This window comes from Sinohyriopsis cumingii, chromosome 13, assembly GCF_028554795.1.
Source record: "Sinohyriopsis cumingii isolate HCF-2022 chromosome 13, ASM2855479v2, whole genome shotgun sequence".
Taxonomy (NCBI): domain Eukaryota; kingdom Metazoa; phylum Mollusca; class Bivalvia; order Unionida; family Unionidae; genus Sinohyriopsis; species Sinohyriopsis cumingii.
This window is the reverse complement of record NC_142973.1, coordinates 55,462,115-55,534,203: the sequence shown is the minus strand read 5'-3', so window position 1 is coordinate 55,534,203 and position 72,089 is coordinate 55,462,115. Positions and strand designations below refer to the sequence as shown.

Below are 72,089 nucleotides of genomic sequence, written 5' to 3'. Positions count from 1 at the left end.
CATCACACCCGTAATGATACCCTTCACTGTACTCCTTTTTCTACTCCACATCGTACTCCTTATTCTGCTCCACATTTTACTCCTTATTCTTATCCTGGTATTACTGCAACAGTTTAGCAACAATTTGATCAACTAAGCAAATAATATATCAAGCATAACTTTAAGATATGTGAGAATGAATTTTAAATGACGTAAACGATACTCGCAATGCTTTTAAAGGTGAGAGTATTGTTTTTATGAATCAAATTGAAAAACGTAAAAGAAAATAGACCTGGAAGGCTCCATGTTTTGCGAAGGAAATTATTATAGATTGCTTACGGATCAAGAAGAAAGATAATATTAAGGATACGTGACTGTTCTTGACAGGCCCAGACCTATGATGTGCGGGTTCCAAGGCAGCAAGCGATGAGCGGAGCCCCCAAGGAAAATAAATTGCATTGCGGAGTTGATTTCCTGAAAGTGCGTGGCCCAACGCGGTTGCCTCGTTCGCCATGCCCTAGGGCCTGGTTGTTGATGATGTAAATTCAGAAACATGATACATGAACTCTCACCTTGATACGAAAGACCGCAATATATATACATAATTTTTTTTTTCAAAAAAACACCAAAAACTCACTAGGTGTTTCATGCGTGGCCAGTTATGGGATGGCCTAGGGTTTTCAAAAATGGTTGATTGTTGCATGAAATGTTTGAAACCCGATTAACCTGTTTAGAGTGGTGGAAAAATGACTAGCCTGTTTAAAGCCTATTATATTAATATATTGTCCCAGGACTCCCTATTATCTAACTACTCGCCTCCATTCATATCCTTTTACTGTACAGATGAAATTATCACGCGACAAAAACATGTCAGTACCGCGTCGCCTATCTAGCTTTTCTCGTCAGCAGCAAACTGTCACAAAATACCAACCTGTAAACATATTTCTTTTTTTCTGAAATACGTGTCAAAGTTGCCTAAATTATGTGCTTACTGTGTCTTAATAAAGCATACGTTTTTCTTTTATCTTGTCCGACATTTTAAATATTTTTTTACATTTATATATAGTAGAATTAGAATTGTTGCTCGTGAACTTTTTGACAGTGTCAGCATTGTTTTACGTACATCTGGTGTATCGGCTATTGAAATTCAAATCTGCTTACCCAAATCATCGGCCACGATCAGAATGATATGTGGAGGGCGAGCTGACGACATGTACAGATGGACAACACCGATGAATGATACAAGAAGAGCCCGCGTTTCTGCCATTTCTGTTGTTTAAAACAAAATATGATCCTATTTCAAAGATCTTTATGAAGTTTTACCCTGTAACCAGTGCAATTTGGGTTATGTGATAATGTTGATTATCTCCTCAAATCACGTGAGACAATTATCGCAACTTCACACTGACAGATTATAATAACAGTATCAAAATGCACCCGGCGTGTGTCTGATAACAAAATTACCGTGTCAGTTAATGACAAGTAGGCAAAATGCGATTACTTGTCCATAATACATCAGCGTCATCGTTTGGAACACTAAACGTTTTTATCAAGAATAATCAGTTACGGTTTATGTTACAACAATCAGTATGCATTATAACGCAGTCGGACACTTGCAGCTACAAGAGACCTTTCGGCAATACATACTGAAATGATGTCAATTAGCACAGCAATAGGGATTTGAGATGGGCTTAATAATTTTATTCTAAGAGTTATTAATAGCCAGGTCATGGAATTAGCTAGGTTCCGTAAGCAATAAAAAATATAGATGTGTTGCACGCCTTTTTCTCTATCCGGCACCATAACCGACAACTTTTTCTATCGAATACAAATGCAAGTTTATATAATATGGTTTAATCTTTAAATGATAGTTCAAATAAGAAAGTACAAGTAAAAACAAATTTATATCATTTTCAAATCTGTACTTTCATGTTTCATTCACAGTCAAACATTTATTACAAAGAAATAAAATATAATGCTGTAAATACTATGTCATATGCATACATTCAGCACAAGGCGTATCGAGTTAGTTACGCCCCGAAACGCCATATGAAAGGGACGAAGTCGGGATCTTTTCTTTTTGCGGCTGAAATTTTCATAGTATTTCGCGTTCACCTTAATGAAACGGGGGAATTCTTAAAGAGGAATCAGATCACATTTAATTTTACTATATATTTTCTCTGTTTGTGTACCAATGATAATCAATCACATCTTACTCTAAAATACCTTCAAAGATGAACTGACGGCGAGGTTCTTGTCATAGGTTACCCGGCGTGTTTTATATTTGTTGTGGAGAGGCTGTACCGTAAACAAAGCACCGTATATTGGATCACATATTTCACTACCGGATCAGCATCACTGCCTCCTTCCTCACTGTGCACTGTCGCCAAAATACGCACAGACAAATGCTCGCCCCGGTGGCCTAGTGGTGAGAGCGTCCGCCTCTGAGGTCGTGTGTTCGATCCCTGGCCGAGTCATACCAAATACTTACAAAAATGGTACTAACAGCTGCCTCGCTTGGCGCTCAGCATTAAGAGGTTAGTGATTGGACTGGTCTGCTTGGTGTCTGGATAATGTGATTGGTTTGGGACATCACGCTACATGTCTACGGCATGATGTCCAGTGCTAGACAACACTATAAACTGCCACACTGCAGACATCGTAGCGATATGTCGGCCTCGTCCATTAATACTAGGTTTTAATATAAACTGAGAGATAATTAAGTGACAACGCGAACTTTAAATGTGCAGGAACTCGTAGTAATACAAATGATGCTAATTTTTACCTAAACACATATTTTTCAGCAGCTCATAGCTTAAGAAAATGTCTTAACATAGCGATATTTTTAAATATAAAATACTGAAAAATTAAACTTTATTCGACCGTTTGCAAAAAATAAAAAAGATTCTTCGCGGAGGATAGTAAAATACTAAAAGGTATTGTGGTCAGATGGTTTTGTTACATATTTATAGCAATTAAAAAGATTCAAATCAAAGATTTCGTGGAGCTGTGAATGACGATAACTTCGAGCGACAATAATCATTACGTCCAGTGGCGCGTGTGTTCAAGGCGCTGGGGGCTATTGTCCTTTTGTGGCGCCCCCTACTTTGTTTGTATCTCAGTTGCCCTCCCCCACCCCTACCCCCGCTTATTGGAATCAGACCACAATTATTATTTCCGGTTCAGTATCCACGAACGTACTCCCAGTCTAATTTTAACGCATTTTTTTCTGTCTCTGTCAGGTGGTGATACAAGAGTTAGATTTATGCATTCTTGGTATTAATTTAAAGGTAATTGTTTATTCTTTAGAATTTAAGCCTGTGTGTGTGTGTGTGTGTGTGTGTGTGTGTGCGTGTGTGTGTCTTAGATTTTTAATGTAGCTTTAACAATCTGGGTGCACGTAAGAGCTCGTGTTGATAGAAAATGTGCTGTATCTCTCTGAGATTTCTGGGTGCACGTAATAGCTCCAGTGGGAACAACGATGACTATTTCCGTCAAGTTGTGAAAGAAACCGAAAACATAATTTGCACCCATCTAAATTAATTTCGGAAGGAGACAAGGTCACAATCTGAGCATTATCTTTCTTTTCTGCCGCAGTATATAATGCACTCCCGCAATGGCGAAACATCAAACCCATTCGTCCAGCTTCAGATGTTTCTAGACTTGATTGGAATGGCTGTGCTATGTTCAGATTAATATATGCTCTTGCATTCGGAACGTCTCTGCTGTTTCTGCGAGACAAAGCTGTGCATCATATATATATATATATATATATATATATATATATATATATATATATATATATATATATATATATATATATATATATATATAATTTACAAAAAACAAACACAAACAAAAAGCAAAAACAAAGGATTCCAAAAAACAATCATACATTTTGTTCAGGGGAAATGCCTTCTCGCATAAAAAGGACTACCTCACGTATTTCTACGACTGGAATGTTGCTAATTAAAAAAATAGTTAAAAAGCTGAAGTGGTCCGAATGGCAGTATCGTGGTACATTCAATCTTTGTTCCGCAGGATTGACAGGGAAATTCGGAATGCAATTTGTTTTTGAGTATGGTATGATATATTTCATCGAGGTTACTGTGAGCACGTAACAGTTCGTCCACAGGAGCTCATATCGCTGCTTACCATATACTTGTCATACATGTGCTATTAATATATATTGTACATATTTGACTGATCGTTAAATTGTTAGCAACGATACGAGCCTCTGTGAGTTTGTCTTCATCGGAAAGTATGATGTGAAAATACCAACAGATAAAAAGAGTTGATTTTTGTTAATAGTGGTGTAGATGATTCATTGCCAACAGTATACTAACTATAGGGATCGACCCACGGTCCATATTCATTTGGATTCAAAATTAGGATCAGCCACGTAAATAAGTTCTATTTTAATTTTAAAGTGATTGGTTGTTGTCAAGGTCATGATGGGACCACGTGATTAAGAAGTAAACAATTTTTTAAAAAGTGTATTTCTCAGAGTAAAATGATTGGTTTTCGTCAGTGTCATGTTAGGCTTACGTGATATAATCATGATCACGCGCACCCCCCCCCCATTTTTTAAAAATTATTTTACAACTTGGGGATTTTCAAAACTGCGTTTTAGAATACGATATAATCTTTGTTTTAGAGAAATATTCTTAGTTTGAATATTTTCTTTACATTGGAAAGTGTTGTGCCGTTTGGAGTTATTTAAAATTACTTGGATTCAAAAGGATTTATTCTTTTTTTCTTCTGGGAAAATACGTGTGTTTATATGAAATTCTTTAACAAAGACTGCTCTTATAAAAATTTATTTGGATTTCCCAAACCGGAGAGATATTTTTGGTTTCTACAAGGAACTGTAGACTTCAACACACTACAGGTTACAGCATATGTCATCGAATTCCATCTTGGATACTTCGTCGGGACTTGAACTTGAAATCATTAGAACATTTTATTATTAGGACTTCTAAAAATGCATTCGTGGATTATTCTTGGATTATTTTTGGATTTGATTCTTAAAATGATGATAACATTGAGAAATTTAGCATCAGTCCTGGAAGCAAGATGTTAAAAACACTGCAGTATGATGGAGGAATAAAATAACAATCTGGTATAGGTACATCCACAAATATACAGCACAACTGGAAGAACTAAGTATTCTTTTCTGGATAACAAAGAAAATATTACACGTGAACTCGTTAAATAAAACAATTGTTTTGAAATCAACCATGTGAATGGCAAAATTCTGACATTATTAGCATAATCGAAAGAATTAAATAAACGTTGTATATTGCAGGGAAAATAAAAGTACCTGTTGTTAATGAGCATCCTGTCAGTAGTATAGAATATATACGTTCTGGCACACTACTGAAATAATATTTTAAAACTCACACTACTCAAGTTTTCAAGAATCTTTCATACTCCATACTACACCATACTTAATTCAACAATCAAGTGATCTAGAAAAAAATGTTTAATATGTATCTATCGCATCAACAATATCAACTCCAACTAATCTAAGAATGTTGATGATGGAGTTATTTCCCTTATGATATGTGTTCATATTGGTTTAGTCAATTAGCAAAAGGGACAACATTAAGCAAAGCAAATACGTAAATATGAATTAACAGTATTTAAGAACCATCGATGAAAAAGGTTTAAGAAATATTTAGGTCACGTTAGATTGGACTCAATTACGATTCATTATATATATATGTGTGTATGTGTGTGTGCGTGTGTATGTGTGGTGGCCTTCAAAGAATTGTAATTACATATCACTGATCAGCATTTGTCACACTAACATAGAATCAGATTAAATTCTGATTAGTGGATTAATTTTGACACCTTGTCGTCAATGCATACCAGGGATTTCTTTTACGGGAACCGGACGATTTATAGGCCTTTAAGAAATAAGGTTCTTTTACAAATTAAAGCTGCCAAAATAGATCAGTTTGATGAAGTGTTCAACTTTAATCAAACAACCCATAAATAAACGGGCAACAACAAAATGTAAAGATTTTCCACCTTTATCGAAATTATATTCACCTGCCAACCTTTTTGCTACTGATGGCGAAGTTGAAAATCACTGAAAGTTGCAAATAGTTTAAATGATTTAAAAAATTGCAAATAGTTCCAAGGAGTTAAAAAATTTAAAATGGTCTCAGTGATTTCTTCTTCAGCATTTTGTCAGACATTGGTAAGGATTTCCATTCATCACTGCTGGGCACCGAACTTATGTCAGATGAGACATTCTTTCAGAAACCAAATATACTCTTGTTTTTGTTAGAAATGAAATAAAAACGTGTCTAATTAAAACGCTACTGGTTTTGATGGCTTGTCAGTTAATCTCTTCAAGCTGTCAATATATGGCACTGTATAACTACTGTCATTTGCGTTTAATATGAACATATGCAAAAACACTTGAAAACACTTGGACAGAAGCTACAGTCCCCCCCCCCCCATTTAAATCCTTTCTTAAAAAATTCAGAATGGACATGTTTTCGGTTTATCTCAAGAATTTTTATTTAATAAAAGGAAATAATTTGCTCACCCTGTGTCAATTACGCTTCAAACCAAATCAGTCCTGTGAGACACTGATTTGATCAACCACTGGTTAAAGAATACCTGGCCAACCAGTCCTTACACTAACCTCTTAATGCCAAGCGCCAAGTGGAGGCAGCTGTTAGTACCATTTTTACAAGTCTTTGGTATGACTCGGCCGGGGATTGAAGCCACAACCTCCCGTATCCGAGACGGATGCTTCAACCACTAGGACACCTGAGCGGTACGATTTTGGCAGTAAACTCTATGGCAGATGAACAGAAGAGAATGTGTCAAAACAGTTAGCCCGATTAATACACAGACTAATATCTATAAAAGGATACCTCAAGGGTCAATTCTCCGTCCATTCTTGCCAATAATTTGTATTGATGACATATTAGTTTCATAAATGATTCAAGTTGAAATAACATGCTGTTAAAAAGCCACTTTCCTTTGCTCACTGCAACTTTAATTTGTGGCATCCTCTTTGGAAACGGACTACACAGTTTTGATTAGGTGGTTTTCAGATGGGAATGAAAGCAGATCCTCATAATTTGCAAGCTATTGTACTAGTCACAAGAAGAGCAAAACAAAAAATAGAACGCTAGGAGACATTTTCCTCCAGTGCTCAAGTGAGGCTAATACAATTCTGAAGACTCAACAAATTCAACCTGGGAGTCACCTTGCATTTTATCCTAAATATTAATCACTAATTCATTGAAATGTAAAAAGCTTCTAAATATTTTTCCATGAATGTTTTTCTTGCATATAAAAAGTGCCAGCATAACCTCAAACCTAATTCTAAGTAATCAAAGAGTTACTTCCTTTGCTCCATTCCAGCAAAAAATATGGGACAGTAGGAAGCTTCTTACTCAAGTTTCATTTAGATGTCAGCTGCACATTATGGAAACAAATGTCTCAAGGTTTTGCACGTTTAAGCATCTTTATCCAAATCTGATGGTACATCAGTATCACTTCTTAAGTATTTGAAGGCCCCTATGGCAGGATGCACTGCGTCAAAGATTCTCTAATTCTGTTAGCCGTTTAAACTATTTTCAATTTTTAACAAATGACATTCATATTTGATAGCAAATTGGCTTCATTTTCACAAATCTGCATGCTATAATTACCAGGATGCATTGTCATATCTGTTGCCCGACTGCTGTCAAATGTTAAACTTCTGCCCTGCAGTTTTCAAAAAGTTGCCTTTTAAAGCTTTGTCCATTTTATCAATCACATCTGGTCCATTTCTGTTAAGCATTGTACGAGAATACTTTTTTTTTAGTAATGGCAGGCATATTTCATAGTGGATCAACACACATGCATAAAAGTGAAAGCCATCTGTCAGGATTCTGTCAAACCATATTGCAAAATTCTGTTTAGCAAGTTGAGATTTCCAGTGTTCCATTTATTAGTAATGACCATCATTATCTGATGGTAAAACAGCACCATTTGAACAAATATCAAAGACATTATTCTTTCCATCAAATTTGGTCAGGTTTGTTCAGCAGGTATGGTTTTGTGCGGTTCAACTCCATTCAGTGCTACAGGCTATACGGGTTGCCAGTATATTTGGTGCAGAAAGAAACCAAGAAGAACCACCAACCCAAGTGAAGCTACACGCAAACTTCCTCCTATAAATATGTTGGTCAAGTCAAGACTTGTACTCGCAAGGACTGAAGTGAGATGCGAGTGATCTGTGAAGGAAAACACATCAGTTTCTGGGTGCTCGATTAACAGTTTTTCTCTTATTAGTAATAGCAGTCATATCTGGTTGTGCATCAGCATAGTTTTGACAGATCTGTGCCAGAATGCTGTCCAATTGTGTTCAGCATTTATTTCCACTTTTTTAAATGTTTCCTTTGGGGCAGGGTAATTAAGTCACTTTGTTGGTGGATTGAAATCATTTAAAGAATTGTACAAGTTAATGGCAGGATGTTTTCTGTTGATTTGATGGCAGATTGGCACAATTTGAATGCTCTTAATGCCAGGATGCTTTCCACTGAACTTGCTCAAAATCACTAAGTGCTTTTGGAAAAGTCATTCCAATTTGTTTACAATTTTCTGCAAGAATTCCTACATTTGACAACAGATTGGCATTATTTGTACAAATTTTAAAAACTTTCTTGCCAGGCTGCCTTCTTTCAAGTTTGTCAAATTTAATTCAGTGTTTTAGGTCAATTAAAAGTTTTAAATACTTGTATTACTGGCTGCTATACCTGATATTAGATGGTGTATTGTAAAAAAAAAACAAATATTTTTGCACCAGGTTAATTTTTATTAGCTTTTTTGTTCATCTGACAACTTAAAGTGCACGATGAAGAACGTACTAAGAAATATCCAACTTTAAATGCTTATCATTTGTCTGACATTTACAGTTCCAGCTTGAATTTTCCTTTTAATTTTCTTGTCTCAATGCTGACACCAATATTAATTAGGTAAACCACAAAATCAAGTCCATTTTTTTAAATAAAAAAAATGTGTGGACATTTGTTTTGAAATCTGGCAGCAAGAAATTGGTCCAATAAAAATTCAAGTCAATGTGTCTTCCTTATTTTTTTAATTTCTGTACACAACAGGAACAAGCTTCTTTACTGCACAAGAGCAGCTGCTGTGCCAGACTCACTGAAAGAGAAAGAGAAAAATTATTAGCAGCTCTCTGGGTAGGTCTTCAACAGACTCTGCATCATTCTATAATGGGTCACTAACAAACCATGTAATTAACAAAGAGAAAAACCATGTAATTAACAAAGAGAAAATGACCTTGTGAAGCCCCCCACATTCCAAAGAGTGACAAGCTGATTTTGATGTGTACTAAAATACATTCATCTGCCTAGCTGATTTTTGGTGTACAAGCTGATTCTGATGTATACTAAACTATATGCTTTCAAGCTGATTTTGATAACAGAAATAGTGGGATTTTCCTCCCAAATTATAAAAAAATCTACAAAACCAGAGTCCCTCAAAGTAAGTATCCTCATATTACTCCAAGTTCAAATGAAAATTTAACAAAATATTAAAGTTGCACGCAAAAGCAAGTACAAAAATTTTAAAGTACTTTCTCACTGCTCCAATATTTTTGGGAATAAACCCATGAGCATTTGCAAATAGGAGAAAAGGTATTGCAGTATATACTGACATAATGGTGCCAGGAGATCTGGTTGGTCTTAACTCTCTCTGCACCTCAGACATCTGTCTTTTGAGCTTGTGCAAGGTCATGGCACTGCATTTTCTTCAACTCTAAGAAAAGCAAAGCCCAACTTCAATTCAGGCAAGTACAGTTCTTTGAAAATTTATTAAGCCTATTATAGAAACAATTGGGGAACTCATGAAAAATGCATAGAACCTGACAGAAATGAGGAATTTAATAAGGACATGTTGGTACTACATACTATCTCCAGTTGGCAGGCAGCACTCGTTTTGTCTTGTAGTATCTGGCCAACCTGTGAATCCTGCTCTCAACCAGAATCAAACGGAATTTGGCATCCTTGTCCTACAAATATAAGATGATAAATTATTGGCAATAAAATATACCATCTGGCGATTGTTTTTAGCGACAACCTTTATGGCTGTTTAATTTGTACATAAAATCATCAATCTGGAGTGGAGACATTCAAAGGGACCATGAAAGGAAGCCACAAACTTAGATGCACAATGCACTGGAATCTGTTACGTAAACAAATCCTTTGTTCGTCTTGACAAGCGCATCTTTACAGTGTACTGTTACAAAATAATCTGCTTATGTTGACATCTGGCCTTAGTAATGTATGCTGTGATACACTTGGTCATGCTACCGGACTATACCTTCAATCGACCAACCTCTGAACACAAACAGGTTATGCATGGCGGCCAGTATTAACGATGGAGGAAGAACCTGGGAAGAACCACCGACCCACAAGAAGCTACTGGCAAGCTTTCTCACATACCCACAATCCTAGACTCGAATCCATGCAGACAGAGGTGAGATGGCAGTGTTCCATAACAGATAGCGCTTTAGACCACTCGGCCACCACCCCTTGTATGTAAAGATACGTGTATCCATCTGCTCCATGACAACACACCAGTGCATAAATCTGCTTTCCTGACAGAATTCTTCTAGAAGTGCAGCACAAAACTTTGACACATCCTCTACACACACCCTATAACTTGGCTTCAAGTGATTTTCGATTGAATCCTGTTATTAAAGGTTCAATGAAGGACCAACCCATCATTTGGTTCTAAGTGCAGTTTTCCAGTGTAGGAAAAAATATACCAAAAAGTTAATAAAAAATGTGATTTAATAAACTGAATAAGCAGACTGAAAAGTCTAACTGGTGCATGAGGAGTACTTAGATGTACTGTTTACTGATAAAGTACTTTATTGTACAGAGTACTAATGTTCAGAATATTTAAATGCCCTTGTTCTATGCATTTGGCTCACGCGCTTCATTTAAGAAAAAACATTATACACCTATAATTAATCACCAACTCTAGCACCCATACCTTCCTGTTCCTCTCCAAGTGTTTGCGGATGTTGACAGCCTTTTTGATCAGGTGGTATAGATCCTCAGGAATGTCAGGTGCCAGAGCCTTGGCCTTCAGGATGCGAAGGATTTTGTTACCTGTGACAAACCTCACCTGGGCAACACCATGGGAGTCCCTCAAAATTACACCTGCAAAAATTCAAACACACCAAGGTTAAAAATAATGTCAAAAGTCACAGATCCTTATGATAATTGGTCATGCTTTGGAATACATAAATGGCTTGCCCACATTCATCACCTGTTTCAAATTTCAAAAATGCATCGATTCTACCAGAAATTAGCAAGAGAGGGGAAGCTCTCCTCTTAGCCTCTAAAGGATAGAGTTGGAATTAGTACAGGGTGGTATAAACATTACTGGTAACACCTGAACTTGCAATATTCTCTATTTCCCTTCAATATATCCAGTGCTCACCTGAAACTGCCATTTTCATTTCAGCTACCCTGAAGCTGTATAGTATTATTTTGATGTGATTGTCAGAAATTAATCTGTTTCTAACAGCAGTGCAAAAATTGTAATCTAGAAAAACTCCCCTCACAATCTGCAGTCTGGAGGGACATGTGCATGGCCAGCGATAACAAGTCAGGAAACAGATCCTTATGATAATTGGTCATGTTCCATTTCCTGAAAGCCTTCAATTGTTACCATCTGATCAGTAGTCACGAGATGTGGTTTAAGTATTAACAGTGAGCAAGTTATCAACAAACACATTCAGTATCCTGATCAAAGTTTTATCAACTTATAACCCACCTATGTCGAGAGGATTTTTTGGTCATACTCAATCAGGCATCATGAAAAATGGCAGGAATAGGCTGTCCAACAAAAAAGAAAAATCACCTTTGATAACATCACACAAATCAAACAAGCCAGACATCACTCAGATTTTGCTAATTGTACATCATTATTTATGCAGGATTTTTAAGTTTTCATTGACCTATTTCCTACAGACAGCTTATTATGAAATTGCATGACAGATGGTAAGTTTTGTGTAATTTGTGCCCTTGCATCACATGACCTACTATCTGCAGAAAGGCATTATAATCATAGAAAGGGATTTTCACAAATATACACTAAAGGTACCAATATTGTTCCTGCCGTGTGTTAGGAGAGCACCCCTTGGGTTCCCCTCACAATCTGCAGTCTGGAGGGACATGTGCATGGCCAGTGATAACAAGTCAGGAAATAGATCCTTATGATAATTGGTCATGTTCCATTTCCTGAAAACCTTCAATTGTTACCATTTGATCAGTAATCCCGAGATGTGGTTTAAGTATTAACAGTGTGCCAGTTATCAACAAACACATTCAGTATCCTGATCAAAGTCAGAAATTCCATCAGAGTGAACTTTAAAAAAACATTATCAACTTATAACCCACCTATGTCGAGAGGATTTTTTAGTCATATTCAGTCAGGCATAGTGAAAAATGGCAGGAATAGGCTGTCCAACAAACAAAAAAATCACCTCTGATAACATCACACAGATTTGCTCATTGTACATCAATATTTCTGCAGGATTTTTAAGTTTTCATTGAGCTATTTCCTACAGACAGCTTATCATGAAATTACATGATAGATGGTAAGTTTTGTGTAATTTGTGCCCCATGACCTACTCTCTGCAGAAAGGCATTATAATCACAGAAAGGGATTTTCACAAATATATACTAAAGGTACCAATATGGTTCCTTCCTGCGTTAGGAGAGCACCCCTAGGATTCTGCATAAATGCCAACCCCTGGCGCAGAAAAAGTGTAATCCAAGTGGATATAAAGAGTAATCCACATATAACATGATAAAAATTCAATAAGCATATGTACAAAATGATTTATTTATCCCTCTGGACTTTAACATCACTGCTTCAAGTTTTCATATCTAACACTTTAAGCTTTAAAAGGCAACATACTCTCATATTGCATTTCAGAACACTTTGTACCAGCTGAGACTATGAATGTTTTACACACCAGTTGAGCACTAAGTGCTGGGTTACAGATTCTGGATTTGAATTCAGTTTGACTTTTGTTAACAATACTAAACATCTCAGTCAGCATTAGAATGGTAAAGAACCAATATTCCTTGCATAACCTGACAAAGAAGAGGAAATTTATATCTTCCAGTTATTGGGTCTTTTAGCTGGGAAATAAGATGATAAAAATCGACTCTGTCCACATGAAGTACACTGTCAGGTAGAGTGCCAATTTGATACTGCAGTTCTCCTACTTTATCAGCAGCCTTTCCCGCAGCATGGTGAATCATATGACAGAGACAACCTGATATGAACAATGATGGAGACATTTTTCAAAATACAGAATGCATCTCCTTTACGAATTCCAGTCATCACTGATGCAGTATCAGCTGAAAACTCTATAGTTCTGCCAAACTTATATTTATTCAAAGCATGATCAAGCAAATAAAAAAAATGTTTTCTCCAGTGGAATCTACTGTTAATTCTGGTAATGAAAGAAGAGCACTCTGACTTTGCCCTTTTCATTGTCAAAGTCTCTTTCACAGACTGGGCACAACCTTTTGTCATCATAGTCACTACTCCTGTCGGTTGCAATACTAAACGGCCCAATTTTCATGGCTTCTGCAATTTTAAGTGAAGTATCTTCTGCTAAACACCTAACAATATTAGATGATATTGTTCTTGCACATGCATATTTTCTGAAATTTTGTAATCAGGAAACATTCGTTTGAACAAAGAACTTATGTAGTCTTCTACCGCTAGGGATCGTCCGTGTTCTATTAAGTACTCGGTACATAATGCTTCTGCACTTATAAAATTCATGTCCACAATTTAGTTTGCTGTAAAAAAAGATGTTACCTTAGTACTGGAGTTAGTAAAACGAGCTAATTCATGGTTTCTTTGTTTTACCACCATGACCAATATTAAAATCCTTTCCACAGAGCCTGAAAGGAGCGTGAAGCTGCCCTAGAATGGAACACTGTGTTGTGTAATTCATGTATTCATCTCTGAATCAATTTTTTCTCTTTTCCTAATCCATCTGTGAAATTATTTGAAAAACATTTTTTGCTCTAACACACGCATGGACTAGAAAAAATGTGACTTGACTTTTAGCGCCAAATACCAACAGACTGGTTCTGTACCAGATATGAATTTGAACAAAGAATCTGCGAGCAAAGATTACAGGTTAGAAAACCAGCCTGTTCTTTCATAACTAAGCCATACAGCTGCTATACATAGAAACCAAGGTCAAAAGTTTGAAAGTAAAACCAGCCTGTTTCTTGGAAATAAGGTGGCTGCTATAAATAGAACATAATACTGTTAGGAATGTGCACGCAAATCTACGGACAAGCATACTCTTATGCCGTAGTTACAGATGCCATCTTTTCTAGAATACTGTCTGTTGGATTAATGGGATGTTGATAAAAATGAGAAAACAAATTACGTTTTTTTGGATGGGGATATACCAAAAACATCTATGCACGAGGCATAATTTAGTGGAAAAAGCGTTATGATTATGCCAAAAGTGTAATGGTTGGCATGTATGATTTTGAGGACCATGTCCAAATTTGATGAAACAATATTTTGTATGGTTTATATTTTTCCAACAGAAAAATACACTTTTTTTAACCTTAGATAATTTCTGATCAAAATATTTACAATATTGAAATGTAAATAAACATTCAAAATTCCAGCTTCATCTGAATCTAATCTTTGTGCAACATGTTCACTTCCAGCATACAATGAAAGGAACTATGCACCAATGACACAGCAACATTTCATGTTCCTAATAGTTTGCCTCTGAAAGACAGTCATGCCTAATGCAGAGAAATAAACACTGAATCCTATTTTTAATACTGGATTAAATTTACTTGTGGCTTTTTTGTTACCTTTTGTCAGAATGAATTGTGTGGTCATCACTTGTTGATGGCATGTTCTTTTTACTTAGACAAAGTATTGTCAACAGCAATCTAAAACCATTTTGCTGAGCAAACATCCTATGATGTAAATGAGAATCAACACATTATCTATCCACATTGTGATCATTTTAAAATGGCACTACTTCTTAACAGTCTTCTTCCAGTGAGAGCTTAGTTATTGTCTGTGACAATGTTCTTACCATTGATATGGAAAGCCATAATCCATGAACTGTGGACTTCATTACTAATCTTTCTAAAAGTTCATTTTGTTTTGGTTCAGAAAGTGGACTGCACGAGGAGAGAAGAAGTATCCTGACACGATTTCACTTGGATAGTATCACTTCCCTTTATTTATTTATTAGCTAGCATGCGGTGATTATTCTCATCCTTGAAATATGGGACATAAGAGTAAACGACTATCTCCAATCCCAAGTTTCACCATATACAGGATTAGAAGGATGGGCAAAAAAGGCAGAGCGAATGTACAATTTGAAATTATCATTTGATGAAATTTGTTAATTTCCATTTTAAAAAATTATTTAGAAATTTGGACATTTAATGAGAGACTGCCGAGAATATCTAAAAAAATTGCAAATTTTCTTTTTATTTGTGCCTTTCTGATGTACTGAATTTAGTTTTCTGCTGGATTCTGCATCTATTTCCTGTGCTAAGCCCACAATGGTGTACCCAGGTTAAGTAGCAAAAAAATAGCATAAACTGAGCATAAAAAGTATGACCTATATATTACTAAATTTAATATTAGTATACCATCTTTGTTGAGGCTATGATGTCATAGCCAATATATTATATGCTATAATTACAGTACACTCTGAAAAATACAATTATTTTTATTACCACCATGGATCTGCAGGTCAAAATACTTGGCAAAAATGGGCAAACTTTCATGTGGCTTAGAAACAAAAAATGTACTAAAAATTATTTATAGGCAACACTCACTTTCACTATTGTACATGTCTAACTTTTGCTAATTATCGTGAAGTGCTCAATCTGAGTTCTGCAATGTTTTGAAGTTTAAAAAGAGTCAACCCATCTGCTCTAACAATTATTATGCACAAGCCAAACTGTAAAAGCCAGTTTCACTTATCTGGCTCCATTTTCTTTAAAAGTACAGACTTGTCTTCTAAATTCATTAGCAATATAATGAACCTGCAAGGCAAAGTTTCAAATTAAACCAGTCTGTTTTCTTGGAAATGGGTCACATATAGTTGCTATAAATAGAAAATGACAAAAATACATGTAAATCTATGATAAACAAATTAGCTCTTACACTAATCTCATTCAGCAGTCTTTCTTTTCAGAATATTTCAAAATTTTACGAGTGGAATTAAAAAGATGATAATATAAATGATAAACTCAACTTTTTAATCTTTTATTTTCATTTTAATTTTTAAATGTACTCGAAGCATAATCCATATAAATGCCAAAAGTAAGACGTAATTTGGTGAAAATTGCACGATGATTACATCAAAAGCATAATGGTTGATATGTATGTGTTAGCCACATACACATAGATCCATGTACCAAGACTGGAAAAATACCAAAACCACTTACCTATAAGGCACAGACATTAAACAAAAGGTCATACATATCTAACTAATGACTCCAATGTACAGAAATACTTTTTTCTTCTCTTGCACAAAGCTTCTTAACATAGTATCCAAGTTCAACCGTGCACACATGACATGACAACAAGTTACACAAACTTTGATTCAGTCTGTATTCATATTTATAGACCTATGTTGTCTCACCTATCTGAGAGGGTGTCAGTCCCTTTTTGGCCAGTTTGACAATCTGTTCCTGCACATCCTCTGAAGTTAGCTTCAACCACTGGAAGAAAAGAAGCTGGGCTTATTATTTTGGTACAAAATTCGCGATGGATTGATCCAATTTTCTGAAATTGTTCATGCATATCCATTAGTTTTTTAACACTAAATAAATTAGCTTAATTCTAAACAAAGTTCTGTTTACATGAAATGCTTTTCTCTTTCATTCTATTAAAACTTGCATCATGGGGTTACAACTTCAAAATACTGAAAAGACAAACATAATATTTAGAGTGTATCATAAACACTATCCATCTTGTCATAAATGCAAGCCATCAACAAAGTTTACTCACACTTAAAGTAGTTCTGTGGAACTAATTTTCCTTTAGCACCTGTGATTACCTGTCTTGGATGATATCCACAAAGTTTGCTCAAAGTAGCTACAAAGTAACAGTCACTGTGATCTTGACATTTTGACTGCTGGTATCTTCCCAATCTCCATAGCAACCCACGTGCAATGTCTGATTATCATATCCAGTATACAAGTAATATAATTGGGTGGAAACATTTTTCCTTCTTTCAGAACATGACCTTGAACTTTCAACTCCAAAATGAAAAGGTGTCTTACTTGTCTCAAATCAATGCCTTCCACAAAGTAACTGATAAAGAACTTTGGATAGTGCGTTGAAACCATTTTTCTTCTTCAAGTCACTATAACTCTGACCCTTGTCCTTTTGATGCCAAAATCAACTGGTGTCTTTCTTTTCTTGAAATTAAACCACTCACAAAGTTTGGTTATACAAATGAATTTATTCTGTGGAACAATTTTCTCTTTCAGTCCTATAACCCAGACTTTTTAAGATCTTGGAAATTTTCTTCTTTGCACCAAAGGAAAGTACTTACAATTTTGGAAATGGTACATGTTAGAGAACTTAGTTATTGTTTGGAAACGAAACAGGGATGAAAGCGATGGACAGAAAACATAATAAAATGTGCCATAATGCAAGCCTGTCAAAAAAGAGAACTGCGACTGTTTGCACTACAAATCCCCATGCTGTTTACGGTAAATTCAAAACCAACCCACCCCACCCTCAGACAATGACCCAAAATCTCATACATATTGAGCTAGTTGCCAGGACTACAAAGTGTTTTGGACAGAAAATATCTGAAACTTCAATTATAATCAAAGTTTATATATGCTGAGCTTCTACACCCTCCTAGGGACAAACCCTTCTCACAGATTGTTACCACAACTACAAAGCTTTTTTATTTCAGATCTGACAATGGATGGACAGGGGACATCTGAAAATCTGTAGTGCTTTTTAAAAAAGGTGTGGCAATAAATGCTGTCACCTAAAATAAAATTCATTTAAATTCTTTACAGATCTACTTACAGTGGGAACTGATCTTCTATATGGAAGAGCTGATTGGGATATACCCTTTCTGAAATGAGAAAATCACACAAATTTTGCACACAGTTCCCTTTTATAAAAATCAAGTTCTTTAAAAAAATACCTCAAGGTTTAGCTTGCTACAAATGCAAGAGCATTATGGTGGCTGTCATTTCTTACCAACCAACCAACAAATCTGCAGGTTTCAATCTTGTTAGGCAAACATAAATATGTGTTTCCCATCGGCTGAACATCCCCACTTTTCATTATCAACCCAAGCACATTTTTACCCAGGGGTTAAAACTATAAAAAAAATCTTTAAAAATTTCAGAATCTAGTTTAGCCAAACACTTGATGCACTTAATACAATATATATATATATATATATATATATATATATATATATATAATGGTAAAAAAAAAAAATGAAGTGAATATCATTAGAATGGGTTATTCTCAGCATGCTATCAAAATGTGAAAGTTTTAAGGTATCCAATTCAATATTAGACACTAGTAAAATCAGGCCATGGTTAGCATTTAACGATGAAAGTAAAAATATCTGACCATAAGCCACAGTTAATAAATAAATTGTATCATAGATTGTACAATGTATTACACGACTGCAAGCACAAGGACACTTTCAACAAAATATCAAGTTTCATTATTGTATTATAGATAGGGTCCAGTGTCAAAGTGATTGGTAGCATTGATCTGAGAAATGTTTATCACTTTGTATTTTTATCTTATCTTCAAGATTTCAGTTAGCTGAAATTTTATGGCAACCAGAAGTTGGCCGAAAGACAGCTTGAGTCTCTTTAATGAAACAGCTATGTACCGGTAATCACTTTAACACTTGGTATTTTTTTTATCCCGTCTTCAAAATTTCAATTAGCTGAAAGACAACACAAGTTTCTGTAAAGAAACAGCCATGTAATTGCTTTCATCAACATTAGCATTGTTTTGTTCATTCTATTAAAGAAACATACTCCAAATTCAACTATGTTAATCCCATGGTTCCCCCACTTTTCTAAAGATAAATTTCTAGGGGTTTTCCAGGATGAAATTAATTTTTTCAAGGTTCACACACTGAATGCAACTAAAGAACATTTTAGATTGTAAAACATGCATTTTCTAAATCTAGAGATGATTCTCTTTCAAGGCTCTCCAAACATCTAAGTCAGCAAAGATGATCATGAACAAAACCACCAAATGTATCACACAAAACAAGCTTTATTATATTCCTATAAATTGGCATGTAAAGTTACTTCAATGTACAGAATAATAATTATAACATTATCAGTGTATCCCCTAGGGGTGCAAGACTGAGAGTCAAAAACCACCTTGGTGTCAAAACTGGGGGTCAGACTGAGTATTTTAAAAATATTTGGTACAAAAAATGGGGGTCAAATTAAAAATTTGGGGGTCTCTGAAGCGCAAATGAGGGTAAAGGGAAACACTGATTATTTTGCTGACCTACATTGTGTTGCTAAGTGGGATCAACATAATGAACATAAATTAACTTTGTTTCCTTTCAAACCTTTAATTCTAAAGTATTCAATAGCTATATATATATATATATATATATATATATATATATATATATATATATATATATATATATATTACACATAAATTAGTGAAAGAGTGTCAATATAAACGGCCAAGTGGTGAGATATTCCTAGTACTAATATTGGTACCCTACTCCTACCTCGTGGATGGGTACTGTGTCAATGGAGCAAGCCAGGTGTGATTAACACCGGGTGCTCTTTTATCTTAATATCAACAATCTGAACATATTCCTTGCATATAATGCAGTAAATTGAGTAGTCCTCTTATTTAATACTGGAAGTATCGCAAATCATTGAAAAATAATTGTAAAATCTTGTTTACCTTTCTTATCCAATATTTTCATTATATTGTCTGCCATATTAATTCAAATTATGATTACTTCCGTTCTCAGCCTTGTTTGTGTGCCATATAAGGACATTAAGGCCTTATTTGGAAAGGTAGTTGTTGTTGTTGTTGTTGTAGGGTTTAACGCCATTTTTCAGCACGCGATAGGCTATACATGGCGGCCAGTATTAATGGTGGAGGAAGAAACCGGGAAATCCCCCGAAAGAACCACCGACCCTCGAGAAGCTACTGGCAAGCTTTCTCACATATCCACATTGGCCGAATCCGAGACTCGAACCCACGCAGACAGAGGTGAGATGGCAGTGATCCGTAACGGTGAGCGCTTTAGACCACTCGGCCACTCGGGGCCCAATTTTTTGGAAAGGTAAACAAATCGTAGAAAAAATATGGCCCAGTAGTCAGAAATTCTGCGCATTAAAAATACGGTTTATTGGCAACTATGAAATTCCACCAAGAAACCATTATTTGCCACTTGACTGATAATGACATAGCGTAGAATATCCAAATATGATCTGGCAAGACTTATATAGAAAAGGGGTCATGGCTAGAGCCTCGCGTTATCTGTCATGGCAGACACAGTGAGGTTAGTGTAACCATGCCAATTTATTTTATCGTGTAAGGGCTTAATAAATTCAAAATAAGCCAATCTTCTTTCACAAGATTATTCTTATCTTGGTGATTTCTACACTGTTTGTTTTTCTGACTTTAGTAATGATATTTTTTGCTCCATTACATTATATAGGATCAGTTTGTAGCTTCAACCACAACAATCGAGGCTATGACATCGTAGCCGAGATATTCCTGAAACTTTGACTACTCATTCAGATGTCAGCCAACATCAAAACAGGCTATACAAGGCCGTTATTTGGATAGTAAGACGTAGCACTAAAACAAATTGTACTGTCTTACATTGTAGGACTATAGGATAAGTAAAATCTGACAAAACTTTACTTTGTAGAAAAGCGTTGTTATTGGTTGCCAGTTGTGTGAATGTCCTGAAAATTTGACTTTCGTTGCACTGTTAGTCGACATTAAAACACACTTCAAAGCACCGTTAGTTAAGAAGACCCAGTACACCCCAGGACTAATATTAGTACCCTTACTCCTACCTCGTGGACAAGGTACTAACATGAAACTATACCTGTCAATGGAGCAAGCCGAGTGTGAATCACGGGCTTGGCCAACGCTTTTTTTTAACCTAATATCACAAATTTTGACCATGTTCCTTGATAATAATGAAATAAATTGAGTAGTTCTCTTATTTAATACTGGAATTATTGCAAATCATTGATGAAATAGTAAAATCTTGTTTACCTTTCTTATCCAATATTTTCGTTTAGATCGTCCGCCATATTAGTTCAAATAATGACTACTTCCATTCTCAGCCTCGTTTGTTTTTGTGCCATATAAGGACATTGAGGTCTTATTTGGAAATGTAAATAGATCATAGTAAAAATATGATGCAGTTCGAGTTGGAAATTATGCGCATTAAAAGTAAATACGATTTACCGGTGACATTGAAATTCCACAAAGAAGCCATTATTCACCACTTGATTGATAATAACATAGCACAGAATAGCCAAATATGGTCTGGTAAGCCTGATATAGAAATAGGGTCATGGCGAGAGTATCACATTATGTCATGGCAGACACAGTGAGGTTAGTGTAACCATGCCAATTTATTTTATCGTGTAAGGACTTAATGAATTCAAAATAAACCAATCTTCTTTCACAACATGATTATATTTATGTAGATTTATACACTATTTGTTTTTCTTACTTTAGTGATGATTTTTTGGCTCCATTACATGATATGGGATCCGATGGTAGCCTCAACCACAACAAATCAAGTTGAGGCTACGACATCGTAGCTAACCCCAGCACAAAACTATCGGGTGATTGTGTCTTACGTTGTAACACTATTGTGGAACCAACGACCGTCGGGAAGTTACTGGCAAGAGTTTTCACATACCCACGTTGGCCAAGTCCGTGATTCAAACCCACGCTGACAGGCTTGAGATGCCAATGTTCTGTAAAGGCGAGCGCCTTAGACCTATCTGCCTACCCCCACCCCCATTAGCCGAGTCCGGACTCGAACTTGTGCGGACAGAGGCAAGATCGAGATGTGCAAGTAATCTGTAAGGGCGATGGCCTTACATCACTCTTCTACCCAGGTGTGGAGGATCTAACAAGTTTAAATAACTAAAATGTGTATGTTGTAAAGTAACATCTATTCAAGCTTTTGCCGTTTTACAGATACCACGTGGTTGGTATCTCAAATTTGAGTACATTAATTTCCATAATTCAAACGCAGATAGCTAATATGCCTTGATATCGTAACTTATAGTATTTTAAAGTTATCGTATGTAATGGTTTTGAGGATTTATTTTTTTAAAACAACATTACAAATTGGAATTTAATCTCTCACCCTGGACAGTGCATACGACCCATGTCGGCAGTTTATGAGAAAAAGAACCCGGATAAAGAAAACGGCAGACAGACTGGTTTTGCGTTTCACTATACAATATTTGAGTATAAAACATTGTATTAGTAAACCGTAGGAGTAACCTAAGTTACATGCCAAACTATGAACCAGACCCATCATTGGGTGGATATCAGGCTTTCAAATCCGGTCATTGTCTTTAACTTGCCATGCTACTGGAATATGGCATGTCGGTTTAGAATTTATTCCACTTTCAAACGTAAGAAATATTATGTAATTTTTCCGAATGCGCTATGACGTTGTCCGCCCTTCTGTCTTTATATATATATGCTCCCTATGTCACGTCTGCAAAATAACACCATCTAAAGTTACCAAACTTTGGAATGGCTTGTATTTGGGGGAAGGGAGAATTATATCCCATTCGGGGTTAAAATGTCATGGGTCAATATCTCTGTGACTGAAAAGAGAAAAATACTTTCCTTACAATACACTTAGTTTTGCATCACATACCTGGACAATAGTTTGTAGATGGATTTCACTTGGAATAAGATAAAACGAAGTTAATTTTGGGTCAAAAGGTTCATAAACTGTGGCTTATTTAAAAAAAATTAAACTGTTCAATTGTTCACCATGAACCTTTACCCAAATATTGGGCTTGCACTAAGGAAAAATAAAGAAGAATATTGATTTCGGGTCAAAAGTGTACAACGTTAAAGTAACTGTACCTGAAAGAAAGAAAAAATTGTCAACATATTATCTTTAGTCCGAGACACCGTATCGGCCCAAAGTTTGTGGAGGGTTTACACATAGGAAATGAAGAGGACAATCGATTTGTATTATAAACAAATGCAAAGTCTTTGTGACTTGAAGAAAAATTATTTTTATGCACTCTAACTTTTGTTGTAAAGTAAATTCCTTGATCAAACGTTCTGAATAGTTGCAGTCGGTTGGTTTAATGTCAAGAGTCAAGGTAGAAATCTACTATTAAATGTATGGTTTCTACACGATAAGTTTTGTTCAAGATTGCATGTTTTGACCATTGGTCAGTAATCAACCATACCCTCCCAGTGCCTACATGGAGGAATATCAAACACAGGGCCGGTGACATGTACGAATTACATCACTTATTTTGCAATCAGTTAATAAAGCACCATTTCACAAATGATAATAACGTTTCTTTTACGTATAAAGCATTCTTCAAGTATGTAGAAAAGAGAAATATATAACAGCGCAATAAGTGCAAATTTGCATGCATCACCCATGTAACCTGTGATAGTTTATGTATAAATCAATGATTTACGTACAGTATTCAACACGGTTGACAAACACAGAGATCCAAGTTCTCACAAAATATTAGTCAGATGGAATTTAAAAGAATACAGATGAGCTTGATTCCCTCCGGCTCCCTTCCCCTCCACGCCGTTCACCGGTAGCTAAGTGCAAAACTGGTGATTACAATCACTGCCTTGATTGACTTTTCAGGATAACAATATTTCACCAAATTAACATTAAAGAAACAATGTTAGTCCTTTTGCATATAAATTTAGACAGGCCGGATAAAAGTGTAATCAAAGTTGGCTGTGTTGAAAATAATATTCAAGAGAATAGTAAGTTTAGTTCAAACCTTTCAAAAAGATTTAATCTAGCGTTCTCGAAAAGATGCAGAATTAAATATTATATTTAATGTTGATACCAAGATGTCTGTAAAATAGTACACTACGAAGAAGGAATAAATTGTGTATCTGATGTAAGTAAATGCATTTTATTCGTCCAGTTTACAGTATTACGACTCTATGGTCTTAAAAAGCGTAACAAGAGGAAGTAAATCCAACAATTTAAGTAAAATTAACAAATAACTTATTTCCCGTGAATACGATATTTACATTCAAAAGGCACGTTATTGTGAATTAAATCTAACAAAATCCTAAATAGTCTAGCACATGTCCAAAAGTACAGAATGAATTCCAACAGTCTCGAATGTGTTGATGTACCATAATGATATAGCCCAATATGTGTTTTAATGAGTTCTCAATAATCCCAAAGTAGTGTTTTGTCCACCAATGAGCACTTTGTAATTCCAATGAACGACTTCAATAAATGAATCCTCTGAAATAATATTTAAACACAACTTTAAGTGATTCACAGACTGTTTATGTAATAGAAATGATTAATTGTTTAATCTGTAATACAGACTGTCACCTGACCTATCACGCAAAAGAATATTCTGATGTGTGTGTGTGTGTGTGTGTGTGTGTGTGTGTGTGTGTGTGTGTGTGTGTGTGTGTGTGTGACATGGATTTTTAATGTAGCTTTAACATATTTTCAGTCATATCTCTACGATGTCTGCAGTGTGGCAGTTTATAGTGATGTCTAGCACTTGGGCATCATGTCGCAGGCTTTTGCATCATGTCTCGCCCGGTCACATTATCCTGACACCAGTCTAACCAGTCCTAACACTAAAATCTTAATGCTGAGCGTCAAGCGTGGCAGCGGCTAGTACCATTTTTATAAATTTTTGGTATGACTCGGCCGGGATTCGAACACGCAACTTTCCACACCAGAGGCGGACGCTCTAATCACTCAGGCCACCTGAGTGGTCAAAGAATAATCTGCAAAATTAATGATTTCGGATAGAAACTTCCAAGAAATTGTAAATAAGTTTTGTCCTTGAACTACTTAAATTTGAATAAACATTTTGTTTAGTTCTTAGAATGATGACAAAAATCAGGTAGGCAAAACATGACCATAGTCATGGAGGAAAAACTGAACCCTCAGTCACAGACAAAGGTTCACAAATTATAAATTAAATATACATAACAACAGTACAAACTGAATATCTCATAAAATGTACGAGATCAAATTATACAATTAGACACACACACACACACACACACACGCAAAAAAAAAACCCAAAAAGAAATATGTACTTCAAAATATACTAAAATACAAAGAAGGAAGATCAGTTCGATGAGGTATCGAACATACTTAAAGAATGTGTTGTTACTGTTAATGTTTTTTTCTCTTTTTTTTTCTTTTTTAAGTGTAGGCTGTATTTCTCCTCAGAATTGTATATAAACTGGAGAAAACTTGACGGACAGCGTTTCCTGTCGAAAGAATCCAATTTAAGAAGAAGTGAAGGTGGATGATACTCGATTACACGTCTGTTGGTTTTGTCGAGTGCCTTACGAAACTGATAGCTGAAAATATTCCAAATCAAAGGCAAGCATTACAATAATAATGCGAAGGAATTCTTATGTAATGCACATTTATTCGGAAATGGGCTACCGCTGCTAGAATAATTTTTGTTCAAATGTTCTTGTAATTTTTTGCAGAGTATTTCCACGATGACGAAACTGGTTTGATCTCGGTGATAATTAGGACCTGAGAAGAATGAATGATTTCTACCAAAGCCACTTCCCGATGAGATTTCTGGTGCAGTTGTACCGCTTGAAATAATTTTGCCGCTTGGGCTAGAGAATCGTCGCCGGGTAAAGTCACACAAAATTGATTATTCATAATTCGAGTGTCCTTATTTCCAACGGCTCCGAGTGGTTGATGTGACTTTATATTTTTCTGATTGTGGTAACTGTTACATTCTTTGTCGCTGTTGTTGCTACTATCGACGAGAAATTGGAAACATTATAACCGATACAGTGCGGCTGAGTAAAATTAGCAACAATTATTTGTCGTCTTTTTGCAAACACGCGTCTGCAATACCTTCTCCAATGATATAGTAAATCATGACGATGTGAAAGAAAAAAAAAGACTATTCGAATTTTACGACACGTTCTCCACACCACATCCACTGTTGTTGTTTTTTCTTCAGGGGCCCTTGGAGAGATGAAATTAAAGAAAGTGATACGTTCATGAAGTCGTCTTCTTTTCATAGTCGATGACTTTGCGATGCTGCACTTCAAGAATGGAAGCTGCCTGGATATCCGTTATGAAGTATTTTGACTTCTTGGATACATCACTTTCCAACTTTACGTGTTCCTATCGAGAATGCTTTCGATATTGTACACGTCGTCGTCGTCGTTCCTGGTCACTCGTTGTAACTCGAGCAAGTAAACGACTCCTTTCAATACTCATATCCTCCAATTTTTGGATAGGCGGGCGACGTCCATGAACTTGTCCTGCAACACGAGACAATTCTCTCGTCCAGTTAGACAAATATCCGAAATGTCAAACATGCGTTTTGTTTCTCCGATGTGAACCCTGTCAGTAAATTGTATTTTGACAGTACGAATTTAAGCATAAAGGGAGATCTCAGAAAAAAACTATTATATTCTCCAAAGGAAAGGTCACCGGAAACTACGTTATAAAAAGCTATTCTCGCTTGAGTTGTAGTTGATATATTCCGTGTACTGAGCAGTATTTCGACAACTAGGGCATGGTTCGGGGCGTATGTTTAAATCTGTATTTCGTTTTGTGTCACCACTTTTTTAAACTATTGTGTCCCAAATGCTGTATGTTTTAAATAAAAGATGCCCTGGCACAATGAAATAGTTAAGTTAAACCGAGTCAAAACAAGCGTCAATGAAAGCAGGAGAAATGCGTTGATCCAGACAGGAAACTAACCTTTTAGATTCTTTATCAAACCACAACTCCTCTCGCGATCAAAGTGTAGATGTTTGTGATATCTATTGAGAGAAAGAGCATTGGGCCCTGAATGTTCACATCCTTAATAAGGAACCCCCTAGACTAAGAGAGGAGAACATAAGTCCTCACACAAAGACGAATATTTCATGTCACACGAGCAAGAATCCTGAAAAAAAATTACTCTTGTGATATGTTTGAAATTTCACTGTGATTGTTATTCTCGACAATACACCAAGCGTAGGTGCAAATGAAAATATATTGATTCGCTAATTATTAATATTAGTATTCACTCACATTCACTTTTGTGAGTTTGTTTCAGTTGTTTGGAAAGGAAGAGTAGTATTTCGTTTCTAAAATATCTGAGTGGTTCTGAAAAGAGCAGTTCATTTGAAGATCATGGATCTTTCATTATCATCTATAAATATCTTAAACGCTTTTCCTCGTCTGAGTTCACTGTCGCTGCCGCCATCGTCGTCCTTATTGTAGCTACTGCAGCTTTGGTGCAACAAGAACTGTTTTTATAGGATTTGATGCATGTAAAAATGTAAGTATTCATAGCATACAATCGTTTTCGCTCTCTTCCCTCATCTATTTTACTTGCAACGATGAGTTTTTAATAATAAAAATATGTCCTTGTTTTGTAAGGACGAGTGTTAGTAACCCCACCCATTAATTCCCCTCCACGTGAAATTTTCTTTAAGCCTGTAGATGTTGGATAGTAAATAACTTGTGTTTAATTGTAAGTATGTGTGATAGAACAAGTTAACTATCTAATATATACCCTTTTCACGTGAATTTGTATGTTTTTGGTGATGGATAGTAAATAATGTCTTTAAATTGTAATTATGAGTGTAAATAATTACATATCCCCCCGTCCCCATTAAAATGGGTAATGGATAGCAAAGATGTGTGTTTGTTTGTCAATAAGTACAATAAGTAGGTGTGAGTGACCCTCCACTATTAACATTTCGTTTTATTTTTGTTGTAAGAATGATGTGATGTGATATGATGTGATGTGATTTGGGTTTTTAACGTAGCTTTAAAAAAAATCGGTCATATCGCTACGATGTCTGCAATGTGGCAGTTGATAGTGATGTCTAGTACTGCGGCATCATGCCGCAGACATATGACATTATGTCCCACCCAGTCACATTATCCTGACACTAGGCCGACCAGTCCTAACACTAACATCTTAATGCTGAGCGCCAAGCGATGTAGCTGTTAGTACCGTTTTTGTAAGTCTTTGGTATGACTCGGCCGGGGATCGAACCCGCTAGAACACCGGAGCGGTATGTGTTTGCTACAGAGGTAAATATATAAAAATCTAGAGGGTTAAGGGGCGATGAAATGTATGTTAATTTGTTATAGTACTAGTAACCTTTATTCATGCGTAAGGCACATACTGATTCTTTTAGCTGTTTTGTCACAGAAAACATTCAAAATGGCTCTTTCCTGTCAGAAATGAATGTAAAATTTAGGGGTTGGTGGCAGTGTTGGTTCAGCATAAAAACCTGATTGCTGCAGTCAGAATCTCACATGTATGCTTTCTACAAAAATTATTTGTTTTTATTTGTATCTTCAGTGTAAAATTATTCTCATTTTTCTGCCATAGGTCATTGTTGGATGAAAATTCACTAGATAAATTGTCCAGTGAGACCTTTACGACTGTATGGTCTTAAAATAAGTAATACAAAAGAGTGAGGATCAGCAAGCTTTTTCAAAATTCAACAAATAATGCATCTCCCAGGAATACAAAGAGAAAATGTAAGAAAAGGAACTTACGGTATTGCGAATTAAATCCTAAATAATCATAGAATTACAAACACTAGTCCTAATAATTAAAGTTCTGAATAAACTTTAGTGAAAATCCAAATTGAATTCAACGTTGGAAGTGTTCATGTGCCTGTGGTGGCCCTTGAAGTAGCGATGTGCCAACAGTCTTTTGTTTTATCATAATGTTAACTCCCTCTGTGCCCACAGAGTCCACCTATCATCATATCGTCCCCCATAATACTAATAAGATATGATAAGATAACATTTATTTATAATCAGCACGATTTAAACAACAATTTGACATGATCTTTAATAAGCTTTTTCCCAGCATGGCATAAAACTGTAAAGTCCTACCAGTTCAGCATACGACATAAAAGCATGCTGAAATCAAACTTGAGCCGAGATAATTAAAAATATGAGATTGTTGTTGTTGTTGTAGGGTTTAACGCCATTTTTCAGCACTCGATTGGCTATACATGGCGGGCAGTATTAATGGTGGAGGAAGAACCCAGGAAAACCCCGGAAAGAACCACCGACCCACGAGAAGCTACTGGCAAGCTTTCTCACATATCCACATTAGTCGAATCCGAGACTCGAACCCACGCAGACAGAAGTGAGATGGCAGTGATCCGTAACGAAGAGCGCTTTAGACCACTCGGCCACTCGGGGCCCCTTAAAAATATGAGATAACAGTGGGATATTAATTGTAAATAAGAAAATGACAGTAAAACAAAAACGGTAACAAAGATATTAGTTGCCGTTATTATGGCAGATAGTGCATTAACTGCCATTACCATTCTTGGATAAACTTAAGGATATAAATGAATTAAAAGCTGATTCCTTTCTAAAATGATTTCGTTACTCATTCCTTGAATGGCAGCAGCATGTAAAAAATGCTTTCTGACATATGTTGAGGTTTTATTCGCGAGATATCTAAAATATTTGAAAATCTAAAATTGTATTTATTGTGTTTAAAACATATCAAACCATCCAGAGATTGAGGAACGCGCTTATTCAGAATTGGGAAGTCTCTAGTGTTAATGTTCTAAGTCTGCGCGCCTTCTTCTAAATTAAGAGTTTGTGGTAACAACATATGCATCTTGTACATATACGTCTTGTACAAACCACACATCAAGTTCTTGTTTTGCTTTCTTTTTGTTACCGTTTTTTTCCTTCAGATTTAGAAGTGTTTTTATCACTGTAGCGTGTCATTCCTAGTGACAAAATTTGAAAGTGGAACGGATAAAAGTGCGTAAGATGCTCCACGTTGGTTGTGTTATAAAGTTAGAATTGCCAAATCTTCATAAGATGGCGATTAAATGGCGCTAAAATGGTACATTAAGCATATTACGGATGAAGGCACCAGTTTACAATATCTCTGAGAATCATATACTTAAAAAAATGTTTTCTTTCAAATTGTTCCTGCAATTTTCTAAACGCGGACGTCTATAAAACAGAAGTAGTATAGGGGGTCCTTTCAGCGACAATGGGACTTTAATGTTAAAATGGGGGGTCTGCACTTTGGAGACAATGGGAATTTAACATGGGAATGTCACCTGGAGGTCAATGGGAATTGAACATTGGGTGACGTCATGGGATTTATAGGGTCAAAACGTTTTATAGTGTAAAATGTATTTGTAGGGACAAAGGGTTGATAGGGACAAACATAGACATACAGAAACAAACAAATATATATTCAAACACACATAAAAGATGACAGAAATGTTCTAAAGAAAAACTCACACATAGAATAGAGGCTCGAAAAAGAAAAATCTATTGTATGGGTTCAAAACATTTATTCAAGTATATACATGGGCTCTCTGGCCTGTGCTTTGATCTAAGCACTATCCATTTAATGCATAAACATTTGGACATGAAACAAATCTATTTACAAGTTATTTAGTTCTTGGTTCTAGTAAACTACTGTTTAAATTAAAGTTCACGCCTTCCTAAAATCAATTCATGTACAACGTATTTACACTACATTTCCATTTACACGAAAAAGCTAAAACAAAGCAAGTAACAACCAATCAAATAGGACAAAGTTCATGTTTCTCTCCCTATCTGTTACGCGTTGTTTAAAATCTGGTCAGCTACCATTTGTGTCCCAGCGTAGATGTTTCTCATCACGTACTCCCTTTTATTCGTAAATTTGCTGTTACGTCCATCGTGCTAGGTACACTTATCGGTAAGCAGATCAAGCACAGTCATCGTCTTCTTCCCAAGGAGGTACAACGTATGCCATATGAATGGTCACTTTTCCATCGGTGATGTCAGATGTTTCTTTCATCTTCTGCACGTCTTCTATAGCCCTCAAAAGTTTGGAAGAAGTTAGTTCTGCAGGTGTGCTAAGCCCGAGACATACAGGTGAAGTTCAAGATGTCGTGATACATAGATAGGCTCAAACGACCTCGATCTTTGACTTGGCAATGACGTTTGAGTTCCTCTAACAGAGTCTAGTAGGTCCGTAATGGAACCTGCTATTTCCTCGGCTGGAACGTCAGACGCGAAGTCTTTAAATTCCACCATGTCGCTGTAAGTTGTCGTCCTAAATTTTCTCGAGGTCGCTGTCTAAGACATTTGGATGCTAACATACTCCTTTCCCTACTTGGACGTACTTTGCTGTGACGGTATGGGGTGAATGAGGTCAATGATGTTTGTTCTTTCTCTATTTAGAGTGATTAATTTTTCTCATCGCTTGTACTTCCAGTGAAGAATCGTTCTTGGAAGTCGTCCCTTTTTATACTGGGTGATATCAGCAAGTTCATAAGGTAAAGTTTTATGGTCTGGAAGTTGCACTGGTTGCACATAGTTTGTCATGGTATTACTACATACACAACTAAGATGTAGTACTGCATTGGTAATGTGATCGCGAGGCATAGAATCACACCTGAGTTTTTCGTTCGACTTGAGTCTTACGCTCGATACTTGCTGTTTGAAAGGATTTATTTTTCTCGATTGACGTTGGTAGTGACAATGAACTATCGATCTTGGACCTTGTTCCTTTTTATATGTTGACCAATACCGATGTGACCGTACGGCAAAGGTGAAGTGATTGGGAAGCCTCACTCGCTTGTGGTTACACGATTTGATACAGTTTTTCCTAGGGTCGACTGACGATTTGGTGAGTGGGTAAACGTACAGTCTTGTGCGGTTCGTAGGTGGTCACTTTAAAGTTTCCATCCTGGAAAGCGAGGTCAATGTCATACCGTACTAAGTCAGAATTTACTCGGTGTGTGGATAACCACAGGCTCTGAATAACTTTAAGAGAATTGTATGTACATTTAAATAATATGTATACAGTATTATGGGTTGAATTTGTCATTTAAGGAACAGCTTTCGGCGAGAAGGACGAGACAGTCCGAAGATTAGAGTACGGGAAAAGAAAGAAAGAAGGACGAGGTCAGAGTAAAAGGGACCAGGACGTCTTTCACCTCTCGTTATGTTGATGTAATAAATCCAAATTGGACACACCTGTTAAATTCTACTTATATAATCTAACTTGAATTTGAATTACCGTTTAATTTGTTCTGATTAAATTTGTTATTTTCTTGTCAAAGAGGGCTCGTATTGTTTTATTTCTTCCCAGTATTCTCGCTCAGTTCTCTGTTGAAATTCCATTCTTCTTTCACTCCCGCCGGGCTATACTATCGAGGGAGGTCATCCTCTGGATAACGCAGCCAAACCCAATAAACCACCCCTCTTTATAAGAGGGGACGTTACAACCATAAAAGAATATGGTTCCGCTGTGCATTTAAATTAAATATCTGCAAATAGTTGCCTATTGGTGTCTCCGTAACGGTGTTCAGCATATAATTTGCGTATATCTTCTGTTTTTGTTTTTGTTTTTGTTTTTTTTGGAACTATTAAACAATTTAAAAAACATTTCGTATTTCGCATAATATACTTTGGCACATTGTGTTAGGCAAACGTTTTTATTCCTTAATAACAGTATAATATTTTCTTGAATTGTTTTTGCATTACTGTGATTTACTTTAATATCATCAAAGACAAATTATTTGCCAATGTTCATTGAGCATATAAAAGAAAATGCATTGTTATCATTTTAAAATCACTCACGTATATATTTTTTTAATCATACATACATATTTGTATCTCAATATCATATTGTCATTTTCAATGGCTGACCAAAGAACTTCAGGACTTTCATGCCAGTTGGTCATGGTATTGTCTTGCAAAATACGTTTTGTACAATTAACATAGTTTGCGTTTATCTTATTATTGCACTAATTTCCAATAGAAAATAGCCCAAAAAGCTCAACGAGTAGTATCGAAAATAAAATAGAGTCGCCTATGACTAAGTGCGCCTTGGTTTATAAATGATGCAATCCCGTATAAAATTTAGATTTTTCGTTTGTTCTGTATACTTTTTGATGGTGTTGGTTTTAATAGAACCGGAAGTTGACTTTTAACTGTACAGTAGCAGACGCACGTGGGTAACCGGGAACTCGGATCTCAAAGACAATGCTTCGCAACATATTTAAACAGGTTTATCAGAGATCAATGGTTGAAAAGAGAATAAACAGATCTAATTAGAACATTATTTTCCCATGAGCGTGCTTGAATATAGTTTGGTGGGGATGAAAAGAGGGGTGGGTGGTGGTAGTCCTATATGTAAGACTATCATAAGTTATTTATATTTTAGAGCTACGTCTTACTATCCAAATAACGGCCTTGTACACATGGGCTCGTTACAAAGAAAATTTGGAGTATCCGTCCTTGAATCAAAGGATGGGGGTTCTAACCTGTCTTATATTGTTACAGGTTAAAACCCCCATCCTTTGATTAAGGACGGATACTCTTGTAACGAGCCCCTGTGGCCTTACATAGCGTGTTCCTGTGTCGGTTGACATCGGAACGAGTTGTCAGAGTTTAAGGAATCTCATTTGGCATCTCATATCGACACTTTAACGCAAATTGATATATAATTTTTAACTCGATATACTTACTGTGTAGTTTTTATCCTGGTTGTATCAAAATCTGACACTAGCAAATGGACGCATTTTCATGTTCCATTTACATACATTTGAATTTGTTGAAATGCTACGGTAGTCGAGGTATGCAAAAGTAGGTTCATGTGCAGATATATTTCTTGAAACAAAACATTGCTTACAATTCCAATAGGCGTAATATTTTTTATTATATGTTTCATTAAAGAATAATATTTCAACTTAACCCAGTTTTGGCATTCCAGGTTTTCATTGCTTTCCAGCCAACTGACATGTAAACAGGTTGTGAGAATTTAAATTTAGTAAAGAAATGACATCAGAGTATTAAGTAAAGTCTGACTTAAACATTATGACTTTCCTTTGTAGAAAAGTGTCATAAGTTACAACATAAAAACATGCTACACAGAGCCATTAGGCAGTAAGACCCTGATACCCAAAACATAAATATCAGTGTTGAGGTCTTACATGTAGGACTAGAGTGGTGTATATGGTGCCCTCACCCTCATGGAAGGACTTTTAGACAGGAAGGGGTTAAAGATTCATGACCTGCCTAAAACCTTGTTAAATCTTTCACGAAGTTGTTGACTGCCTTGTTTTGTATTTAACTGACATGACTTGTGGGGGAAACATACTGAGATAGAATCCATGTTAGTGTAAACACAGGAGTCTTGACGTTTTAACAATAAAGTACGATCAGCCATCTGCTTGATTTGAATTTTGTCACATGTCTTTATTTGCTTCACAATCGCAGAAAGACTGAAAAATCTACACATATCCATTAAGAAGATAGTAACATACCAATGCATAACTCTCGGATGACCATCGCATGAATCTAATCTGGTGAATTAACCTTTATTTTCATCATTATTTTCGCAAAGTTTTTCTACAGGACTCCCATTAGGCAGAAGTAGCTGATACTGCCATGGGATGAATAACACTTTGAAAGTAAATTCACAAATTAAATGTTTAACTTGCCTTTTATTTCAGATTGTATCATATGATAATTTTATATAAATTTTTAGTTAAAGTTAGGATAGTAGAAATAGTGGTTGATAATGTCGAATATTAAAGCCAGGACAGATGCTGTACCCATTAGTATTAAAAAATAACACAGACTCTGTGCCATGATCAGTATGAGTATTAGACCCTAATGCAGGGTAGACTCTGGTGAGATGGGCTACTTCTGCCTGATGGAGTCTGTAGAAAGACTGTTGACTGTAATGGTGAAAATAAAGATTAATTTGCCGGATTAGATTGATGTGATGGTTGTCCGAGATTTATGTGTTGGTATGTTATTGTCTTTTGAATGGATATGTGTAGCTTTTTCAGTCTTCTTGAGATTTTGAAGCGATAAAAGACAAGTGACAAAAGTCAAATCGAGTGGATGGTTGGGGTCAAGCTTGCACTCCTTGTGTTAAGTTATAGTAAGGTGATTTCATACTGTCAGAGATTTCATCATACTTTATTGATAAAATGTCAGATTCCTGTGATGCAACAATGTAAGATGTCCATCCTGATATTTATGTTGTTTAGGTGGATGTCTTCCAACAAAAATAAACGGCGTTGAATATTGTGTTCACTGGCCGACTGATGGGAACTAGAGGTAATTTTTCAGGTATATCACACTCTTGGCAACTGGCGACACGATTTACCCAAATACTGCCCAAATATACCCAAATGCTGCACAAACATACCCAAATACTGCCAAATACTGGCCAGAAACAAGCATGTGATACTTTTACGACTAAAGATTTTTTAAAATTCATTGCAAAGTTCTGGGTTAAAATAAAATGCATTAAATTATAAAAGCAATTAGAAATTCTTTGTACGAAATGTAACACAATCATCTCCAGTTTCCTTTTGCTCAGAAATTATTGACAGAGTCCAGGATGACATTTACATAATTGCAGATATGTGTGTTCTAGGAGCATGTTAGTTTTTATTTGTGGGTACATCTTCGACCTTTAGCTATGATTAGCTCTTGGTCTCGAATGTGTCCCTCCCCCCATGGATCTTTGTCTGAAATATTCAAAGACTTTTATGTGTTTGTGTTCCCACCGTCTGATATTTAAGTGTTGTTTTTCCCATAAAAAAAAATAAAAAAAAGAATTTTGAAAAGAAAATGTATTTATTTGATCGTTTTTGTTGCGGGGGGTTCTCTTAATTTGCTACTTTCTTGGATGAGTCGTTTTCTGAGCTTCATGTATATACAGGCCCCTTATTTCCTCCTCTCCCAAAACTTTATAGCTTTAGTCATAAAATTAATAACTTGTTATATGTTATGTACTATCACCCATTGACATATTTTGTCTGTGGATAATTACATAACATGATTCCTATTTCCAGTGATTGTGGGCAATGATCTTCCTGCTGTCCATGTTTGCTGTGTATATGCTATAATGTTTTGTCTGCTATATAGTTTCTGTGTCAGGACTGCTCTTTGTGTGGTCAAATGATACATATGCATACATCATTACCTTTGGCTTTAATCCTCGGATGGATACAATTAACCAGAATTAGTAATTGGTCAAAGATGCTTGTGATCAAACTAACTCAAGACAAAGATACAACTAAGATGCTGCCAGGTCATGGTTTTACACTAATGCAGGCCTGCTGGCCCGAGGCCACCTGATTTTCAGGACCACCACTTTCCTAAAGCTGGTTGGTCCACCATGCCTGTTATTTTAAATTATGGATATTAAAAAATAAAAAGATATATCCCATATAATAGGATTGTATGAATCTTTCATTTAATTATAAACATGTCAAAAATGGTGAAAATCAAAAACAAAATGAAGTTAAAGCAAAGATGCTTACGCCATTTAAAACAAATTATCATTGTCAGTTGGGTGCTTCTTTTGTTAATCATATAAGAACATAAAGTGTTTACACAACTAACATATTGTTATATGTTTGTGTGTTTGAAAATGTGGAGATTTCTTGATAATGTCTCTCTACCACATGAAAAGCAAAAAACCAAAAGATGAGAAACTTGAAGTACAACATGTGTACGACAAAACCAAAAGAGAATGAAAATTCCAGGATATCTGTAAGCGGGAATTTCCATGGCAAAATCACAACAAGGAGAAGGATGAGATGACATATTCAGTTTGTTATGCACATGATAAGATAGGAACAGTTGTAGTTGGCAACAAAACTTTTAAATCGATACAGTCAGAACCCATGACTCATCAGAGAACCACAGAAGGAATAGCTTTAGAAAAAACCCTGACAAGGCAGCCTCTTGACTCTTCTGAAGCGAGAAGTCTGTTTTGTTGCGGAAGTAGGTAGCCTCTGGAAAAAAAACTTCATGTCATATTTAAAAATGCTCATTTTGTCACTAAACATTAACTCCCATATACTATGTGAAATTTTGTGGTTTGGACAAAGCAGAAGGTTTGGAAATAGGCACTATCAACCTGATGGACAAATATTGTCGAAATATTATCAGGGCTATTGCCGATACTGGTCAGTTAGAACAGGACCATATCGTTTCCTCCAGTCAGTCTTTGTCACTTATTAGTGATGGCTCACCAATACGTCTTCCAAAGAGACAGATGTTATGTACCTTTGTTCATCTTTCGAGTGAATGAAGATAAATATTATTTATTTTTATTTTCTATTACGAATTTAAATGATTAAACCAGAAATTTAAACTATTAAGGTGGCGCTCACCAGATAATACGTACTTTTGAGAGAGTGACGTATGTAAGGTGAAGTAGTTCGCATTTAAAACATGCACAGTGGAGAGAATGTTTGCATACCTCTATGCTACATTAATGTAATGTGGATGATATTTCTTTTGGATATTGTACTTTTGGAAATTTTACATGATTTAAGCACACTGCTAACTAAAATGACTGCTCCCTTGTGTTAAAAAATCAGTCTGAATTAGTCTAAAGTACACTATACATAGCAGCTATTAAAATAGGGAAAATGAATTTTGCCAGACTAGACAATACCAGCTTCTGAAAGTGCAATGAATGAATTACCAAATATATAAAATGTAAAAAAAGTTATCGGCTCTTTTTTATACAATTGACCTCTGAAGTTCAGGAAGTGAAAATGACCAAGTAGAGCTAGCACTTTTTTGAAAGGTGCACATTTGAAGTAAGGCCAAGCTGTATACTCTATAACCCATAGTACACCCATCAATCATACACCAAAATAAAGGGAATTAAAGGTTCTTTGCATTATACCTAAGATATACAAGGTCTTTTTTAAATAGCCAGTATAACCAGTGAGGAAAGCCGGGGACATTCTTTTTCTTTAAATTCCTAACCCTATGCAAAATGCGAAACTGTATAGCACCACCTAAACCAGACGTTTACATTTAGAACCATTCCATTTATAATATTGTAACTTTTAAACCAGCAATTTACGTTTATATTCATACCATTGATTATTGTAAACTCTTAAACCACCAAATTAACTTTACATCCATTCTAGTTTATTGAATTTTGTTAATTCCATAATTTATTATTTCTTCTCAGGTTTACACATTTTGTTGGTACAAAGAATGTACCCAAGGCAGTCAGTGTTGATGAATTTAATGTAAACTGTAATTGAATAACAACCTTGTATATGTGTGTTTTATTTTATTACGATATATAGATTTTATTGTATAGTTACACATTTTTTTCAATAAGTAAATGAGAAAAACCTATCAGTCTGAAGGACCACAAGTTTTCATTAGCAGGAAGTCCAGCAGGATTTCTTCTTGAAAAAGTTGGTGTCGAATCCTAGAGTCAAGCAGACCCAAGACATACACTCTTATTGTCATGATAGATATTTATTCATGCTTTTCTACTTAAAAAGTTTTTACACAGAAATCAAATATGGCCGAGAATCAAATGCATTTCATATGGGCATTTCAATTCATTGGGCATTTTTAACCTTAAACAATGTAGATCCATCAAAAATGAATGACATTGTTTTAAGTGATATTAGCTCTTGTATAAGGTTGCAGAAAATTTTAACTCGTTCTTCTCTGTCACTGGACAAGATTTATTTAACTTGTAGAGAAAAAATAAATTTTTCACAAATTATTACGGAAGTGTGTGTGTGTGTGTCATGGTTTATGGCACCTTTGCAAACTTCCACACTGCATTTGAGACCGCTCTCAAATCGGGATATAGTGTATCCCAATTGAGAGGCCTCCCCCCTTTAAGACCACCTTGCCTAACACCAGAATGGTATATTTTAATTATTTTTTCATACTTATTAGAGATGACCATTGTTATAAGGACACCTTACTGTTTCAAAGGGATGTCTTTGTAAGAAAGGACCACTATAAAAAAAACGTACTCGGTAATTGTCAGGGGGGTGAAATCTGCATCTTAACCTCTGTTGAACGAAGGGACCACTGTATAAAAAATAGGGATTTTGTACTCAGTGATTGTCAGGAGGTTGAAATTTGAGTTTTAACCTCTGTTGAATGAAGGGACCACTGTATAAAAAATAGGGATTTTGTACTCGGTGATTGTCAGGAGGTTGAAATTTGAGTTTTAACCTCTGTTGAACGAAGGGACCACTATAAAAAATAGGGATTTTGTACTCGGTGATTGTCAGGAGGTTGAGATTTGAGTTTTAACCTCTGTTGAATGAAGGGACCACTGTATAAAAAATAGGGATTTTGTACTTGGTGATTGTCAGGAGGTTGAAATTTGAGTTTTAACCTCTGTTGAACGAAGGGACCACTATAAAAAATAGGGATTTTGTACTCAGTGATTGTCAGGAGGTTGAAATTTGAGTTTTAACCTCTGTTGAATGAAGGGACCACTGTATAAAAAAAAAGGGATTTTGTACTCGGTGATTGTCAGGAGGTTGAAATTTGAGTTTTAACCTCTGTTGAACGAAGGGACCACTATAAAAAATAGGGATTTTGTACTCGGTGATTGTCAGGAGGTTGAGATTTGAGTTTTAACCTCTGTTGAATGAAGGGACCACTGTATAAAAAATAGGGATTTTGTACTCGGTGATTGTCAGGAGGTTGAAATTTGAGTTTTAACCTCTGTTGAACGAAGGGACCACTATAAAAAATAGGGATTTTGTACTCGGTGATTGTCAGGAGGTTGAGATTTGAGTTTTAACCTCTGTTGAACGAAGGGACCACTGTATAAAAAATAGGGATTTTGTACTCGGTGATTGTCAGTAGGTTTAGATCTGAGTTTTAACCTTTGTTGAATGAAGGATCACCAATATAATAGACAGGAAATGTGCTTTTCATTTCACTCTGGTTTGAAGTTGTAAAAAAGGAAAGTTTTTAGATCGTGTTATCTTGTTGCTGTTTAGTCTTACTTTGTGTCAGGCTTAATGGCCAAGAATAGATCCTGAAGAGTGAATTTATAGGGATGGGTATTAATTGGTTTCATTAGATATTAAAAGTGGTAAATTAGGTATTAATTTTCCTAAATTTGGCTCCAAAAGTGGTAATTAACATTAGTTGTGAAAAGTGTGGTAATTAGGCATGAACAGTGTAGTAAATTGGATATTAAAAGTGTGGTAAATTTTGACGGTGCCACATTATTTATATGCCTGAATGGATTAGAATTAAGATGGAACAGTTCACCAGTATTTTGATTTTGCTTTTAGTTTGCTGCTGTGACTGGCCGCACTGTTACTAGGAGTTATTGTGCTGAAGCAGAGGAAATTCCCAGAAGAGGGAGAGAAAGATGTAAGTACGTTGGTGATATATTAGTGGTCCCATTAGGCAAATATTAATGCCTGTTACACCCCAAATTATCAACAAGAAAATGAAATGACATGCAATGTGCCACTGATGTCTTTATACAAGTTGTCTTGAGCTTTCTGTATTATGTCTATGAATCTAAGACTGGTCATTTTGATATCCTGTAAAACGCCCAAATGTTTGGAATATCAAGATGTAGCAACAAAGTTGAAAATGAAAAGAACTAATACTTATGATTCTGTATTTGTTTGCAGGAGATATATGAGATCAACTTGTTTTGTTCTTCTATTTGTGCATCCTTTGTAATCTATCCATATATCTCCATTGCCATCTGTACTTGTTGTATAGACTGTACTGTTCTTCTTATTTTCATATACCTATATGTGCAGTACAAGGATCTTGGTTTTTGGAGTATACCAGTGTTGTAGACTTGTATGGGAATCAGTGGATGCCAACTAAATAGTGTGGATGTCCACTCCATGTTGTTTTAAATAACACCATCAGTGTACATCCCTCTACCCTCAGACCTCAGTCATAGTTTTATTGTCAGAACTGTGTTAGCTGTGCTTCCGAGAATAATTCCTCAGCAGGTACCATTTTTATTCCCTTCTTTGGAGACAGGTGATGTACATTTCAGTTTCCTGCCTTCAATCAACACAGGCAGGAAGTACATGTACAAACAGTTTGTACATAACCTGTTTGGTACCTTTGATATCAAGCTATTATGCTTGTTTTAGCATCTGTATTTCAAAATCAACATCGACTGCTGAATAAAATGCTGTTACTGAGCCAAACAATATAAAACTTGTATATGTGGTTTGTGAAAAACATCTGAAGTTGTAATATCGACTGAAATGCATAATTAGGTTAAATTGTGATATATATGCCATATCAGACTCCTTTAGAAATGTTCAAATGTGCAGCTCTTATTTAGAACATGCCTGACTTTGCTACACAAAACAATTATGTATTTAACAAAGCACTATTCAACAAGATTTGTAAAAAAAAGTTGATATCTTTACAAGAAAATGAGTTTATTATAAGAAAGGTGAGACAGAGTTAGCTTTGCCATCAAACAGTTTGCTGAAAGTCCTTTCTGCTATCTGCAGTTAAGAATTAAACTATATATTTAAACCCTATATAAAAAAATAATGGTTTCAGTAAGATAAGTTTTGTTCAAGACTGCATTCCTTGTTGAGATCCATTGGTCAATAACCTTGTGTCCAAGGGCCTACAAAGATGACCGGTAAACTTGGTCAGGTGTTAATGGCACCAGTCATAATTTAAATAATTTAGCTCTTAATTCAGAAGCTGAAAGGTAGTTAAAGAACAGTAACACGATATAGATATGGTATGGTACGGTACAGCACAGTATGGTATGGTTCAGTACAGTACGGTGTGGTATGTTACAATACAGTACAGTTGAATATCATTGAATTCGTGACACAGATCAATCTTGTGTTGTGGACTTGACAGAGTATCTATAATTATAAGCAATCTCATTAATTCAGACTCCTGGTCTCTTGGACTGATGTAAAGTGATTAAGAGTTCATAAGGTTCGGCTGTGATTACAAAATAATTTTGCCTTGAATTGAAATGATGGCAGATGGATATAACATTGGACACCATTTATGCATTTTATTATCTAGCTGTGGTTAGTATTACAGAAGGAAATATTTAACCTTTTGATTATTGTTTTCTTGTTAGACTGCTGTAAGAAAACTTGATCATTGAGCTGATTTTAACTGGTTCTTGTACTGTACGCTTTTTAAAGATTAAAAAAATTATTATTGTGTCATTAAAAAACATATGAACAAGTGATTGTTAGGACTTTTCCTTTTTAGATGTGAACTCTGTCACATTACTGGGAAGAGTGGGACGAGATGCAGAACTGCGAGGCATAGGGGAAAACCAGGTATTGGTGTTCTCCTTGGCAACAAATCCTAATTATGGTAAGATTTAATTGTTATTCCCATGCCAACAAAGAGGTATATAGTGTTTTGCCAGGTTTTGTTAGATGTTAATTCATTTCCTAGTGATTTGTTCCTAAGTTTCTTGTTCCCCAATTATCTTGGACCAAATTCTTCTGCCCATATGAAAATTGGTATTTGGATGCAACTCAAAGTGGGTAACTTGGCCCTTCCAAAAGTTTTGTGAACCACATTTTTGTATTTGAATGACTTTTATATTTTCAGCTGTTCCTTTCTTACTCCCTATATTTTACCCAATTTTACCTGTACTCCTGAAAAATAGTATCTCAACAACTTATGCCATACCAAAAGTGCAACATTGGCCTAATTTTTATGGCTTGTTGAGTTGTGTATCTTCAGTTATTTGTTCATTACACCCTCATTATCTTGGACCCTATTTCATGCACACCAGTCTTACGAAAAATTTGTTCAGCCTTATCTGTCTAAAACAGTTACCCATGGGAAAAGGCAGAAGTGGCCTTTGTAGACAGCTGACCTCTGAAAGTAGGTTATGCTCTCAAACTTGGTTTATGGTAAATTTATTTACTATAAACCAAATAGCATTAGCGTTATTATTACTAATATTATCATTATTATTTCATATGTATTATTATTAGCAGTAGTAGTATGCTACCAAGATACATGTATTTAGTTTAGCTATTTAGCAAAGAGAAAATAGACAACATTTAACAAGTTCCACACAAGGATTCTGTATCCTCACTTGGACAAGGACAAGAGATGTTATTATTAGTCTAAGTTTATTATTATTATTTTTGAAAAGGTGGCATTCACTGCCACCATGCAGCATAAGGTAGCCGCTTAACAACAGGCCTAGCAAACTTAAAATTATGTTACATCGAGTCATATCTGCATGAAATTAATGATTGTAATCATTATGTATTTAATCTGCTGACAGACTAGAAGAAATGACAGCATTGATGAAATTTGACCTTGCATTTCTAGTCATGTGACTATACAAATCACACAACATACATGTCAGTGCCATCAGATGTCCAATAACAGGGTTCATATGGTCTTTGAGAGTTTGGGGAAAATGAGGTAGCATTTTCAAGGCCTTGAAAGTGGGGGAAAATCGAGCCGATTACTCTGAGGTCTTTAAAAGTCTTTGAAAATTTAAATAAACCCCACAAATTTAATTTCTTTCCATAATCACAAATAAAATTGTCCAAGGTTGTTAGATTTGGATGTATAGTCTGATTATACCAACCCATTTGTTTGTACCCCCCTAACGATTTCAATAATAGAAACCTTTAATGTGATAAAAAGTGCGAGGAACTTAGTCAATTCATTCATTGATTTATAATTTCTAACCTCACTGTGAATAGAGTGGCTCTAACACCGTCATCATCTGTGTGTTCCATACTTAACGGAAGTTTTCAGTATAATAGATGGACATGCTCGAGGTCCAAAGCAAGTCGGCTACACCCCTCATCAAAGGAAGTCAGCACCGTAACTATTTTCAGCACGTTTGTTTGTTTTCTAATTTCATGGTGTTTGTTTTTCGTAATCATATCATTATATGTTTTTAGGTGTTATCTAATGTTGTAAAGCACTTAGATCTGCTAAAGATTTGGCACTATACAAAGTCCTCATTATTATTATTATTACTATTATTATTATTATTACAGTAGTCCCCCTCTTGAACGGCCTCCCTGACCAGCGGCCACCCGCTCCTTACGGCCAGAATCCGTTGGCACTGACGAGTTTGTGTTCAAAAGTACCCCACATGAAAGGCCACCCAACTAATGTGACCAGCGGCCAGCATATTAGTGCAATAATATAAAATTTACCCCTCATAAATGGCCGCATTTTATTTTAATATGTATCCAGAACCAGTATTTTATTCATAATGTGTGTTACGTAATCCGATTTCTGTTTCCTGATGTCACGTTTTTGTTACTGAAAGAAGTGTTGACTAAAGTACATGTACCACTAAGGTTAATATATCATTTATGCCTCATGAGAAGCCACATTTATTCCACAAAGCTGAGAAAGACTCAAATTTTAATCCATACAAAAGGGTAAGTACATGTAATCCAATTAGCCTTACTGCTTTGTTATCATAAGATGTCCGGTTTAGTCACTCTGATAATTGTTAAGATTACAATTATTGAACAGTTGTAACAGCTGAGAAGTGGCAGTATCAATGTACATACACAAGTCAGCAGGAAAATGGTTTGATAGCCTTTATGACTTCCCTTAGTAAGATGTTGAGCTTGTTCACTTTGATAATTAGTGGCTATTACTACTGACAATAATTTTCAAAATTACAAATCCTAACGGCCGCAAATTTAAATCTGCGTGATGTTAATGGTACATATCGAAGCTGTTTTGGCTTCTCTCACATAGTGTAAAGAAATGTATAAAATCAATAGGGTACCAGACTGCGACTAACAAATCATGTGACAAGGTCACTTCCTTTAAAAACACATGGCAATTTTTTGGGATGTTTAAAAAATTGTTTTATCAGTATTGTAGTTGGCAACATGAATAACTTACTGCAAAAAGATCAACATGTCATCAAGGAAAAGAAAAATTCTCAGTTTAGAAGAGAAAGTGAAAGCAATTCAGCTGACCGAGAGGTGAGGGGGTCAAGGATCCTTACAGAAAACTAATGTCGGAAAGACTCAGATAAACAATATCGTGAAAGATAAGGAAACAATTCTGCAGAAGTGGGAAGGTGAAATGGACAGAGAAAGGAAGATTGTTTGAACCAGGAGATGTTTGTATCCTGATTTGAATGACAAAGAAAAAGCAACAGTTTTGTCAGTTAAATTGGGATATGACGACTTTACTGCATGTAACGGATGGTTGCACAGATTTCAAGTGCGACACAATGTTAAGAGTTCTGTCCTTAGTGGAGAATCAGCTGATGTTAATAATGAAGTTGTTGAAGATTGGAACAAAAGACTAAACGATATATGCAGGGGATATGACCGCAAGGATATTTTTAATTGTGATGAGACTGGATTGTTTTTTAGCCTGTTACCAACAAAGTGACAGACGATGTGATCTGTAATATAAGTATAAAGTCAGTTTTAAAACTGTATCAATGATTATTCATAACATTCTTTTGAAAATGATGAAACAGTTTGTTTTACATTTATTTCACAACATGCATGTGATTTTTTAATGAAAATATTAAATGATTTAGAATTAAATGTACTTATGACTTTCTTCATATGTATTTACTATTCGCGTTTGTCATCCCCCTCTAGAAAGGCCACCCTCATTATAAGGCCACTTCCCTGTTGCAATAGGAGTGGCCTTATAAGAGGGGGACTATTGTATTATAATCACAAATAAAATTGCCTAAGGTTGTTAGAATCAGATGTAGTTGGTTTTTCTGGCTTCTTTCTTTTGATGAATCGTTCAGTTTGATTGGATGAGTCCTTCAGCTTTGGCCAATCAAAATGTTCATTACACTAATTCACGATTTTTTTAAAAACAAGACTTTAAAGCCATTTGAATTTTGGGTACATTGAACAAGTGCTCACTCTATGTAGAAAGTGTGTGAAAGCAACACATGCTTGAGAATTCAGAATTTGTTCTGTCAATTTACGTCTTCAGTTTTGTTTCACCTCATGTTTAAAAATGCCAGGTCTTTACTCTTTCAAATGATATATGGCTTGAACAAGAGAAATACAAGGAATGGCTGAAAAAGTATAAAACATGTAAACAAAAGGTGTTTTGTACATTGTGTAAAAAGACGATCATCGTGGCTTCAGTGGGAGAAGGAGCCCTTACGAGTCATGCCAACAGTAAGATGCACATTAGTAGACAGTAACTACACACTATGGAATAAAGATGCAGAAGTATTAGCTATTGGTACTTTTGGGCAAAACAACGATAACTCATAACTCTTCTGGTATAAAATAAGATTTTGTTTAATTTCATGATTTGGGAGACATGGCAAATTGAAAAGAGGGCCCATTTAAATTTACTTATACTGTCAATATTGTAGTATTTTGCATCTGTTGTTTTCTCTTATAACCTGTATGCAAAATATTAGCAAAAATAAGTCTTGGAAATCTATGTTTATGGTGTTTGAAAGTTTGGGAAAAGTCTTTAAATTTATCATATAGAGTTCAGTATGAACCCAGAATAAGGATATTTCAACAAGAAATCTTTTTACAATGTTGTAGTGCAAAAATATATTATTAATTAAAGTCATTTACTGTTCTTTGGGTCTTGAAGCATCTTCTTTGGTCTGTAAACTATTTCTTTGGGTTTTTTAATTCATTCTTTGGGTCTTGAAAATCATTCTTCGGGTCTTTAAGCTCATATTTTTGGTCTTGAAACTCGTTTTTTGGGTCTTGAAACTCATTCTTTGGGTCTTGAAACTCATTCTTTGGGTCTTTAAACTCATTCTTTGGGTCTTTAAACTCCTTTGTAGGAGCCATGAAATTCACAGAATTGGTTAACAGTGAAAAGTGGAGAATTCACTGTACTTAATTGTTGTTGCAAATGTCATAGTGAGAGTTGTAGAGAATTCAATGTAATTATCACAAATGTAATTGTCACTGCCAGTGTTGCTGTGAGTCATAGAGAATCCACTGTAATTATGACATATATATATTATCATAGCCACAATTTCGCAGTGAGAGTCAAAGAGAATCCACTGTAATTATGACATATATATATCATCATAGCCACAATTTCGCAGTGACAGAATTTCGCAGTGACAGTCATAGAGAATCCACTGTAATTATGACAAATATATATTATCATAGCCACAATTTTGCAGTGAGAGTCATAGAGAATCCACTGTACCGTATTTACCGCATATGTTGGGACACAATAAAATAATTATTTTTTTTCCTGTTCCAGAACTTATGGTGAAACATTTTTTTCACTTTGGTCATATGTCCCAAGACTTAAGAAACGAAATAAAATTGTATTGCATTTGTGCTTCCCCCCACCCAACTGCACGTTGCAATAAAATAGATAAATAAAACGTTGAATTGATAATAAAAAGAAAGAAACTAATCTTGTGTTGTTATCATTTATTCCTTTTTTCAACATGAGCATTTAAGAATAAAATATTTCCACGAAATCCGTAAGCGTAGGATTCCATACTGTAGCGTATATCAATTATGTCCGATACCACACCACATTGTTCACATGAACATTGAGAAGCAATTGTGTGTGGTTGTGCTCCAAAGTTTGAACATGTTATCCGACTGAAAACTGGAGCCAACAAAATCGCAAACAAGAGGGAAATAGTCAACTGATATCTTGAAGATGCCATTCACGCATGACATGGTGTTGGGTGCAAAATAATCAAGATTGAATTATATCCAGGTCTGCTGTATGACAGTATGTCGCAAATAAAAATGATCATTTGAAAACACATTCACTTAAGTGTAATTGACAATCTTTTCACCAGCTTGGGTTACAAAATTATCGTTACTATTTACCCGCAGACGTCAATGATCCTTTGTATTAATTGTAACCACATATGCCAAACTTATAGAACATAGAAGCCCTGGTGGTGAATAAACATGACTGGCAGCAATCAGTTAACTCCTTTTTTGAACCTACTGACAGGACATCAAAGACAAAAGGTGATTTTTATTACAAAGCAAGCCGATCTCAGATACCGACTTTTATTTACTTTTTTCTTTTATTGGTAAAGGATATCAATACAAAGATTATTTTATTGCAAAGCAAGCCGACATCGGAAGCAGACTGGATTTTGTGAAGTGAGCTGATTTTTGTTGTTGTTTTTTTTGTTTAATATACAAAGACGGCCGAGATATGGAAGCAAACTTGGGTTCCTTTTCAATTATATTCACGGGAATTTTGAAAATAAATTGAAACAATGGAACAAATTTTGACGCAAAATAGTGCTTTGTGCACAGATGTCGATGAATTCGCAAACGAGACGGAAATAATCAACCGATATATTGAAGACAACTGCCATTCACACATGGCATGGTGTTAGGTTCAAAATAGCCAAGAATAATTTATATCTAGGTCTACTGTATGACAGTATCTTGCAAATAAAAATCATTATTTAAAAACACATTCACTTGAGTGCAAGTGACAATCTTTTTGCCGGCGCGGGTTACAAAAGTATCATTACTATTTATCCGCAGACATCACTGCACCTTTGTAATAATTACTACAAAAATTGCCAAGCACATAGAAGCCCTGGTGGTAAATAAACACAGCTGGCAGCCAACAGTAAACTTCTTTGAACTTACCAACAGGACATCAAAGATAAAGGTTATTTTTATCACAAAGCAAGCCGACGTTGGAAGCCGACTTTGGACTCGGAAGCTGAATTTTTTTTAAAGGATATCAATACAAAGGTTATTTTATTGCAAAGCAAGCTGACATAAGAAGCCGACTTGGATTCTTGTACGTGTGCCAATTTTTTATATTTTAGCTTCGAATAAACAAAGACGGCCGAGATATGGAAGCTAACTTGGGTTTCTATTCACCAGTATACACGATATTTTTTAAAATAAAGTGAAACAATGGAACAGTTTTTAAAGTTTACAATATAATGATTCGTGCACGAACATCGATGACCCAGCATCATCCAGAAGATTTGGAGCAAAATAAAATCACGTGATGAATAGATCATTTCGCCGACAATATGATCATTAACATGGATAAAACTCTAGTGTACTTTGATCGCATTCCTGGATGGACTGACTATAAGATGGGTGTCAAAAGTGTGAGAATTAGCAAGACTAGTGCAGATTTGAAAACATCTGACTTTTGTCCTTGCAGTTTCCATTTCAGGTGGTGTGTTGTCTCTAACATTTTTTCATGGTATGAGAAAGCTAAAAATATATTCATGTACCAAAAGAATAGATCGTACGTGTGCAAGAGAAGGGTTGTGTTGATGAGATGCTGCTGCAGTGGATTGAAGAGTTTTATGTCAAGTATACAGTTTTATATTTTTTTAAATAAAATTTCAGTTGGAGTGCAATTTCGACATGTAATTTTCGAATGATTTAAATGGTGTCCCACAACTTACGACTCGAAAAAAACGATGTGTCCCAGAACATACAGTGCACAAAAAAATTACTTTTAAAATTAATTTATGGTGTCCCAACAAATACGGTGTCCCAACATATATGGTAAATATGGTAATTATGACATATATATATATATTATCATAGCCACAATTTCGCAGTGAGAGTCATAGAGAATCCACTGTAATTATGACATATATATATATATATTACCATAGCCACAATTTTGCAGTGAGAGTCATAGAGAATCCACTGTAATTATGACATATATATATCATCATAGCCACAATTTCGCAGTGAGAGTCATAGAGAATCCACTGTAATTATGACAAATATATATTATCATAGCCACAATTTTGCAGTGAGAGTCATAGAGAATCCACTGAAATTACCACAAATGTATATTATCATAGCCACAATTTCGTAGTGAGAGTCATAGAGAATTCACTGTAATAAGTGACAATGTGACTTGTGCGATGACTTTGTTTAAAGTGAGGAAGAGTTGCATTTCGTCAACCTCACTCTGTCATCTAAGACCATCTGTATCCGGTGGTAAGACAGCTGGAGTGTAATCGGATACAGTAGATGACCAGCACTACATACATGCCACATCATGCTCTATATGCTCCACAACACATTGGCAGGAATCACCTTTCTGCATGTTGAACTAGCTGTCGGTTTCCTACATGCAGTCTGCTGAATCCAGTCTTCACATGCTTGGGATGGCAAACCCTAACTCATCAAGGGTTTAAGACTTGTCAGCTACCCTCACCTAGTTTAGCCTGCCAGTCAAAGCGGTTTACAGGGCTGTGGATGCTGTGCATCTTACAGCTTCTTGGACCACAGTGTAAATGTGGGGACCAAAGGTGGATGAGCTACCCCTGAAGAGGCACTAGTTTTCCCCCACCAGAGTTGCTACCCATTTAGTACACTCCTGTACACCCCATTAATGTGGTTGTGATAGCCACAATATCACAATAAATCACTGAGTGCTCAGTGTAAAAGCCACAAATGTAATTGTCATAGTTACAATGTTACAGTGGGAGTTATGTCATGATGGCATCATAGTTTCTGATAGTAAAATGTGGATTTTGCTATTGCACAGATTGATGTTTTGACCAATCAGAATGTGCATTACATTTGCATGTTAGAATAGTGTCTGACCAATCAGAACATGAGTTACATATACATTGTGTAGAACAGTGTTTTGTTCTCACTTCGGGAGACATCTGATATGAAGTTGTTTAGAGTACAAGAAATATGGCTGAGATAGGCTTTAGAATGGGAAATTTTTAAAGCTTTTTTTAAACAAAAGAAAAGCAGTATAATTAACACGATGATATAAATTCTAATTCTGTCCCTTTTCAGATGCAGGAGCAGATAAAACAGATTGGCATAGAGTTCTCGTTTCAAACTTCCGAGTGAGAGATTCCTTAGCAAACAGAGTAGAGAAAGGGTAGGTGGATTATACATCAAATTTGTGACAGCCCTAAACAGGTGTATGCCTGTTGATTGCCTGTCTCATAATTTAAGGGGAAAATAATGAACAAATGTCAGAATACAATGAACTGTGATATGGCAGGGAAAAAATACTATTATTCCAGCTGGCAGTGATATTATTTGAAGAATTGGGCCTACTGCACCAAAGGAGTAAAGCTACACAAGTTTGCAAAAACAGAGACCCAGATATGGGGATAAAGTCATATTGATTGTCCATCATAAAATGCTTGAGATCTGCACTAACATACACCCAGACATGCCATCATCTGATCCTCAGCATTTATACAAACATAGACCAAGATATGCCATCATCTGATGCTCAAGATTTACACTAACATACACCCAGACATGCCATATCTGATGCTCAGCATTTATACTAACATAGTCCCAGATATGCCATCATCTGATGCTCAGCATTTATACTAACATAGTCCCAGATATGCCATCATCTGATGCTCAGCATTTATACTAACATACACCCAGACATGCCATCATCTGATGCTCATCATTTACACTAACATACACCCAGACATGCCATCATGTGATGCTCAAGATCTATACTAACATAGACCCAGATTTGCCATCATCTGATGCTCATGATTTATACTAACACACACCCAGACATGCCATCATCTGATGCTCAAGATCCACATTAACACAGACCCATATATCCAATCTTCTAATACTCCGGATCTATTTAATTGAAATCATTACTATAACAATATAATTATGTGCTAGCAGATTTCATGTTGGTACTTTCTGCAGCTTTATGTGTATTGTACATTCAGTAAATACGATTGGAAATTTTCTTGGATTTTGGTTCTTTGGAATTACTTCTATAAATCAGTATAGATTGAAACTTCCCTGTCACAGACACTTCCATTATAAATATACTTGAACAATGAGGACACTATTGACTTGTCCCTTAATTTTAACATAAAAATTTGAACTCATCTGATCATGAGGCCAAGTGAGCTGGCCCAGCATCAACAGTGTCTTGTTCTTTGTCTGTCATGCATTCATCTGTCTACATATTTCGGATTTGGTTTCAATCAGACTTGGAGTATTGATTCATATCATCAAAATCTTGAACAGGTTCAGTAATGAGCAAGAACCATGCATGATGGTAAGGTGATCTTGCACGTGATTGACTAACTTTGCTACCTCTCAGGAGGTCACATTTCAGGAGGCCATATTTTTGACCTGATTTGGATCGGTCTTGGAATATATCTGTATATCATTTAAGATCTTGGAAGAATTTGGTAATGAGCCAGATTCACAGATATTAATGAAGTGATCTTCCATCTAATAGCTGAGCTTGTTACCCCACTGGGCGCCATATTTCTGATCTAGTTTTGATCAGATTTACAATATGGGCTTAGATTGTCAAAATGTTGAATATGTTGCTTAGTGCTTGAAATTGATATATAATATTGATGTAGTCTTGCATCTGATTAACTGATCTTGTTAGCACTCTTTAGGCTTGTTTATTAGTCTGATTTTGATCAAGCTTGAAATAAATGCTTATATCCATATGATCTTAGACAAGTACAGCAGTGAGATCCACTACTAGCTGAGCTTGCTACCCCTCTGTAAGCCATATTTCTGATCAGTGACCGAGAGGTCTAAAGCATTCTCCGTTATGGATCACTGCCGTCTCACCCTGTCTGTATCGGTTCGAGTCTAGGATTCGGCCAACGTGGGTATGTGAGAAAGCTTAGCAGCAGCTTCTCATGGGCCAGTGGTTCTTCCTGGGTTTTATCCCCGTGTTCTCCCTCCACCATTAATACTGGCCGCCATGCATAGCCAATCATATGCTGAAAAATGGTGTTAAACAACACAACAACTACCATATTTCTGATCTGATTTGGATATCATCTGGATCTTAGAGGGATTTGATAATGAGTGAGAGCCATGCAAATTAATTTGGTAATCTTACATCTGATTGGCTGTGCTTATTATCGCTCTGGAGGCCAGATTTCTTTACTGATTTGTATAAAACATTTGGAATATTTGTTTATATCATTAGGATCTTATATGAGTTTGAAAATGAATGAGATACAATGCATTATTTAGTCCATTGTGCATCTGATTTGTTGAGCTTGTTACCACCCTAAAAGCTGTAGTTTTGTGCTGATGTTTATCCAATTTGAAATATAAGCTTACATCATCAAGATCAGGAATAGGTTTGATAATGAGCAAGAACCTTGCATCTGATTGATTGAGATTGTTACCACTTTGGAAGCCATGTTTGTAATCCATCAAACTTGCAATATGTTTCTAGGACCAAGATCTTGGACTGGTTCAGTAATGAGCATGAGTTGTGCATTTTTATGAGGGGATCTTGTACGTGATTGGCTGAGCTTATTACCAATCAGATAACTGTAATTCTGATCTGGCTTTGATCAGAATTGGAATATGGGTTTATATCATCAAGATCTTGGGTGAAAGTAAGTGGGATCAATGCATCAATGAGGTGATCTTGTGTCTGATTGGCCAAGTTTTTGTTACCACCCTTGAAGCCATATTCTGTTAGGGAGGGTTTGGTATCTTGAAGAACATGGATGATATTATGAGCAAGAGACTACATATATTAATTATGTCTTTATCTTTAGAAAGAATTTTTGTCAGAATATAGTAAAATAGTTCAAATCAGTATAAAGTTTGTGCAGTAGTGTAAAATAGGTCAAATCAGTATAAAGTTCGTGCAGTAGTGTAAAATAGGTCAAATCAGTATAAAGTTTATGCAATAATGTAAAATAGGTCAAATCAGTATAAAGTTTTGTGTGATAGTTCACACAAGATATGTTCTTACCATGTTGCATTAGTCTGCTTAGTGAAATGTTCACCTATTAATTATCTAAGCCAGGTGAGTGATATATAGGTAAGTTGCATTGTTCAAGTAATCAATTGTCTTCAGCAATACAGCCACATTCTCAAGATCCCCAATGACTAAAGTTTATAAGAAATAAACCTGTATTAAGGAATCGTAAATCTTAAGAGGTCTCACATTTGCTTCCAAGCTGGATTGTAAAAAAAAAAGTGTTAGATATCTAATCTTTTATATTGGTCATGATTTTCATTGCTGAAAAGATTACTTTTAGACTTCTCCATGGTTGACCATTGGACTCCTCATCCAAAGGTCATGAGTTTGATACCTGCCCAGGTCAGCTGTTTCACTGTGCCTATGGGAAAGTAACTTGGCTCTCATTTCTTCAGCATGATAAATAAAATGCATAAAGTGACATTAAAAATCAGCAAGGTAAAACCTTTCGTCTGAATTGGATGAAATCTGGTAGAATGCTTCTTGCAACAGGTGTTTTTGATCCACCATCAGATACAGGCGCCATGCAGAAAAACCTTAAGATGATGTAACTGCCTCCCAACAAAATTTGACCTAGAGTGACTGGTGACGGAATATCTTGGCACCAGTGCCCATTTTGTTTACAAATTTTGTAAATTCTGTGTCATATTAGTTCTCAGTGTATGGGTACTTTTTAACTATTTACTTTTATCAGACCAAACTAGATCTAGATCTTCTCAATACTGGAAACTTGCAATTTTGTATAGATAAGGGCATTCTATTATCAAATGTAGCTTCTGTTGCTACAATCATGAAATCTTGAACTACATTCTAAAAAAAAGACTATCTCTGACTTACAGACCTACTTCTGACTGTTATAGACCAAACTTTGCAGAGACCTACCTCTGACTGTTATAGCCCAAACTTTGCAGAGACCTACGTCTGACTGTTATAGACCAAACTTTGCAGAGACCTACTTCTGACTGTTACAGACCAAACTTTGTAGAGACCTACTTCTGACTGTTATAGACCAAACTTTGCAGAGACCTACTTCTGACTGTTATAGACCAAACTTTGCAGAGACCTTTTAGACATGCATGAAGACTTTAAAGTTCTTACAAAATATCAGTCTGGCATCATATAAAGTTGCCATTTCCCCCCAAATAAAGTGAGTGATCTCGAACACTCTTGGGCTTTTGTTTTGCTTTTTTATTTTGTGGAATACTACAGATGACTTTTTGATTCTTAAATCATTAACCAGTGTACCATGTTTACCCGCCGTGAGGTTGTACACTGCTTCCAAACTCCGTACTGCTAACACCATTTACAAGGCACCAAAGAGGGTGGTATTATAGAAAAGTAGAAGGATGATAACAGATAATTTAGACTTTCATCTTGCATTACAAAATACGGCTGGAAAAACAGAAATTTTGAGACCCAATTTTTTTTGGCCAGAAATTGTCCTTTTTTGGAACCAAAGTTTGTGTCTAGAGTTTAGACTTAATAGCCTGAGAGCATACTGGTTCACACTGTACAGACAGGTGAACCTTTCGCAGAAAGTAACATTAATTTGAGATTTGGAGTAAAAGTGGCCAAGACATGAAAATCATTGTACAACATGTATTGCTAAACAAAAGAAAAAGAACAATTTTTACCAATTGAAAATATCTTAATTCACTTAGGTTTTGTCTAAACAAAAGTCTCGCAGAAACAGATGTATTTGGGTGTATTAAGAAGTAACCCCCAAACTGCATTTCCTACCTCCATTTCAGGTGAAATTGAAAAGAATCTCTAGTTGGTTTATAAGTTAATGGGTGAATTTTGATGATGTCTCACCAAATTTAAATATTCCTTGCATATTTGATAATTTGTGAAATAGTAATGCACATGAATTACACAAATAACCATTCCTTGACAATTTGTAAGAAATAAAAAAAACTTGTTATCTCATTAATCTTGCATGCTGCTTTAATATGTCATGAGATTGTACCTTACTTCTGAGCTCTGTACCGTCAACATCATTTACGATACACCAAAGTGGATGGTATTACAGAAAAGTATACAGATGTATAAAAATCGTGGGTCCAATACAAAAACAAAAATGTATATAAAAAAGTAAATTTTTACCCTTCTGCACATGTGCAACAAAAGAGCAATCAAAAACATCTTAATATACCTTGGCATCTGGCTGAACAAAAATCTCTTGGAAACACGTATTTGGATGCATTCAGAAGTAACCCCCCAGAATGCATCTTCTACCCCCTATTCATTCAAAATTGAAAACAAATTGATAGAGGTTAATCAGTTAAAGTAATTACATATTTGTATCTCACCTTTCAGTGAATTTATGGAATGGTCCTTCATTCATTATGTGCCATCTTCTGCATGTCATTTTATTTTCACAACTTTATTCCCATGCTACCAGGAAATCTAAGATTAGTCAGAAGAAAGAATGGGTTCATTCTTGATTGAAAAGCATTTGGGTGCTTGCCCTAAAACATATTATTAGAGTCAATCCAAATGCTTAGGCATTAAGATTGCTCAAGTAGACAGGTTACCCCATAGTTAGCTCCATATTGTCATCTTTAGTTATCCAGAAGGGATGAAGAATAGTTTAATATAACACTGCCAACAGGTTGGCTGCTGTTGGGTGATTTGTTCTTGTATTTTCTCGTGTTCCTAAGTGAGTTCGCCCTAACCACTCAAGTTGATCTTGGAACAAAAGGGATGTCTGATCAATGCTTGTCATGTTCTGCCATCTTTGTTCTTTTCTACTCCTGTCTCAGAGGTATTGTGGGCTCTTAACCGAAGAATGGAGTTCTTGATGCCACATGAACTAGGTCCTAGATATTAGGGTGCAAAGAACAACAAGAATATTGTACCCATGTCAAAAACTCTTGTTCTTTTGTATAACTTGAGGACATCCATTGTCTATGATGCACGATTTCGGTATGTTTATGATAGTATTTAAACGGTTGATTTGATATGGGGTTCTACTAAAATATTGTAGCAGTCAGTAGCTAGGTTTGAATGAAATAGATGCTCATCTGACCACCAACATGTTGCCATAGCTGTCTCAAAAGTCCTGTTATCACTAGTTCCATCACCCATAACCATCTTAAAAGTCATGTTATCACTACTCTGCTTGTGCAAATGGTGACTCTGACATGGTGCTTGCTTGGACACTTCATAACACAAATATTAACAGACTTTTTTGAAACCCAAATTGTGGAGATACCTGATGAATACCTTGAATGATTCCACATAAGTAATTTTTTTATCCCCCCCACCCCAAGTAATATAGATTTAACTAAACTTGGTGTATTATCTTGACTATGAGATAAGATCACTGAGTTTCTAAGCATGATATCAAGTTTAAGGTCAAAGGTCATAATAAAATTTTATACTGTACTTACAAGTACCCTGTGAACATGTTAATTCAGATATACATATAAGTACTTTTGTTCCCGATATCGGTATGTTGGGGTTTCTCATAAATATCAGATAGTTTCAATACTTGGGAGTTGAACAGAATAAAAGGACAGGGTAGACATATCTTTGATTTCTGCAAATTATTTTTGGTCAGTAGAATGTCAGTCCCTTCAAGGGACTCTTGGTTTTGGAATATAAACAGTGTTTTGGAGCAAGTTGTATATATGTTTTTATTGAATATGATTAAGTGCATGGTAGTAAATAATTAAAAATAACCTGTATCACCCATGTATCAAAATGTACCACCAATATATATCAAAATATTATGATAAACATGAACTAACAAAGCTGTGATCTATGGTACAGTTTTTTTTAATTAGTCTTGGCTAACAGTCATGATGTGTAAACCATTCTTTTTGGAATGGTCATATTCTATTCCAGAATTTGAAACATGCAATGTTGATATGGTTTATGTTTCAAAATAATCGCATACTACAAATGGTCCTGCTTGGTTTCTGCAGCAAGTTTTTTAAAGTCTTGCTTTGTTGTGTGCATGGATCTTTCAAAAAAATCAACATGGTAAATGTATTGAGTATATATTAGCCATATATTGGCCTGAAAACTGATTTTTTAGTTGGGCCAGATTTTACATGGACAGTTTTAAATATTTTTATATTTACTTTTTACACAGTAATTTCCTTTTTGTGAATCATAACACAGTTTAAAGTCATTAAATTTAGGATTTTTTCAGTGGCCATTTTGAAAATGTAAAAGACTCCTTGTGATGTCTAGCTGGTCAAAAATGAGAATGGTGCTGACCTGACATGTATGGCAGCCATGGTCTTGAAAATCTTGTTATTGCTATTCCTTCAAAACAGAAAGTTGGATTGACATTGGATTTTTGCCAGATGTCTTAGTGTGATGCCCAGTTGATCCTATAAGAAAATGGTGCTAATCTGATGTCCAATATGGTTGCCATCTTGAAATTCATGTCATCACTACTTCTCCTGAATTGATGATCAAATCAAGACGGAGTTTTCACTTAAAGACTTATTATGATGTCTGGTTGGGTTTTCACTTAAAGACTTATTATGATGTCTGGTTGGGTTTTCACTTAAAGACTTATTATGATGTCTGGTTGGGTTTTCACTTAAAGACTTATTATGATGTCTGGTTGGGTTTGATCCGATGACCAGTATTGCCACATCATCAGCAGCCATCTTGAAAATCTTGTCATCACTTTTTGATATGGGGTTTCATCAAGAGGCTTCTTATGATGTCTAGTTAGTCGTGAATGAAAATGGAGCCACTTGTGCATCCAGTATGGCTACCAGTGTCATGAAAATCTAGTTATTGATGTGCATTTGGTTTTCCTTGAAAGACTTTGTATGATGTCTGGTTTGTCTTGAATGACTACCAATCTGACCTCCACAATAGCTAACTTTAAAGTCTTGTCACTTCTAGATGCCTGGTCATATTGACATCATGCTTTCTCCAAAAGACTTTTTACAGTGTCTAGTTATAAATAAAATTGGTACCAGTTTGACATCCAGTATGGCCACTATAGCAGCTGTCTGAAAAGTTATGTTTAATTTATCATTACTTAGAGAAAGAAAAAAAAGTCATATTAACGTGGTGTTTTCATCAGAAAACTTTTTATGATGTTATGTTAGTCCTAAACGACAGCAGATAATTTGAAATCTTGTTATTGCTGAAGAATATCAGATGGTTTCAGCACTTGGCAATTGAAAGAAAAAAATGGTCTGATCTTGAATTTCTTGGAATTTCTTTTGGCCACTAGATTATCAGTCCCTTTGTGGGACTCTTGTTTAACCCTTGATATGCTACCATTATGTGTACAGGCTGCATGCAAGAAACACAAGTATTAAAAACAAATTTTTATCGTTTTTGCTTCAGTGACCGCCTTTTAGTGATTGGTCGTATCCAGTATAACCAATACACAGATGCACAACAAATCAAGAGAACAGCTGCCACAGTTGTTGCAAGTATGATATGTTACATCTCTTCTGCAACCCAAGAATTTCTCCAGTTTGCTTTATCATCTCTTTTTATATCTGTTAACCACATTTGGTTAAGGGACCGTTATTATTTGTTCACAGACCAGGCGAGTTTATCATGGGATAGCATGTTGTCTGTCAGCCATCAACCATTTTTATATCTTATGTTGTCTGGTTCGTCCTGAATGATGCCAGTCTGTCATACAAAATGGCTGTCATGGTAAAGGGTCCTGCTTGGGGATCCACTATGAAAATCATGTTTAGCACTTCTCCCCCTCCAAAGACTTTATTATGTCCAGTTGGTCCTAAATAAAAATGGTACCAATTAGATAACCAGTATAGCCATCAGCAGCCATCTTGAAATTATAGAATTGCTACTCGTCTTGAATGAAAAGTCATATTGGAATGAAGTTCGCTTGAACCATTAGTATGATGTCTAGTTGTCCTAAATAAAAATGGTACCAATCTGACATCCACTATAGCCAGCACAGCAGCCATCTTGAAAATCTTGTAACTGCTGCTCCTCTAGACCAATACATCCGTCCTCATAGCAACGATTTGTTTTTATTCTGATGGTCATTATTGGGGAAAGATGGTATGTAGTGTTCTCTTCAATGAGGTATGCCAGATCTGGCCTGCAAAGTATCTTGGGTGCTTTTACACATGTATCACTCGAAAAGAGCACACTTACAGTGTACAGGTGTAATGTAGATCACTTTTCTATTAATCCATCACTAATTTGACACTAAAATTAACGTTTTTTAAGAAAGATTTTATTAATGATCTATCACTGTTTCGTGCCCAAGATCTCCCAGTTGATGGTTTTTGACTATAGGTCCTCCATTTAGACCCAATCAGATTTGAGTATCCCTGATGTAACCTGACAACAGTTGTTGCCATCATGGGATTTAAGACTTGAATCATTTTTCCCTTCAGATACTGAGGTTGTGACTACTCTGGTGGCCTAGTGGTCAGAGCATCTGCCTCAGATACAAGAGGTTGTGGGTTCGAAACCCAGCCAAGTCATACCAAAGACTTATAAACATGATACTAACAGCTGCCTTGCTAGGTGCTCATCATTAAGAAGCTAGTGTTAGGACTGGTCGGCCAGGTGTCAGGATAATGTGACTAGGTGGGACATCATGCTACATATCTGTGGCATGATGCCTCAGTGCTAGACATCACTTTAAACTGCCACACTGTAGACATCATAGCGATATGACTGACAAATTGGTAAAGATATGTTAGAAAAATACTGAGTTTGTGCACTGTAGGAAGTTTTAAACTCTGGATAATGAGGATGATGGCTTTTTATTTTATATGTGGATAGTGTTTGTATCTAAATAAAGGGCAGTAAGTTTGGACCTGTTAAAGGCTTGGCATTAGTATTACCTATACCAAAACTTTAATTTCCTGTATGTACTTTTAAATAATAAGACAAAGAACTAACCCTTAACAACATGGATACTACTATTACTAATATCAATGATAATATTGCAAATAATAAAGAAAGAAGAAAAACTTCAGTAAGAAGAAGAACAACAGCAACAGGAACAACATTGATAATGATGATTGACAATTGGTCCTGCAAACACTTTCAGTTTTCATCCTTGTATATTCTGCTGTAATATATAAGTGACTAATATCCTTAACAAAAACAATAATAATAATAATAATAATATAATAATAATAAAAACAAGAACAACAGTAAGAATAGGCAAGTGAGCAATTCTTAACAATAGCAGCAGCACCACCACCACCACTACTACTACAAAAAGATTATGATGACGATGATACTTCATTTGCTCACCAGAATCTCGTTTTCACATTCCATTTCTGGAAAGGACATTAATTGTTATTTATTTGCAACTCTAGTAATGTTAAGTGAAGTTCCAAGTAATCACCATCTTCATATACCTGCTGAAAGTGGTCAGATTTGCTGTCTCAATTATTATTATTATTCTCCTTCCTGTTATACCATTCAGTTAAATAACCAAAACGATAGTCTTATGGGTAAGAATTATGATCACTTCCCAGAGGATAGGACTCGTTGATAAGAATTACGCATATTTTCAATAACTCCTGCGCATTGTCTGGTGTACAAGAATGGTCATATATAGTCACTGACCCAAATGTTAACACGTTTTAGACCGGGACACTTGGGTGATGTCCTGGAGTAATTCCCAGTCACTAGGAATGTAGCCCTTTGGTTGTATCATAAAAACTGTTGAAACCACCACTGTATAATCATATATACACTTAGTGAAGATGAAACTGACAAAAATATTCATTGAGATGTCTTTGACCTTAGGGTCAGTCTTTACCCTCAGGAACTTTACTCCTGGGTTATAACTTTGAAACTATTGAGATCCTTTCTCTGTTATTCCATATCATCTTAATGGGCATGAAAAGACAGTTGCTGATCCCTAACAGACATTTGCCCCCCCCCCCGGTAACATGTAGCCAAATAGACCTACAGATGGGCTCAAAGTAAAGGGTATAGGTCAAAACAGAGAAGATCTGGATATTTATAGTATAAAAGACAGAATTGTAGTTATTAGTAGTAGAAATAGAAGTTTTAATTTTCATTAAATTCCCTCATTTGCTTTTAGTTAAAACAAACATGGAGGATGGGAGCTTGTATTATTGATGACCCCCATGTTATACATTGAAAATGATACAATTCACCCAACAAGACAATTATGGAAGACATAGAAATGTCATGTATATTTCACTTGCAATAGTTGAAATATATATTAAGTAGTCTGCTTACAATGGTTAGGTCAGTTTGAAAGAAGGTTATTATAATAATTTTTGTGATATGGATGAGGGAAAATTATATTATAGATGGAGCCATTGAAAATATGGAAACTATTTCTTCCTGGTTAAGTTTTATTACACCTGAAAGAACACTATTCGCATCCTTTCTGGCTACATCACACCTGGAAGAACACTAGTCATTGGTCCCCTGGCTACACAACACCTGGATGAGTACTATTCATGTGTCCTGGCAACATCACTGTTCATTTGTCCTCTGGCTACATCACACCTGGAAGAACACAATTATATTTGCCTAGGCTTCATCATGCCTGGAATAATACTACTCACTTTTGCTCTGGCTATGTCACATCAAGTCGAACACTATTCATGTGTCTTCTGGCTACATAATATCACTGGACAACAAATTTTTACAAAAGTCATGTTACTGAAATAAAATTAGTCAATTCTTATCAATTTTTATGTGCTGAACACGAATATGACAGTCAAATTGCAAAATTGGCTCTAGTTTTTTTGTAATCTGCAAGAAATTAATGTTTACATAACGAAATGCATTCCAATAGTAAAAGGTCAACTGTAATAGCCTACCTATAAAAAATCAAGTCATTGACTACATCTTAGATTTCTTCGCCTGTCTCTTGTACAGCTGTTCGGGAGCATCTCTGAGGAGTGTCCAGCAGTAGTCAGCCAGCATTGTAGTGGACCATTTTCCCTGGTATCTTTGTTCCATTGTTGCGATATCTTGATGAAAACGTTCGCCGTGTTCATCACTAACAATACCACAGTTGCTAGGAAAGAAATCCAAATGGGAATGAAGGAAGTGAATCTTTAGAGACATATTGCAGCCAAGTTTCTTATACTTCATCAACATGTCTTCTACTAGTTCCTTATAGTTTTCTGCCCTAACATTTCCGAGGAAGTTTGTAGAAACTAGGCGAAAAGCATTCCATGCTTGTTTCGCGTCACCTTCCAGCAAGTTGTTGAACCGGTCATCTTTGAAAAGCTCTCGAATCTGAGGACCCACAAAAACTCCCTCTTTAATCTTTGCTTCGCTGAGTCGAGGGAATTTTTCATGCAGGTATCGGAATGCTGGCAAAGTCCGGTCAATGGCTTTCACGAAGTTCTTCATCAAACCTAGTTTGATGTGAAGGGGTGGTAGCAAGATTTTCTGAGCCTCAACCAGAGCTGGGTGTTGGATATTCTTCTCTCCAATGGCTACATTCTGCCTGTGAGTCCATTCCTTCCTCATGTAGTGCATTTCCCTTGCTCGGCTATCCCACTCGCATAAGAAACACATGTATTTTGTATATCCTTGCTGCAGTCCCATTAAAAGGGCAACTACCTTCAAATCACCACAGAGGTGCCAGCTGTACTTGTTATACTCAATGGAATTCAGTAGCTGCCTTAAGTTATCGTATGTCTCTTTCATGTGGACAGCATACGCTACTGGAATAGATGGAAGAATGTTTCCATTGTGCAAAAGCACAGCCTTGAGACTCAGTTTCGAAGAGTCCACAAATAGTCTCCATTCTTGTGGGTCATGAGTGATTTTTAAAGCATTCATGAGGCCCTCAATATCGGAACAGAATATCAGATTACTTTCCTTTCTGAAGAAAGGCTCCAATTGCTGGTGGCGCTTTTGATATGCAGTAATTGTGACATCTTCTTCTAGAAGATTCCATTGTTGGAGTCTTAATCCTAGCAATTCTGCCTTGTTCTTTGATAAGTCCAAATCACGAATCAGGTCATTTATTTCTTCCTGTGTTATTCTGTGTGGGGTTGATGATGCACCACAGTGAAAATCTGGATCACTGCATGCTGATGGACCAGGAGAAGAACAGGTCGACTCACCTTTGTCTTCGTCAGATGAATCAAGAGAATATTCTGCTGGAGGTTCTGGAATAGGAAGTCCCTCACCATGTGGAACTGGTCTCAATGCAGACGGAATGTTTGGGTAGACTATTCTCGACTTCTTTCGCTTCGTTATTCCGCCGGAAAGAGGAGGAACCAAGCAGAAGTAACAGTCATTTAGGTGGTTGCTTGGCTCTCTCCACACCATTGGGACTGCAAACGGCATTGATGACCTTTTGCAATTCAACCACTGTGAAAGCTGTGTTGTACATGTAGCACAGCATATATGCGGAGCCCAAGGCTTGTCTTGGTCACCAACCTTGCATCCGAAGTAAAGATGATATGCCTTCTTCACTTGAGAATTGATACTTTTCTTCTGGTTGGCAAATGTCACTTCCCCACAAATATAGCAAAAATTGTCCGCGGTATTAACACACTTTCGAGGCATTACTGTTCTTTATTGTACGTAAATGGATAAAATAATAAGTTTTATGTAACAGTAGCTTGAACTGTCTCGCACAACGTCTAAAATATTTTAAATGCTGAACCTATCTGATTGGGCTTTATATAGTACACTGCTTACGTCAGCTTCAGCAGCCGCCTGGCATTAGTATAATAGGCCTACACATGTATAGTACACTGCTGACGTCAACTTACTTCAGCAGCCGCATGGCATTAGCATTGCATTGCATCAGAAAATGATGCAATCAACTGTGGATGATGTGAGCATGATGGTATTATGCAATGTTACATCATTATTCCGGATGTTGCTGCAGTCCTACTGGAGAAATTTACACAGTGAAACATAGAAAATGAGGTATATGAATATCTTCAAAACGAGAGCCAATACAAATTTTTCACGGTTATATTCGTGTTCGGCACACCAAAATACTACAGATTAGGGCCTTTTCAAGTCAGTAATGATTTCACTGTTGACCAGTGTATTTAGAAGAACACTATTGATATGTGCATTGACATCATCACACCTGGGAGAAGACAGTTCATATGTTCTCACTACATAACACCTGGAAGAACATCATTCATATATTCTCTGCTACATCACATATAGTAGAGCAATATTCATATGTGCTCTGGCTATGTTACACCTGGAGGAACACTTCACATGTTCTCTGGCTATGTTACACCTGGAGGAACACTATTCATATGTTCTCTGGCTATGTTACACCTGGAGGAACACTTCACATGTTCTCTGGCTGTGTTACACCTGGAGGAACACTATTCAAATGTGCTCTGGCTATGTTACACGTGGAGGGACACTATTCTTATGTGCTCTGGCTATGTTACACCTGGTGGAATACTATTATGTGCTCTGGCTATGTTACACCTGGTGGAAAACTATTCATCCGTGCTCTGGCTAGGTTATACCTGGAGGAACACTGTTCATATTTGCTTAGGCTACATCCAGATTTGTTGAGCATATCGTGGCATTAGACACTTTAAAATGTCAGAGTTTAGGGAACCTTCTGATGTTGGGAAAAGGTCATAACTCTGTAACCTTTATAATAATATTAGTGTCTTTCTGTATATTAATTTCATTATAGGATCCTGTATCTTTACAAGCGATGTAGAGTTCAGGGTTAAGTGCATCTGTCTTTGGTATAAAGTTGTCCATTCATAATTTTATAATGTATATACCTCCATTTTTATCAGTAAATCTTGGGGGCTAATTTTAATTTATCTAGCAAACTGCCTTCTCAGGACCTGTCAAATTGCAACCGCTCTAGTGGTTAGAGTGTCTGCTTCGGATGTGACAGGTCGTGGGTTCAAACCCTGGCCGAGTCATACCAAAGACTTACAAAAATGGTATTAACAGCTGCCTCATTTGGCACTCAGCATTAAGAGGTTAGTGTTAGGACTGGTCGGTCCGGTATCAGGATAATGTGACTGGGTGGGACATCATGCCACATGGCTGTGGCATGATGCCTCAGTGCTAGACATCACTAAAAACTGTCACACTGCAGACATCGTAGCGATATGACTGAAAAATTGTTAAAGCTACGTTAAAAATCCAAATCACACACACACACACACACACACACACACCAAAGACTTACAAAAAAAATGGTACTAACAGCTGCCTCACTTGATGCTCAGCATTAAGAGGTTAGCGCTAGGACTGGTCAGCCTGGTGTCAGGATAATGTGACTGGGTGGGTCATCTTGCTATGTGTCTGTGGCATGATGCCCCAGTGCTACACATCACTATAAACTGACAACCTGCAGACATCTTAGTGATATGACTGAAAAATTGTTAAAGGTACTTTAAAAATCCTAATTACACACACACACACACACACACTCCTGTCAAATTGAGTTCCATCCTCTTTAAAGACATGACTGCATGCTAGAGTGGGAGCTGGATGATAAGTGTCTAGCTTACTGTGGTAAAATCATTTGCATCAAGCTTGAGTAGGTATATTCTTCCAGATTTTCAAGAACAACAAAAAAATAATTTTTTCCAAATTAAAATGATAACTGCAAACATTGATGACAATAGAGTCCAAATTATTTTGGACAAGTAAATGAATTTCCCTATTTTTAAAGTATAGTGTAAACTTTGCTGCAGATGACAGGAAATGTAAAGAAAATACATGTGCAGTTTTATGCCATTTTTGTAAGTCTTTGTGGGTAATTTTATAAAAAGTTAATTATATTGAATTGGGTGAAATATTGTGTTGTTTTTCTTCTTTCTTTTTCTGAATACTGGAAGGAAGTAAATATTCCATCTCATTGAATTAGGCAGTGTTGCTTGTGCTGGGGTGGGGGGTGGCGCAACCTAACACTGAGAACTTGTCTTTCAACTCCATTTACATTTTTGCAATAAAATGTTTAAACTATTAAACTGTTTCTTTCAGATGATGTGATCATTGTCAGTAAGAGCAGGCATCAGAGAAAATTTAGTAGTGAAGATGAAGATATGGATGATGTCAGTAGGGGAAGGCAACAGAGAAGATTTGCTGGCAGTGAGGAGGATGGAGAGGATGTCAGTAAGGGAAGGCAACAGAGAAAATTCATTGGTGGAGAGGAGGATGTAGAGGAAGAAGAAGACAGTGTAAAACGGACTCGTTGAGATTGATTAATATAAAAGGAATCATGAAATTAATATCGATGTCCATTTGTAATTATGTCCCCATTGTGATAGCAGAAAGGAATATATTAATTTGCTGTATCAACATGTCTATCTTGAATCCATTTTAGGAAAACAGCTTTAAAAAATATGAAATTTGGAGTCTTACAATTTTGCACACTTTCTTTTCCTGGCCATAACTAGATGACCTAATATATTTTCAGGCCATAATTTGTTACATATTTTTAAACTTGTTTTGTACTAAGATTAAATTGGATCCACTTTATAAATAAAGTTTGTTAGGTACATTTGTATTTCTATGTAGATGGCCATATTAGATTTTGAAGTCACTACAGCATTAAAAATAAATGAAAAAATATTAAAAACTTTTTAAATAAACTTTTGGATTTAAAAAACTCGATGAAATTAATATAGAATAAAATCTAATATTTATATTTGTGTGTATATCTAATTGACACAGATTTGATACATGCACTTAAAGCAATCTTTCAGATGTTACTTTGTGTTGTTTTCTTTTTAGTTTTTATTTTGTTGACTTGGACATAGCAACGTTGTACAGTCTAGTTTTAATTACTTTGAATGAAACAACTCTAAATATGACAGCACAGTAGATGGTTCTGTCCAGTGATGATACTTTGTTAAATGTACAAATGATCAAATACTGTAATTGCTACACTGATGTTTAGAAACTACAACTGTTATGCTTTAGAAAGTATCAGGCATCATTTAGAACATCATCCACTCTGATTTCATTACAAATCCAAACAATTGTTTTTTTATATATGCAGGTGCAGACACCCACCTTCAGTTTTTCAGCCAGAATAGTCCACTTTTCAGTGCAAAATCAAAGAAATGTAATCATGTTTTTCAAAATAAAGCCCCCATTTTAGACTTTAATGCTGTAAAAACAATCTTGGATTGGCACCTGCATATGACATGGTTAATAAATGTAAAATTATGAATAAGCCCATACACAGTTACAAAATATAAAAACAGCTGAAATTGGCAAGGTTTGATGTAAGTTGATTCCAACTGAAAACTGCACAGACCAAGATCAGATGTATAGTGTGCCAGCAGATCAGGGCAAATACAGTTTGTTAGAAGTATTCAGTAGAACAAGTGACATAGGCCCAGATTTACTGGTACAATATATGATGGCAAATTGGGTCATGTGGAGTTTGCAGTTGGACTCTACTTGCGAGCAAGTATATATGGTAATTAAGCACTTTATTTAATCCAGAAATCTGTTGGATACAAGCTGTTTACTAACAGGTTTTATGTTATTTCATCATTCAAAAGGAAAACGGCATGCAGATTTTATTATATCCATTTTATTGGAGAATATGAGTCTTGTTCATAGGGGCAAAACAAAGAAATTGATGAAATTTGCTATATTTTAAAGAATCATGATAGCTATAGTAGCGGCTTTACTCCAATCATGTAAAGGAAATATGTGAGAATGAACTGTATTTCTATTGTGATAAGTCCAGTGTGCTTGCCTCATTATCACTTTGCCCATAATGTTGGGAGGGGATATATAAATCCGCTCATTATCTTGTGTGATCATTTGTTAATGTGTTTATTCATTCATTCATTTGTTAATGTGTTTGTTCATTCATTTGTTTGTTTTACCCTCGATGTCTTGGACCCTGTTTTTCATATGGGCAAGAAAATTTGTATTTGGATGCATCTTAAGGAGAGTAGCTTGGCTATACCAAAACTAGGTCAAAATTAACTTACTGTCATACCTGAGTGACGTTTGTTTTGTTAACTATCTATTTGTTCTATCTTTGACCATATTTCACCTGCACTTTTGAAAATTGGTAATGTGGATGCAAAGTTAGTAACACAACTATATTGTAAGAAGTCACTGTGACTTTTGTATTTTCAGCAGTTTGTTTGTTACAAACATTGTGTCTTGGGCACTTATTAATATAAACTTGTGCAATGTAGCATCTTGACAAAAGTAACTGAACTAAATTAAACTAGGTTGATGTAATGTAATTTTCATGCTTGAGTGCATTTTGTATTTTCAGCTATTCATTCATTTCACAGAATTTTGGACACTCCTTCACCTGCACATATTATGTGGATGAATCTCAGAGAAAATCAGTTATATTGAAACTAAATCAGCATGACCTAATATTCATGCTTGATTGATTTTTGTAATTTGGAACTATCCGTTTCATTTACATCTCTGAAAAATGGCATATGGATCCATGTCATTTGAGTAAGTCAACTATATAAACATTAGGTTGGTGTTCTTGTTTTTCAAACTTGAATAATATAGGTGTTTTCATCTTTCCATTTGTTACACCATCTTTATCTTGGACCCTATTTTACCAACACATGAATATTGATACATCTCAAGAGTAACTTGACCAAATGAAGTCACATGTCAGTTTTCTTCACTTTTACATGACTTTTGTATTAATCACTCAATATCAAGAACCCTGTTTAACCAACTCAAGAAACCTGGTGTATAGATGTATCTTGGGGAGAAAAGTCAACCATACCAGTGATGAAACCTTTATACTTCAGTGGGTTTTGTTATTTTCATCTGTTCACTGCACCCTTGTCTTGGAACCCATGTCATGTAGAGTCTTGGATATGCTTGGGTAAGAATAACTCACTTATACAAACTAGGTCCGTAGAACAAAATTTTCATATTTTAGTTACACCCATAATACAGGTATTTAGACCTTATTTAAGCTCCACTCTTGAAAATTGGTATATGATTGCACTTTAAGGAGAGCAAGTCAACTCTACCCAAAGCAGGTCACTGTGACCATCTTCAAACTTGTATGACTTGTCTGTTTTTTCTCCATGCTAATTTGTATCTTGTCATTTAGTCCAGTTATGCAAGGTGTGAAGATGATTCTTGACAAGTAAACAATTATTTGTTTTGTTTAGTGTAGCATCTATATTTACACATTTCTTATGTTACTGTGTTTAGGCTCGAATAAACAGTAACAAAAGAAAGAGTGAAACAACAAGCTTTGAAAAATCTTTAAAAAATTATTTCCTTGGAAAAATGCTGTAAAAATGAAAAAATAAGAACTTACAATTTTAAGAATCAAATACAAAAATAATCCATGAATTAAATTTTAGAAGTCCTAATAATGAAATGTTTTAATGAATTCAAGTTAGAGTCCCGAAAAAGAATCCAAAATGGAAGGCGATGACGTATACTGTAGTCAGTATGGTGTTGTATTGTCAACAGTTCTTTTTTATTCCAGTCAATAATATTCCTGTGTTTGAAGTTAAGAATAAAATTTAAATGTCTTTGTCAAGTAATTCTGTATAAGCACTCAAATATTTCCAGGAAAAAGAATTAATCTTTTAGAATCCAAATAATTTGAATAGAAATTAAAATGTAATTCCCAAACTGGTCACAAACATACTTTCCAGTGTAAAGAAAAAGCCACGACTTAGAAATATCTCTATAAACAAAGGTTATACAGCAACTTGAAATGCAAAACAGATTCCAGGATGAGGGTCAACTCTCCAGAATTTTCAAGAAGTATTTACGTCTAAAAGCACATATTCCCAGTATGACCTTGACAAAAACAAATAATTTTACTCTTAAGTTCTAGGTTTTAATGCCAGTTTTCAGTACATGATAGGCTATACATGGCGGCCAGTATTAATGGTGGAGGAAGAACCCGAGAAAACCCCAGAAAGAACCACTGACCCATGAGAAGCTACTGGCAAGCTTTCTCACATACCCACATTGGCCAAATCCGAGACTCGAACCCACACAGACAGAGGTGAGATGGCAGTGATCCGTAATGGAGAGCACTTTAGACCACTCGAGGCCCCTTTTACTCTTAAGAATAAGATAAAAATAAAAAAGTTGTTTACCTGTCTCAATGAGTTCTGAATTACGGTCGGGAATTAATTCAGCATAAGATACAAAGTTAAGTGTTTACAATTAACTCTAAGGTCAAACTAATTTCTGGAAAATATCAAATTCCATGTAAACAAAATTACATTATTCTGACATAATGAAAATTACATTTTTTATAAAAAAAATTATTAAACAAAAATTAAATTAAATCATATAAATTAAATCAAATATACATAACAAATTTGTAAAAGCTTTGCAAACATTTCTTAGTATTGGGGATGTCCTTATCACTGTCGGGTATGGGTTAGATTTAATTGGAGTTTTGTACCGGACTTAAAGCCTTCACTGAATGATTGCTTTGAGACATCTGTGCATTTTCTGACACCTGTATTGTTTTGACAAATCTTGAGTCTGTTTGACACATTTGTAATATGTCTGATACCTGTATTGTTTTGACACATCTGAACATTGTTTGATACCATTATTTTTGGACACATCTGTACAATATCTGACACGTATATTGTTTTGACACATCTGTATTGTTTTGTAAAGAAGAAAGCTATTCCTTACATAGAGATGTTACATTTTATTGTTGTAAAACTGCAATTCATATTTGTATAGAACTTTGGAATAACATTCATTGTATGGATACAGCTTTTCATACAATTATTTTATACAAAATAGTTTTCATTATTCTTTCAGCTACTGAACAAGAGTCTATTCATATTATTAGGTTCCTTTTTTAGATTCAGTCTCATTCATGCCTGTTAAAACTTGTATAAAGAGTAGTAAAACATCGTTTTTAAAAAAAAAGGATCAATAAATTTATCACTAAATGTTGAGCTTGTTATCTTTTGTTTTACCATAAACTTTCTCGCGTTATTAACACTTAGACTCGGCAGGTATTATGAATGATGGATGTGTACAGACCTGTTGACCCCTGTGACTGATTTATACATATTTTGGTCTCACTATGCATGGAGATGTAGTCTTAACCATTCTTGTAAAAAAAAAAAATTAAATGCTGATTGTCCCTTCCTTTTACAGATGTTTTCTTGAAAAAGTATTTTATACCAGAATTTTACCAGAAATGTGATTTTATCCATGTATGGTCAGTTCAAACCATAAACATGATTTCTACCTGTGCATGCTCAGTACAAAAAGGAAATTGATTTCTACCTGTACATGCTCAGTACAAAAAGGAAATGTGATTTCTACCTGTGCATGCTCAGTACAAAGGAAATGTGATTTCTACCTGTGCATGCTCAGT

The 72,089-nt window shown here is 35.7% G+C and overlaps 3 protein-coding genes across 3 annotated transcripts in view; 1 reads left to right on the top strand and 2 right to left on the bottom strand.

Moving 5' to 3' along the window:
• Positions 1-1,331, bottom strand: part of LOC149785605 (arylsulfatase B-like) — a 33,082-nt gene extending 31,751 nt beyond the window's left edge. The window contains exon 1 of the mRNA XM_089931214.1: positions 1,141-1,331. Within this exon, the coding sequence (XP_089787340.1) occupies positions 1,141-1,246 (106 nt within the window). The 5' untranslated portion in view covers positions 1,247-1,331. The remainder of the gene's footprint in view (positions 1-1,140) is intronic.
• Positions 1,332-9,076: 7,745 nt separating this feature from the next.
• Positions 9,077-22,552, bottom strand: LOC149785604 (small ribosomal subunit protein uS15). Its single transcript, XM_089979420.1, has 6 exons — positions 22,448-22,552; positions 18,109-18,157; positions 16,700-16,778; positions 11,014-11,183; positions 9,924-10,024; positions 9,077-9,156 (listed from the first exon to the last, which is right to left on the bottom strand). The coding sequence occupies exons 1-6, from the start codon at positions 22,468-22,470 to the stop codon at positions 9,123-9,125; spliced, it is 456 nt and encodes a 151-aa protein (XP_089835546.1). The 5' UTR covers positions 22,471-22,552; the 3' UTR covers positions 9,077-9,122.
• A 10,674-nt stretch (positions 22,553-33,226) lies between these two features.
• On the top strand, positions 33,227-71,659 carry LOC149785603 (single-stranded DNA-binding protein, mitochondrial-like). The gene is made up of 6 exons (XM_089979419.1): positions 33,227-33,343; positions 40,399-40,480; positions 42,341-42,448; positions 50,848-50,935; positions 59,132-59,220; positions 66,737-71,659. Exons 1-6 carry the CDS (start codon positions 33,320-33,322, stop codon positions 66,949-66,951), a joined length of 606 nt encoding a protein of 201 aa, XP_089835545.1. The 5' UTR covers positions 33,227-33,319; the 3' UTR covers positions 66,952-71,659.
• Positions 71,660-72,089: the final 430 nt, after the last annotated feature.

Excerpts from the sequence above, each read along its gene's own strand:
- LOC149785604 (XM_089979420.1), bottom strand. The coding sequence starts at position 22,470 with ATGGGTCGTATGCACTGTCCAGG. Across the intron at positions 11,184-16,699 it reads ACTGACACCCTCTCAGATAG|GTGTAATTTTGAGGGACTCC; the intron begins GTGAGACAACAT and ends GAATTTTTGCAG. Across the intron at positions 9,157-9,923 it reads CTGCCTGCCAACTGGAGATA|TGAGTCTGGCACAGCAGCTG; the intron begins GTATGTAGTACC and ends TTTCTCTTTCAG.
- LOC149785603 (XM_089979419.1), top strand. The coding sequence starts at position 33,320 with ATGCTTCGCAACATATTTAAACAG. Across the intron at positions 33,344-40,398 it reads TTCGCAACATATTTAAACAG|TTTGCTGCTGTGACTGGCCG; the intron begins GTTTATCAGAGA and ends TTTTGCTTTTAG. Across the intron at positions 50,936-59,131 it reads GCAAACAGAGTAGAGAAAGG|TGACCGCCTTTTAGTGATTG; the intron begins GTAGGTGGATTA and ends TTTTTGCTTCAG.